We start from the raw sequence: 50,508 nt of genomic DNA, 5'->3' as shown, positions 1-50,508 counted from the left end.
TGCGTTGTGTGTGTGAGTGTGGTGTGTGTGTGTGTGTGTGTGAGTGTGGTGTGTGTGTGTGTGTGTGTGTATGTGTGAGTGTGGTGTGTGTGTGTTTTTGTGTGTGTGTGTGTGTGGTGTGTGTTTGTGTGTGTGTGTGTGTGTATGTGTGAGTGTGTTTTTGTGTGTGTGTGTGTGTGTGTGTGTGTGTGTGTGTGTGGTGTCGTACTGGGGTTTGAACTCAGGGCCTCCTCCTTGCTAGGCAAGTGCTCTACCACTCATGCCAAATTATTAACCTTTATGGCTTCCAAAATAACCAAGCCATTTTAATGTGAAAATGCTCAAGTTACTCAGATACACCTGTTAAAGCTGGGTGTTTTAGAAGTTGTTTACTAAGGCACTGATTTCATTCAGCTAGCATTAACAATGCTGGTTTTCGCCCTCTCTCTCCCCTCGGCAGTTTGTCTTTTGAGACAGTTTTGCTGTGTAGCCAAGGGTGGCTTTGAACATCCAATCATGCCTTACCTCCTGAATGCTAGGATTATAGTAATGTGTGCCACCACACCCAGAGTTTTTTTGTGTTTCTGGTTGTGGTGGGCTGGAAATTGAATCCAGGACCTTGAACATGCTAAGCACACAGTCTGTCACTAAGCTACACTCACAACCCTGTACCCAAGTCTTTTATTACCAATTTTCTACATTCATGTGTCAGGAAGGTCTGGTTAGTATGACCATCAGTGGATCTCTGGGCTATTTTAGTAGTCAATCACCATCATAACTAATCAATCAAATAGTATCATCTATAGATTTCAAGACAGTGGTTCCAGGTGGAATTGGTGTCTGCAGATAAAGTCTTCAGTCAGAATATCATAACTCTTTACATAGGTCTCCCTAGACTGGAGTCTTTCCATCTTCCTGACAGAAAGACTTAAGTTGGAATTGCCCTTGTACACTGGTAGGCTGAGATGTATAGAAGGCCAAAACAACTGGCCACCACTCAATTAGGATGAAAAAAGCCAATCTCACTTTCTGATGTTAACCAAATGTGCTGCAAAGAGGGACTTCCCTGAGTTTAGAGAGAATTTGCTTAGAATTTTTCTAATTTTCTGGGTTTCCTCTATGCCCTTAATATCTGGCTGACAAGTTTTTCCGGAAGGATTAATCATCTGGGTTCATTAAACTAAGACTTTTCTGTATTTATCTGGGTGGTATTAATATTTTTTTCATCAAGGCATAATTTACAACAGTAAAATCCACCTTTTTTAATGCACAATTCTATGATTTGACAAACATACAGCTTTTAAACTATGTGTTTAAATTTTAAATATTACTGGTTTTTATACTATCTGTGTATTTTAGTTTAGTATACTTTCCTGACTTGGTGAAAATTGTTACTTGCTGCAGAAATTCAAAATAAAGGCTAACCTCAATGTTTAAACCAGGAGGAGGAAAGGAAGGGCTGCCATCCAGTTGTGCAAACTACACAGTCCAACCCAGAAGCATTTATTCCATAAGCATTGTACTGGGAGTAACTCAAGTAATCTGCGTGGTCATTGTGGTGGCTCGGAGTGTTGCCATCAGAGCCTGAAAGATCTGCAAAAAGAAGCTGAAAATGAAGTCTTTCCTTTGTATCCCTTTCCTTTTGCACTTTCAAGTACTATGATGAGAAGAGAGAACAGGAACAACTGAGCTCACAGCAACAGACTCTACATATGTGAGAACAGTGTTAGGAAATGAAAACTGGCTCAGTAAGAGAATTTTTGAGAGCCAGGTATGGTGGCTCACACCTGTAATCCCAGCTACTTGGGAAGCAGAACTAGGAGGATCGTGGTATGAGGCCAGCCTGAGAAAAAAGAGAAAGCCCATATACAAAAAATAACGAAAGCAAAAGGGGCTGGAGGCTTGGCTCAAGTGGCAGAGCACCTGCCTAGCAAGCGCAAAGCCCTGAGTTTATAAGCCCCAGTACAACCAAAAGAAAATACTCATCTCTTGGAATTTTTACACTGCATTTAAAAACGTTTCCCCTTGCCTTTACAAGTGCTGTATTTTCTCCTTCAAAAAAGTAACAGGCAAGCCTTTATTGCCTAAAGAACCCCCAAGGATTCTTTAGATGTTCCTCCCTTCCTATAAAGCAGTTTCTGTGAATGTCAGTCCCTCCCACCCCCAATTTTTTTTTTTTAAACTTACATATGGTTGAGACTAAGAATTACATGGCTTCCACGCAGAAGAATGTGGCAGGGCTAAATTACAAAGTCTCTTTCCTCAAAGTCCTGTTAAACACAGAGATCTGAATTGGACAATCTCGAAACTTAGTAATAAATTAATAACACAGATGCCTATAGCAGGTGAGAGCCACTCTGGCAGCTTTCTTCTTACGTGAGCCTCTCCCATATTCCTAGAACAGGAAGAGTGCAGTACAAGCCACCCCACAGCATTGCCATTCCTTCAGACTTCTGACAAGACAGACAGCCATGGTGTTGCAGGAAGCTTGAGGGACTCATTATTTCTGTTATTTTGATACAATGTCACCAAGCTGTTTCAATGGGAAAAGTTTTTGGTTTTGGTTTTTTTGGTGGTACTGGGGTCTCATGCTAGGCAGGTGCTCTACTGCTTAAGCTGCTCAGTCATCCCTGTTTTGTGTTGAGTATTTTTGAGACAGGGTCTCACGAACTATTTGCCCAGGCTGGTTTCAGTCCTGATCCTCCTGATCTCTGCCTCCTGAGTAGCTAGGATTATAGGCATGAGCCACCAGTGCTCAGCCTTAATGGGAAAAGATTTAACATTGTATAAATCGTGGAAGGTAATTTATCCGAGAAAAGTGGGTTCATTTCCCAAGTTGGTTCACCAGCTATAAAATAAACTCAAGAAAGGAAATTGGTGATTAGGTATAAAGTCCTAGGAGAACACTAGTAATTATGTTAGAAAAACAGGAATGGGGAAAAATTAAAAGGCAGACTGTTCACTCAGATGAGCTTGATGTATGATTAGAACAGTTAATGTGATTGAACTAAAATTCCAGGACCTGTTAATGACTTGCAAAAAATCCTTAGGATTGATTGTTCAATACTACAATCACAATAAATGTGATATTTTGAAGAGTTACCTACTAATATATTTACATGTAAGTCAGAGATATCCTGAGCAAAGAAAAATGTTTGGTATTGCAGTAGTTAATATGGAATTTTAGGAAAATTCTTGTTAGTCTTGATTATAAAGTAAAGCAAGATATAAAAAGTAGCTAATGCCAAATTTGAGTATGTCATTTTTAAAAGGTACATTGGTGCCACCTTTTGGCCAGATTAAAATACATACAAATTATAACCTTAAAATCAATTTTAATTTCACTGAGATTTTAGATACATATATTTTAATATATATTTTAATATAGCTCTGATTTTAAATAATCACATTAAAAATTAAAAAATTTTTTGGCAGTACTGGGACTTGAACTCAGGGCCTCACACCTGCTAGGCAGGTGCTCTACAACTTGAGCCACTCTGCCAGCCCTTTTTATGGGCTCCAGCCCTCCCCACAGATAGGGTTTTCTGAACTATTTGCCTGGGGCTTGCTTCAAACAGAGGATCCTCCTGATCTCTTCTTCCTGAGTAGCTAGGATTACAGGTGTGAGCCTCCAGTTTTCAGCAAAAAAAAAAACAATTGTAAGTAGTGGAGTCTGAACTCAGGACCTTCACCACTCGAACCCTGCTCCCCCAACCTACTTGTTTTAATCTTTTAAAAGCTGAGATAAAGAATAATACACACAGAATTTATTTTGTAACAAGCACACTGGATACTCCACTGTATCAATATTAACTCCAAAATGACTGAATTCCACGTTTTTTGTGAGTCATTTAATTCCTAACAGCAAGCGGGCTCAAGAACCCTCAGCACCTGACATTCCTGTGCATGTCATCTGTGCATCAAAGCTTACTTTAGCTTTTAAAGCAGGGCTGGTCACCTCAGCTCTGTGGCACGGCATTGGATAATTCTTCATTGTGGGGCCGTCTTCTGCACTGTGAATTGTTTAGCAGCATCCTTGGCCTCCACGCTTCCCTGGCACCCAGGTACAATAACCAAAGTCAACTCCATATTGAGATGTCCCAACTGTGGGGGATAACTTGAGTGGGCCATGGGGTGCCCAGATACTTAGGCAGCCATTATTCTGGGTGTCTGTGAGGATATTGTTTTGTTTCTGAGACAAGGTACCCTTCCTCAGGCTGGTCGGCTAGTGAATTCAAGTGATTCTCCCACTCAGCCTCCCAAATAGCTATGACTGCAGGTATGTAAGACCACACCTGGTTTTGTGAGGATGTCTTCGGACGAGATTAACATTTGAAACAGTACTGAGTGAAACAGATTGCGCTCATTCAATCAGTTGAAGGCCTGAATAAAAAAAGGTGACCTTCTCCTGCCTGATTATCTTTTTTGGCCTTTGCACAAAAAATGGAAACATGGGCTCTTCTTGGGAATTAGGCCTGCTAGTTTTGGACTGGAACTTATGCCATTAGTTTTCTTGGTTCTTTTTTTTTTTTTTTAATTCAGAATTATATAATTGGTTTCCCTGGTTCTCAGCTTATAGAGTGCAAATATTGGGATTTCTTGGCCTCCATAATTGGATGAGCCACTTTCTTCCCATCCCGCCCCCCTTGGTTGTTTTTTTGTCCTGGAGAATCCTGGAAGCACTGTTGTGGATTATTTTAACTGGAGGAAGGAGGTAAGAATATAAATAGAAGATAAGAACAAAGCAAGAAACTTCTGAGAAATGACTAGACATTACCTTTCTTTGCAGAAAAATGCTTGGTTAGGACACTGCTGTTCTATTAGCACAGATAGCTGGTTTAAAAAAAAAAAAAAAAGCATCTACTAATGCTTTTTTGTGTCATGCTTCCAGAATGTTACCTAATGCAGAGACTACTTACCTCAACACCAGGAGGACATTTGGCAAACACTGCTGTAAAGTAAGAACACAATCTGCAAGCTGGGATAGTAAAAAGTTTTATTTGTGATTAAATCACATTAATTTATTTGTCTTGATAAAATACATAAACTCCACTGTTTTCATTCCAACTAGAGAATACAAAGTTTCCAAATTAGTTCATAGTACATTAGGTGGGAAAGTTTAACCAATGTGTTATTGATTTCAGTCTTCTATATTTGCTGTATATTACTTATAATTTGAAGATTTCTTCATTGGGCCCTTTTTATTATACAAGATTTTGAAATCCAAGTTTCTTTTAAAGTATTTTAAGTTTATATATTTTGATCTATTTTGGATAAATGACTATCTGGCACAAAATAGATTAATGACATTTAATGTCAACTGCACTGAAGCAGTATCTGCTAAATAATCATGTGATACAGACACATATATATTAAAGCACAATGGATAATTCTTCAGGTTTTAAAGGTAACAATCACAGTCTGGGATTACTTATATTTAAAATATCTAGGCTTAGGATTTGTGTAACCCTACCAGTTTTCAAAAAGATCAACTGCACAAATAGTCATTGACAAATTCCAATCTTAAGAATTTTAAAATAAATTATAATAAAATGCCATAAACACACATTTAGTTTGAATATACAAAGATACAAGTTACTTACATTATGAAAACTCTTAAATGGCCTATTTTTATCTCAACTACTACAAAAAATTGATACTGATCAAGGATCTGAGTTTTAACATCAAGAATTTGCCTGTACAAAGAGAAAAAAAATAGAATTTGCCTATACAAATGAACTTTAATGCAATTACACATTTTTTCAAATAATTTTCCATGATTTATTATGTATTTCGTTCTGTTTCAGTGAACACTTTACCAATATTATAAGAACATTAACGAATTACTGTATTATCCTTGTTCCAGTCTCTGTCCTTACTATTTAGAACATCTTCATCAAATAAATGAAAATACTATTTCTTCAACGTCTTTGTTCCTTTTGTTATGTGAAACAATATGTTTGGAGAAACTTTCAATAATGCTGAAACTGACAAGGTTTTATTCCCAATAATACCAAAAATCTTAATATCCTCCTTGCTAAAGGCTAAAGAGAAATAATGATAAACTGTAGTAAAACAGGAATTCAAGCAATACTGCTATTTCTAGGGTATTTGTTAAAAAAATTAAAATTTTGTCATTTAATTATTTGATATTAAATAATACATGCCTAAATCTAACATGTTCTAGGAATTTATAGGTTAAAATACTGAAGTTAATTTAAGTTTAGCTACAGAATAGAATAAATGTAGTTTTTTTTATATGGTTGGTTTTTATTAACTTAACCCAGCTTTTACACAAATCCTCACAACATCCCTGTGAGGTAGGTAGGTAAGTAATATTACTTACACCCATTTTACAGTTGGCAAATCAAAAAGTCAGAGCATGAAGTAGGAATCTCAAGTTAGTTATATATCAAGAAATTATAGTTTTAAGGCACACTACAGATTCAATACTAAGTTTGGATAATACACTAAGGACAAATACTGAAACATCTTTTTCTCAAGAAAACAACTATATGTAGGATCTGGGAAAGAAGGAAAATTTAAAGCTGATCCAAGAGGAAAATGTCTAGTATTTGCCTGATCCACTGGTGAGAAAGTGCATATGGTAATTCCGGTTTCAAGCCTAGTAATTATAGGTAAGCCACACCACATTACTAGAATACTGGCTAAAAATAACCTCCATTTTGCAGATGATATAGTCAAAACTAAAGGTCCTACCCAGAAGAACTTTTTAAATAAAAAGTAGGTTTTTTTTAAAAAGTGAGGAATCGTGTTTAAAAAAATAACAACACTCAGGGTGGTGCATGTCTTTAATTCCAGCACTCCAGAGGCAGAGGTCAGTTTAGATTACATTAAATATTAAAAGGAACTATATGAGTAAGAATAGAAATCCAGTGAACCAAAATCTTAATACTCATAGAGATATATTTCCACTTTAAATGAGTGTTGGTTAGCAGAGCCTGTCAGCTGCAAGCAAACTCTTAAGTGTTTCTCTGGATTCTGCCATGAACTGCTATATAATCACCACCTCTACTCCTACCCTTTAGTGATACAGGACTCCCTGCATCACAGACTAATGAGCTACCAGTGCAGGTGGCTCACACCTGTAATCCTATAATCCTAGCTACTTGGGAGGCAAACATCAGGAGGACCAAGGTTTGAGGCCAGCCCAGGCAAATAGTTCTTGAGGTCCTATCTCAAAAAAACCCAACACAAAAAAAGGGGCTGCTGCTCAAGTGGTAGAGTGCCTGCCTAGCAAGCATGAGGCCGAGTTTAAACCCCAGCACCACCAAAAAAAAAAAAGACTAATAAGTAGGTACAATTATAAAGGAAAAACTGGAAAAATTACCCTAATGAGAATAAAATTTCACCTTAAGGAGGTTAGGGATAGATCTTGAATAAGCTAAAATACATGCAATCAATGTTAATATTTGTGTTCTTATGACATGAAATCATTGAGGGCAATGAGTATGAATAATTACTTAAAAGAATTAGAAAAGTTTAAGTAACTGCTAATCCCAAAGAGAAACACATTTGTTTTAACCACTCCCAGTGCAACTGATCCTGTGAATAGCTAGGTTTGCCCTCAACACACACCATTCTTGATCCAGGAGGCTTACTTCTTATCTAAGGCAGAAATGCAACTGCTCTGCACAACTCCCAGTAATTTTCTTCACTCAGCCCTTGAAAGAAACCTACCACTTTGAAGCTGGGCATAGTGGCCCAAGCCAGGAAGGTTGAGACAGAAGTTCAAGGCAGCCTGGCTACAAGGTGAGACCATGTCTCACCATGTCTAGACCATGTCTAGAATCCCCTCCCCACCTCCCCAAAAAAGCAACAAACAAAACCCCCTCACTACTTTGTAATTCACCTAAACTCACTGTTTACCCAGGGAAAACGTTTGTGTTTTAGAATTAGCTGTATTACTCTTTGTGCACAAGCACCACCTGAATACTGAGGTTAAATGTATTATGAACTTCCTCAGAACTGTTCAGTCAGGAGAAAATGCAAAAGACTTTTTGCATGTGGCTAAAATCTGTCACAAACCAACTTTATTAGATATATTCATATGTGAGGTCAGGTCTGGTGGCATAAGCCCACAGTCCTTGCTACTCAAGAGGCTGGGGGGCAGGAAGACTGCTTGAGCCCCAGAGTTGGGAGATCAGCTTGGGCAACACACAGAGAGCTCCTGTCACAAAAGAACATCAAAAAGGTGGCGGGGGGGCTGGCTGGTGGTGGTGGTATAGGAAGTAGTAGAAACCCTCAAATGTCTGTGAAGCTTAGAATTTAATAGGACAGCATAAAAAAGAGATGTATGGAGTCTTCCTCTTTGTTATCCTTGACTATTAGTACATGAGATTTAAATACTTAAGAAACAATTTAGACCTATCTTTTGTGGTGAAGTTTGATCAGCTATTTTCTAGGTACAGAGAATAACAGAATCCATGATTTACTCCATCTACTTTAATTTTTCTGGGGTTTTAGCTTTTTCAGGAGGGCCTTGACCTCAGGACCAGCCCTTTTTTTTGTGAAGGGTTTTTTCGAGATAGGGTCTGGTGGAACTATTTGCCCCAGCTGGCTTCGAACCTCATTCCTCCTATCTCTGTCTCCTGAGAAGCTAGGATTACAGGAGTGAGCCATGGGCGCCCAGTGGTTTTTAGCTTTTTAAGTGTCACTATTATAAAAGGGGAAGAGTTTATTCAAAGGGAAAGCTACCATCATGAATTTTAAACATAATTCTACAACACATCGTATCCACTCTTTTGGTTTTATGGGACTGAAAAAGAAAACTGTGCCACTGAAAAATTGCTTTTTCAAGTGATTTTTAGGAAACTAACCTCAACCCAAGCAGCCTAGAAAATCCTCTGACATTAAGGATAGAAAGATGATTTGTATTTTATAATTTTCTTCTTTAAATTTATACAAACCTCTGGTCACAAAAATCTCCAATTGCTCTTAAGGTCTCCAAGAAAAGACTCTAGACTAAGGTATAATCCTGGTGTGTTAGGTAATACAGATCTACCTGTATCTCTGTTTGTACATGTTTATCCATATGTATCTAATTTTAAGACCTTTTCATATCTGACTCTTCTCCAGTCCTCTCTTTTAACTTAGCATTTTTCTTTAAAATGAGGTATATTCAATGTTAAGTAAATAACCTTAGGGCTAGTAAGTAAAAAGTTAAAACTACTCATGACTTAATATACACATGTATTAAAACTGATTTCTTAATACTTTGTAACATATAGCTATGCATTAAAATAATCACTAATTTCCTACATGGAAGCAAATATTTTAAAATAATCTTCATAGGGACTTATTTCTGTGAAACATAAACCAAGTGTGATAGTTTATATATATATATATATATATATATATATATATATATATATATATATATATTCTAAACTATATATATACACACACATACACATTTTTAAAAATTTTTTGTATCTTCGCAGTGCTAAGGATTGAACCTAGGGCCTCATGCATGCTAGGCAAGCACTCTACCACTGAGCTACACCCACACTTTCTAGAATATTCTTTAAAATAGATTTCATTCACTTCATATTCAACTTTATTTTACTGATTCTGCAACCTGAAAAAACTTGAGATTCTATAAATAACCATTCAATCTAAAGTTTCCATATTTCTACATTGATTTCAGATTTCTAAACAGTGATTTAATTTATAAAAAGATCATAGGACTAACTGAAGGTTTACATTTTAAGAGTCATGTACTAGTATTTCTTATAATAAGAAGGCCTAATATACACAACTTTAAACCATGGATTTTTTTTTTTTTTTAAATCAATAGAACTCGAGGAAAATAATTTATGAATAAAAAAATGCCATGTGAATTTTTCTTCAGGACTGGCATAAATATTTCCAAAGAGAAGTTGCTACTCAACTAGGATAGTGTCCACATTTTCTTGTGTGAGCTCTGACTCTAAGGCACAAGGCAAGTCTAAATGTTCTTGAGACAAGCGAGAACTTTTCAGGGGGACATCAGACCAGTTGTCACAGTACGGCTGAAGTCTTTGGGCCAATGCATTACCCAACCTTTGGCATCGGTTGTATCTGTAAGATTTACCTTTGTGAACATACATGTGCTCCAGCAACTGGCTCTTTCGAAGAAATTTATGACCACAGATAGTACAAATGATTTTTCTTTTCCTTGAAAAAGAAAAATTACAGTTTAATTCTACAGGCTCTGTGTCTTTGGAGATCAAAGATACCTGACTGATCTGCAAAGGCTCTGTGGTACCCCGGTTTGAGTGGTCAGGCTGCTGTTCATTCTCCTTGACAATGAAGGAGCTGAGCCTGCGGCAGTCAAGAGCCTCATTATTTTCACTAAGTGGATGGACTTCACCAAGGTCATTGCTTTCCAGAATGGAAGCAGGGACACCAAATGGGAGGGAACCAGACACATGGGTATGGAGATGTTGTCTTAGGTTGCTACGAGAATCAAAACGTTCCCCACAGTAATGGCATAAGTGTACTTTGATACTGTTTTCTGTAAAAGAGGGGCCTGTCACCTCTGATGAGGGTGAGGGGTGACCCTGGGAGATCACAGATTCTGGATCACATCTCTCCTGTTTGATGGACACTGGGGGCTTCTGGTGTTCCTCCAAGGCCTGGGAGGCAGGATGGGCCCTCTGCTGATCTGCAGTGCCATCATCCAGCCCAATAGCAAGAGAGAGCTGCAACTGGGGGTGGTCACCCTGGACAGCAGTTCTATTTCCACTGTTATTGGAAGGAGTTTCTTTGACTTCCAGCCCTTGTTTGACCACTGTTTTTTGGGTTGTTGAAATCTGAATGCCATACAAATTTGAGGACTGCACAGTTTCTGGTGAGAATACTTGATTCATTTCAGTTGCAATATGAGAAAGGTAGTCAGCATGAAGAAATCGAATCCCTTCCTCCAAACGGCTATGATCCACAATCTGTTTTGGCCCTTTCCCTGTGTACATAATATGCAACAAGTAGCTGAATATGTCGGGCTGGATGTCAGTTGGTTGTATTTTTATGCATTCACTGTTAAAACAAAAAGACCCACACAAATGAAACACAGTGACAAAAGCATACACTTTCATTATATGACAGTTTTATGACCTACCAACAAGGCTTCATATATTCAATCTGTTGTCTACAGTTAGGAAACTCAGACATACATCCTTATTAGTTCAACATTAATTAACTCCTAAGCCATATGCTCTATACTAGGTGCCAGGGGGTAGAAAAATGATGACTAAAATAGATGCCTGCTCTGAAGGAATTTAAGGGTCTATTAAGTATGCAATCAAAAGAACTGAACACAGGATATCAAACATATACCTGTATGCCAATATTCACTGAAGCATTATTCACAGGAGCAAAAGGTGGAAACAACCTAAATGTTCACCAAAGATGAATGAATAAACAAAATGTGGCTTATACATACAACAGAAAATCATTCAGTCATCAAAAAGAATGAAGTTCTGGGGATGGCGGAATGGCTCAAGTGGTAACTGCTTAACTGTGAGGCTGTGAATTCAACCCCTAGTACTGGGAAAAAAAAAAAAAATGAATTTTCTGATACATACTATAACAAGGCTGAACCCATGAAAACAGTATGCTAAGTAAAATAAGCCAGACACAAAAGGACAAATAGTGTATGATGCCACTTATATAAATAATCTAGAATAGGCAAATTCTAAGAGATAGAAATTAGGCTAGAAGTTAAAGGAGGGCTGAGGCAAAACAGAGCTGTTTAGGGTGATGAAAAGTATTGGAAATAGTGGTGATGACTGTACATTATGAATGTAATTATTGCCACTGAATTTTATAATTAAAAATGGTTAGGGGCTGGCTGAGTGACTCAAGCAGTAAGAGTGCCTGCCTAGCAAGCATGAGGCCCTGAGTTCAAACCCCAGTGTCACAAAAAAAAGAAAAAAATGGTTAAAGTGGCAACTGTATACATATAAATGTACACGCACAATAAAATATTTAAAAATTTAGAGTCTAATGAAATTAGTAATATTTAAATTTTAAATTATGCTAACCTTATTTTGGCTCCTAAAGCACATTAATATATATCTACTCTTTAAATCACAAATACAGGTATAATTTTGAAAAACTTGATGGTAACCTCAAACCCAATTATGAATCTATAACTTAGTTAACAGATGGAAATAACGATGCAACCCACAGCAAATTATGGTAGAAAGCACACACAGGAAAGCTGGCTATCAAGGAGCAATGGGAAAGTCAACGGACCTACCTTCCCTGGAGAAGCTTATGTCAGTGTACCAGAATGCACTGGGGTCTGTATGCTGGAAATCCAGTTCTTCAGTCCTGCTACCTCAGGACTCACACTTCCTCTTTTGGGTTTCATTCTTTGTTCTTACCTATCTGCTCACTGACATGGTGTGTGACAGGTTTTTTGGGAATCAGTTCAGAGTGCTATTAACTAAGAATTTTTAGTTGCCCAATGCAGACATACTGCAGAGCAGGCAATACTAAACTCCTAGGTTTAGTACTGTGCCTAGCATAAACAGATGCTGTAGGTGCTGAGGTGTATGAGGAAAAGGCATTTCTAATGTAGTGAAGGTAATCTACAATGACACTTAAGTCAAAGAAACTCCTTAGAGTGGCAGAAAAGGCTGCCCACTACCTATCCCCTACTCCAACCCTGTCTCCTCATTGTGCCTTACATTTCAATCATTCTGACCAACTCTGCTGTCTGAATGTTCGTATCTGATGCATAACTGTACAGGTTCATACCTGTGTACATTTTCAGGCCATTTGTTCTCTCTGCCTACAGTGCACTTTCTTATACTCCTCTACAACATCTGAAAAACTCCTTCTGATCCACCCTTCAAAATCCAGGATCTCTATAAAGTCTGTTCCATCTTCTCAAAATAGGGCTGCCGAAACCCTATTCTACTATGTGTGCATTTATTTTTTTAGTGGTACTGGAGTTTGAACTCAGGGCCTCATACTTGGTAGGCACTCTACCACTTGAGCCACTCTGCCAGCTCTACCTTGTATACTTCTGATGACACACTTACCACCTTATTAATAGCAAGGCTGTTTTAAGCATCTTTTTTTTTGCGGTACTGGGGCTTAAACTCAGGGTCTACATTTTGAGCCACTCCACCAACCCTTTTTTTGTGAAGTATTTCTTTGAGATAGGGTCACATGAACTATTTGCCTGACCTGTGATCCTCCTTATCTCTGCCTCCTAAGTAGCTAGGGTTACAGGTATGAGACACTAGTGCCCAGATAAGCATTTTAGTATTATCAATCCATTCAATCTTACAAGGGGTGAATATACTATTCTAACATTTTACACTCAAGGGCATTACAGTTCAAATCTAAAATGTATTCAAGGCTTGGCTGACAGCTGAAGGGTCTTGGATCACAAGGGCTCTAACTTTACCAATGAGTTTATTTATTGATGGATTCCTAATTTGATGGCATTATTAGGATATGGTAGAAACTAGGAGATGTGACTATTAGAAGGAGGTAGGTCAATGAGAGCATGCTTTTGAAGAATATATATCTAGTCTCTGGATCCTTCCTCTTTGGCTGTCTCTGCTTCCTGGCAACTGCGAGGTGAGCAGCTTTCTATTCTAACATGATGGTCCCGCCTTGCCTCAGGCCTAAAAGCAATGGAGTCTGCTGACTATGAACAGAAATCTCTGAAACTGTAAGCCAAAATAAATCCTTTCTCCCTTATGTGGTTTTCTCAGGTATTCTGTCACAGTGACAAAAAGTGACTAACACACTGTGGCATAGAGAGATCAATTACACTGTGATTATTTGCTTTACATTTATTATCTGTCAGGCTCTGAATTTACCGAAGGCAGGGTGTATAACTTACCTGTTACTGGGGTCAGCTCAGTGCCTGACACATAGGTGTTTAAGTATTTGAATGAGTGAACAGTTAAATAAAAATGTATAATTGAGGTTGGACTCCTAGATATTTCATGTAGGGTCCTCAAACAAAAACAAAAACAAAAACATGGAATGGAATGTTCTGTCACTTTCAAATTAGAATGGACTAAAATTACTTTACTGGAAGCTCAAAATCTGAATTAATCTGCTATCTAAATTCAAAAAATGAAAAAGAACTATTGGAAAAAATATTTGAAACAAATGAGCTCTGAACTGTAAAAAGAAGTAGATGATGGGTAGAATTATGACACTGAATCCTTACCAAGTGCTATGGAGTAGAGAACAACTTGGAGACTCAGAGCACAGACCGTTAGCTTCAGACAGACATGCACTTGAATCCAACTTATTAGCTGTATAATCATGGGTGGACAAGTTACTCAGCAACTCAAAGTTTGTTTCTTTTTCTCTAATATAGGGATACCAGTAGAATTTATATTATTGGATTTAGTGCTTATAGGTATAGGACAAGCCTTCAATAAATTTTAGCTATAATTGTTTTCATTCTTATTTTCCACCATGTGTACACATATTTAGTTACTGATGTACAAAATATTATAGTTTTAAATGTTTTAGAATAACCCAAAATGAAGAATATTATAATCATATATATATATCACAAAATTAAAAATTCTATTAAGAATCCTATTTAAAATTCCTCTTATTTATAAAAATATATCCTTACCTTGTTTGGTGAATAAATATCATCTTGAAATAGTTTGAAAAAGCAGCAAGCACCGCTCTGTGGGCTTTGAAGTACACATCTCCAATAGCAACTGTGCAATCACACAGAAAACCAAATTCTCGCTGCATGTTCAACTGCTGCAGAAGAACAAGGCTATGGCTAACAGTATCCATTGTGTTTCTGAGAAAAAGAGCAACATAAATATGTATGTTTGGATATGTGTGTGTATAAAAATACAAAGCTGGTTACAGTTCATATTAATATAGAATGGCAAGGAGACCTAAATTTAAATCAAACTATCCAACTAATTCTGCTAATTTCATCCAACCATAGCTAACATTAAATCCTCCTCATAATGACAACTGGTAAAAAATTAACTCTACTGAAAAACATGGCTCTTTTCCACTTGGTATGAGTGACACATTAATAAAAGGGAAGTTCTGTCTTTTTCTATCTACATATTCATGTTTCTTCTTCTTTCTTTTTGTAGTGCTAGGGATGGAATCTAGGACTTCGTGCATGCTAGGTAAGCACTATACCACTGAGCTACATCCCCAGCTTGTGATCATAACTTTGTTTTTTTTTTTTTTTTGATGTGCCTAGGGTCTGAACCCAGGGCCTCATGTTTGCAAAGCAGGCACTCAACCACTTGAGGCACATTTCCAGTCCATTTTGCTCTAGTTACTTTTTTGGAGATGGAATCTTGTGAACTATTTGCCTGGCCTGGTCTCAAACCTCAATCCTATCAATCTCAATTTCCCAAGTAGGTAGGGTTACAGCCCATGCTGATCATAATGGTTTTAAGCTGTTTCCTAATTGAAAATAGAAATGAGATACTGGTCCCTGCCTCAGAGTTAAGTGAGGTAACTTATGTGAAAATCATGTTGTACTGGAAACTGCTATTCAGATATTAGCTACAAATATGAGTAACATGACAGGTGTCCTGTCTGGGCTAGAGCTGCCACTGCTCCTTAGGGATCCAATCTTCTGTTGCTGAGTGGACACCAGTCTCCCGACTATCATAAAATGTGGGGACTTTTCATTCACTGTAAGCTCAGGAGCTCTCAAAACAGATGTCAAGCTCTAGTGCCTGATTTGCATGGGGCCCAGGAACCTTACAAGAAAGAACCTAAACCCTGATCTTACCTCAACTTGATTTAGACACATACATATGTTCCTGAAAGAGAAGGCAGATAAAAAAAAAAAATGGAGGGGGGAGCCCTATAAGGGGAAGAACATGCAAAAGAATTCTGGCCAAGAGGCCTACCGTGAGCAGCAAGGACATTCAGGAGTACTTGAATTCAGGCAGGTGGGGGCTGTACTTCACCACCTTCTCTACCCTCCTGTGCAGAAAGCCCTGGTGCATTAGGGATGAGGCAGCTCAGTATAAAGGCATCACTGGGTGGCTGGGTAACATCTTTTGAAAGAGCAGATCGTGAAGAAAAAAAATGAGATTTCCTCACTAGCCAGACAGACCACAGTCTAGGGAGGTCAGTGGTCGGGTGTGGGTGTGGGGTTAGGTGTTTGGAGGTTGGCAGTAGCTTGGGCAGCAGACAGATGAGCAATCACTAATATACATATTACAGTGCTCTTCCCACTTGAGCCAGCCCCACACTCACTCATTTCTTTTTTTTTTTTTTATTGTTTGGTAGTACTGAGGTTTGAACTCAAACTTAAGCCATGCCCCCAACTCTGTTTGTTTTAGTTACTTTTTGAATAGAGTCTTGTATTTATTCCCAGGACAGCCTGAACTGCAATCCTATTTACACTTTCTGGGTGGTTGGGGTGACAGGCATACCCTACCACACCCAGCTTTTTATTGGTGGAGATGTGTTCTGCAAACTTTTTGCCAGGGCTGGCCTTAAACTATGATTCTCCCAATCTCTGCCTCCTAAGTAGCTAGGATTACAGGTGTGAGCCATCATCACCCAGCTAATTTTTCATACAACTTTACAAGAAAAGGAATGCTAAATGCCTCTTACAGATGAAGGTGCTGAATCAACACAGTGGTGAAAGTAATTTACACAAGGTCATACTGCTAGTAAGTGAGAAAAAGGATTTAGAGCCCAAGGGAGCATGACCTACATACAAGCTTAAAAAGCATAGAGAACAAAAGGGTTACACATAAAAACACTCCTGGGAAGCTCAGGAGTATTTGGAAAGAGGAACTAGGAAAGAAGAAACTGGAATTCCTTAACTGGGGTTAAGCAAATGTGATACAGCAAAACCAATATATGTGCTTATTAGAAAATAAAGGCCAGAATATAACCGTAAAGATGATAGTAATTATTACTGACAAAAAGTAAAATGCAGTTTTACTCAACTACATATTTAATGTACTGATATGGAATAATCTCTAAGATATAATAAGTTAAAAAGGTATAATATAAAATTGTACAGAGAAGACTGCTGTTATGTAAAAGGAATGGAGTGGTTATTTTATTTTTAAGGGTGGGAGAAGAATTTATAAATACATAAATATATTCCGGTTTATATATATGTATCTCTTAAATGGTTCAAAGAAACCAGTAAAATGTTTACTTCTAGAAGAGAAACTAAGGAGTAGGGGTCAGGGGGACTATATCGCCTGAACTTAAAGTTGTAAAATATTTCAGTTAGACCAGTAGGTACAGAGAACAATGTACCTACCCCCCACTACTCAACAAAGAGAATAAACACTACAAACATGACAGACATCCCAAGGCATCTTTTCCTTATTCCTTCTCCTCACCTACCTCACCTCCAAAGATAACTATCATCCTGAATTTGGTGTTTAAGACTCTCTCATGTATCACCGCATTCTTATTGTATAAGTATATAGCCAATAACAAGGTATAGAATTGTTCTATGAGTTTTACATTTTTATATAAATATTGTACTTCAGGAATTCTGCAATTTGATCTTTTTAACTATACCTTCATGCATTACTTTTAAACCCTACTTATTCAAACAATAGTGCTCCCATTCATAAGAACAAAACTCTTACCACCCCTTACCATTCCTTTTTCTTTCTTTCTTTTGGAGACAGGGTTTCACTACATAGCCCAGGCTAGCCTCGATTCAATCCTTCTACCTAAGCCTCCGGATGGCTAGGATTGAAAGTGTGCACCATGCCCAGCCTCCACCTCATTTTTAAAACACTTTAAGCACCAGTGAAATAAAGTAGCAGAAGCAACTAGAGCCTATCCTCTAAAATCATATCAGAAATCCAAACTATGATTGGTATTTAAGAAAAGTCACTACTTGTAATTTTCATCTTCTCGATTCTAAAACACCACCAATTTACAGAGAAACAAAAAAAAAGTGTGTGGGGGGGAATCTACACAGGAAATTTTAATACGTAAAAAACAATTTCTTATAATAAATGAAATGACAGAGCACCTGCTTAGCAAGTGTGAGGCCTCATGTTCAAACCCCAGTACCACCAAAAAAACAAAACAAAAACATAACAAACCACTTCTAAGTGGTGTGGTGACCTCTGACAAGTTCAGAAAAGCAAACTATCTGAGTGAAGGGGACATTAGAGAGTGAATGCAACAAAGGACAGGCACAAATAGGATAGGATAAAGAGGAGCTGCAGAGCAGAGGAAGACCTCTGGGCTGAAGGGGATGGTGTAGGAGGAGCCAAGAGCTAGGCAACCCAAAGGTTAAGTTCAGCAGTTAGCTGTGGAGAATGAAGAAACAGGGATCCCCTCCTGACAGCAGAACATGACTGAAGTGAGAAGAGAATTTCAGAGCTGTCTTTTTAGATGGCATTAATTTATAAACTATGAAGTCAGTCCATTTGTAAAGGGAAGAGGTGAGTCTAGGCCTGGATGGAAACCTACAATAATAAACCTGACACAGAGTATTAAAATTTAGAGAATTTTCATATATATTCAAGAATGTATCTTTCTGCTCCAGATTAGATAACTTCTATTAACCCATCCTCAAATTCAGACTTCTCTGCCAAACTCACGCAGTAAGATTCTGGGATTTCAGATATTATATTTTCAGGTCTAAAAACTTTCTTTCTTGAAGTGTTTTGTTTCTCTGAGATTTCATTTGTATTCTCCTCATTTTGCTTTTCCCCCTTAGCGTGATTATAATGCCTGTTTTAAATATTCTCTGCTAAACTTTGGGTCATTGTGGAGTCAATCTCCACTGATTATGCCTTTTTTTTTTTTTTGGTGGTACTGGGCCTCACACTTGCTAGGCGGGCACTCAGGGCCTCACCCTGAGCCACTCCACCAGCCCTTTTCTTGTGAAGGGTATTTTCAAGATAGGGTCTCACAAACTGTCCAGGCTGGCTTCAAACCGTGATCCTCCTGATGTCTGCCTCCTGAGTAGCTAGGGTTACAGGCATAAGCCACTGGGTGCCAGGCTGCTTGTTCAAAGAGAAGGCAGGAAAGGTACCTAAAGTCTGACAGCTACTATGAACTAGTGCTGATAGCTGCAGTTGTTCAAGTCTGATTTTAAACCCAGTGCCTTTTGTTAAGCATTCTGAGACAGGGCCTCCTTATGTAGCCCAGGCTGGCCTGGGACTCACAATCCTTTTACCTCAGCCCTACTTAGGCTTTTTATATAGTCTTGACTCATCATTTATTTTACTTTACTTCCTCTGGTTTGGGGAATAGCCAAACTTTCTCATGCATATAGAAAGATGTTAGAAGCTACATTTAATAATTATTTTTGGTGAAGCCAGGTGGGGTGGTTCATGCCTATAATCCCAGCTATTTGGAAGATGGAGACAGGAAGATCACAGTTCAAAGCCAGCCCAGGCAAAAGGTTAGAGTGACCCTATCTCAACAACAAGCTGGGTGTGGTGGTTCATACCTGTAATCTAAACTTCCCTGGAGGCAGAGGTAGGAGGATCATGGTTTGAGGCTAGCCCCAGGCAAAAAAGTGAGAACCTATCTGAAAAAAATGACTAATGCAAAAAGAGCTGGGGTGTGTGGCTCAAGTGGTAGAGTGCCTGCCAAAGAGCACGAGGCTATGAGTTCAAACCCCAGCACCCAGCATCGCTAAAGAAAAAAAAAAAAAGGTGGCTGGCGCCAGTGGTTCACACCTGTAATCCTAGCTACTTGGGAGGCAGATATCAGGAGGATCATGGTTCAAAGCTAGCCTTCATCTGAAAAAAAAAAAAAATCAGCACAACAGGGCTGGCAGAATGGCTCAAACAGTAAGAGCACCTGCCTAGCAAGTGTGAGGACCTGAGTTCAAACTCTGGTGTCATTAAAAAAAAAAAAACAAACAACTAAAAACTGGAGGCTGGGCACTGCTGGTCACACCTGTAATCCTAGCTACTTGGGAGGCTGAGATGGGGAGGATCTTGGTTTGAGGCCAGTCCTGGGCAACTGGCTCTCAAGACCCCCATCTTCAAATTAACCAAGCAAAAATGGTCTGGAGTTGTAGATGAAGTGGTAGATTGCCTGCCTTGCAAGTACAAAAAAAAAAAAGTATTTAGGAAAAAGAAATAGGTCTCATACTCCTTTATACTTCAAATCTAAAATTATACAGAAATCCTAAATCTGAAAATATAGTCTGAGATGAAAAAAAAATCTCTAAATCCTAAACATCTACTTATGAAAATTTACAGAGAATGTCAAAGCGGTAGATGTGGTAGATGATACAGGAACAGCAGTTACACTCTAGAAACCTTTAACAGGATAGTTTGGGTCCTCATGTCTGTCGGCAGACACAGACAGCCTTCTCCATCTCTAATTCTACTGTGGGAAGCCTGATGAAAGCTACCAAAGTGCTTACAACACTGAGTGCAAACTGCTCATGGACCTGAAGAAAAATCAGAACTTGTGAGGAAAAAGAAAAAATTCCTCTTAGTCCATTAAAAAAAATGTAGTCAAAGGACAAATACAGTTCAAAACGAGAATGGTTACAGACCTAGGATACAGCCGGCAGAAGCAATTAGAACTTCTGAGTGCAAGCAAGCCAACACTTCCTTTGCCAGAGAAGTTCAGTTCCATGAACGCATACCCACAGGGCTAATGAAAACCCTGCTTAAAATGCCTAGTTTTCAGAGGGCATAAAACATCCGTATATGATTAATTTGTTACCAGGGAACAAGTGAGTTAGAAAAATTTCAAAAACGACTTAACACTATAAACACCTTCTCCAAATAATGAAAAACATTAAAAAAAAAAAAGAAAAATTCCTGCTAGTAAAGGGAAAGCAGAAGTGTAAATAAAATTAACTAAGAATCCTGAAACTGTATACTTTGAACATTTTCTTCCTCCACCCTTTTTTTTTGGTAGTTCTGGGGCTTGAACTCAGGGCCTTCACCTTCAGCCACACCACCAGCCCTATTTTTTTTTTTTTGTGGTGGGTTTTTTTGAGATAGTGTCTCATGAACTATTTGCCCAGGTTGGCTTTGAATCGTGATCCTCCTGATCTCTGCCTACTGAGTAGCTAGGATTCCAGGCATGAGCCACTGGTGCCCGCACCTCCACCCTTTTTTTAAAGCAGGTTCAAGTAGCAATATCTTTCCTTTCATAGAAGAATGCCCGTTTCTTTCAATAGCTGCTGTTATAATGAGTAAATACTATCTGCAAGGGTTTGTGCTAAATGCTCTATATTATCGCTTTTAATCCTCACTGGGACCAAATTATTATTTTCGTTTGCATTTTACACAGAAGGAAAAAATTTAGCTTTAGGACACACAACTAGCAAATGCTATGAAGTAGAAATCACAAAGGCAGGTCTAATTCCACAGCCTGTATTAATAACTATAAACTGGAGCAGCACTTTTCTTAGTCTCCTCTCAAAGGGCTGACCTTCACATGTTGTGTGGAATACATAAACAGTAAGGAGGCACAGGAAATAGTGTAAAAATACTTTATATTTTCAAGATAAGAGCACCTGTACTCTTTTTTAAAACAAGGGGGTGGGGAATCAGCAATAATATAAAACCCCCAAGTCTTTTCTGGTCCTGTTTTAACTAAAATGGACAAGTTGGTCAAGCACCACCTACAGATGGTGGTGAATAAATCACTTTGGTTCAGTGGTAGGAAGGCATTATGCAACACTTCCCAGCACAGCCCTGGCCAGGATATTTTATGGCCAAGGCACTTGGGCCCCTCCTCCTCAGCTAGACATCCAGGCTCCTTGCATTCCCCTCAGGAGATAGGGTGGAAACACACAACTCCTCTTTCTAAGAGTAGAGGGCAGCTGAAAGTCCTGCTTGGCCTCTCTGGGCAACCACAGACGCCAATAAATCAGCCACAGGCGATTCTCTCATGCCCTTCCTGGCTTGAAGTGGGGGCAAGATATGAAAGAGCACTGACTAGACTTGGAAGATAACTGATCTAGGCTTAGATTCCTCTGCAAATGACTACATCACAGCAGTCAGGTAAATCTCCCTGACCCCATTTCTTCAGATTTGCAACATTATTTGTAACATGGACACAGTACTACCTTTTTCTGATAAGATTCAAAATTCACCTATGAAGGCAGCAGGTATGGAAGTTGGCTCACTGAAGGTACTTAATGAACAGCAACCAAACTTGAGCAGAATCCCAAAAAGGCATTCAGGGTAAGTCTGTGCAAAACGGTACAGCAGGTCATGTGGGCTCCCTTCCTGCTTTCTTGCTATCCTATCCATCCCTGATGTTTCATTGGCATTTGCACCCCAGCCATCAGAACTAACCTCTTGGTATTGTTTAATAATGAATTCATCGGTTAACCCTAGCTAAAACGTAGCCAGACTGCTAAAGAGAATTTGAAGCCTCAACCTAAAGAAGCAACCATTGCTGCAAATGTTTGTGATTCTTGCAGAGAACAGGCTGAAGGGCAGGTGGATCTGGGTGGGGAATGGGTTTTTGGCTCCACAATACATCATATATAAGCAACCTACCCCACGTGGAAACAGTGCCATCCCCTCTATTCCAGAGCCATCTCACACTGAAAAAACCCGAGTTCTCAGTAAACCTGAGAAATCTTCAAGTCAAGCGTAATCACCTCTGGTGTAAACATTGCCCAGAACAGGTTAAACTGGCACTGCAGTCCTGGCACAGTGCAGAGTACCATGACCAAAGTGTCTACAGCCCTGAATTCCAGCTACTGAGGTGCAGGACCTTGATTAAGCACCACTAAGCTCATTAGGCCTGGTGACTTCACCTGTAAAATGAGAGCGATGAACTGGATTTTATATAAGGTCCCTTGGCGCTAAAATCTGAGATTCCAAAGTATACTTTACACACTTGACAGAATCCTGCGAGAGAGCAACAGCTCTGCCAAAAGATCTTGAGTCTCAAGAGAAAGAACACCAAGTTAATCCCTTAGGGGAATAAGGGCTTTAATTTACAAAACAACACGTTAGCTTTAGCTGCTGTCAGGTTCCAGGTACGGCGCTATGCGTTGCCTAAGCAACCGATAACAGCTCGATTTCTCCGAATAATGAGTGCTAGGGAGGCGATAGTAAGATGGGGTAGGCATCACAAAGAAGAATTTGGATTTGCATGGAATGAGAAAAACACTTGAAAAAAGAAATGAATTACTGGGGTTGGGGAGGGGGGCTTCCTGTTTAGAACTTGGGTATTTGCAAGTGGAAGGGAGAGAGGGACAGTGTCCCCGCAGCCTGAAATCTGGACACCCTCCCGCTTTCCAGAGAGGTTGGCCCGGCTGCCCGGGGAAGCCTCAGGCCCTATGGGGCTTCCCGCGCGGGGTCGCACCCCGGTCCGCAACCCGGAGGACTCCAGGCCTCGGCGGCCCGCAGCGAGGGCGGCTCTGGGCATCCTCCACCCAGCGCTCACTTGCGGTTGCCATTTTCCTGTGACCTGACTGACATCTCAAACGGACCAAAAAAAAACACCCCTCTCCCCAGCTACTTGCATCTGTCCCGCGACCGGTGCAGCTGCAGCCGCCGCCCCGGGTGGCTCGCGGCGGGAGGGACTGAGCCCGGAGCAGCCCACAGGGGCTGGGCCGCATCGCTTACCCAGACTCCGCCGCGGCGGCGGGCGGGATCCTCCGTGCGGGAGGGGCGGGCTCCCGCGCCGCGCACGGCACGCAGTGGCGCCGACTCACGCACCCCGAGGTCCGCTCTCGCGCGGCTTCCCGCGCCGACCGCCGCGCGATGGGCCCACGTGACTGTGCGCCTGGTAGCTGGGGAGCCGGAGGCGCTGAGGCTGGTGTGCGCGCGTGCGTGCGTGCGTGCGTACGTGCGCGCCCGCCCGCCTAAGTGGCCGGGCGGGGGTCGGCCCGCGCTCTGGGCGCCGCTGCCACAGTCCTCTGTCGTGACTGTGTAGGAGGAAGCGTGGGGACAAGTCTGAGCGTCACAGACTTCCCACACACAACCGCGTGACCCGGGGACTTTCCCCAGGGTGTGCAAAAGCACGGGCAACCCCCTCAGTTCTGGGGTGGGGGTGGGGAAGAATGCGCCCGCGTGTTCGGCGGGAGAGGGGTGAGGGCGCGGGGCCAGCGAGGCCGAGCGGCGGGAGCCCGGGAGGGGAGGCGGGCTGGGCGGGGTGGGGCATGGCGGGGGAAGTGACTCAGGGCCAGAGGCGGACAGGCCCACAGAAGGCATGGTGGGGGGAGCGCGGGGAATGGGCCACCCTGAGCGGACGAGCTGCGGACAGGACGGGACGAGTGTGCGGGCGCCCCCAGGACGCCCGGGGCATACGGGGAGGGAGGGTCCCGCCGCGGGGCCCTGCGGGACAGGGGTCTGACATCTGGGCGGAGTGAGAAAGCAGCATCCAGCCCTTGGGGAGTCGGGAGGAGCCCAGTCCCTTCCAGCTGTGCAAACAGGAGGAGGAGGTCCCAAGCCTGCCCTTGGGAGAGGGGCGAGAGGGGTGGCCAGGCCGCCACCGCGCCGGCCCCCGCGGTGCGGGGTGTGCCAGCCTCCTCGGAGCCCGACGCAGAAACTTGTTGCAACCAACAGGCGACTGCGGGTGCCCCTAGCAGCCAGCGGCGGAGTGGGTGGGCGGGCGAGAGGGAGGGGAAGGCTGGCGGACGCCGCAGCGAACTGGTGGGCAGACCCGAGTCGCCGCGTAAGCGGGGCCGGCTCAGTGCGGTGCGGCAGGCGCGGCTGTGCGGCAGCGGAAGTCCTTTGTTGCAGCACAGTCCCTGGCAGAGCCAGAGTCTCTCCGCGCAGCCCAGCCGGAGCGCCGCGCGCCGCCGCCACTGCAGTTCGCAGCCCCTTCGCCTCCGCCCGCCTCGCCCGCTCCCGATTTGCCTTAAACTCCCTAAAATCTCCGCAGCCCTGGTTCCTGCTGCGGCCGGTGAGTATTTGCCAGTTGTGGGGCTATTTGCGCAACTTTGGCCCGGGCCGCGGGCCTGACGGGAGTGCGGGGCCGGAGCGCCGCCGACCTGTGCGGGGAGCCCGACGCCCTGCGAGGACCCGGCGGCGGGCGGCTGGCGGGCCGCCTGCCCCGATGCCGGCGTCCAGGTCCCTGGTGTGCGGGCCTGCCGGAGTCGTAGGCGAACCCCGGTGGCGACTAGCTGGCAAACTGGTTCCCTCCTTTCCCCTTCCCCACTCTGCCTTTATTTTCTTTTTCGAGGGGGGAGGGGAGGGAGGCGGGAGGCCCCGGCTGATTGACGGCCCGGAGCCCGCTTCGCTCAACTTACTGCTGGGCTCGGCGCGGGTGGGAGGGGAAGCGTCCCGGAGCCGAGGCCGCAGACTTGGGCGCGCTCCGAGGGAGGAGGCGCGGAGCGGCGCCGGCGCGCACGCCTCTCGTTAGTGAGAAGCGGCGGGTCCGGGCCGGGAACACGCTCCGCCTGCCGCGGGAGAGCGCTTTCGTCCGCAGCCGCGGCGCGCACCAAGTTGTGCGAGCGTTGCGGGCGCCGAAGCGTGCGGGCGGCAGCTCGGCGCAGCCCTCCCGGGCCCTCACACCGAGCCAGCGTCCGTCCGCGGGAAACGGGCGACGGGAAGGGGTTAACCAGAGTCCTGGGGTGGAAGGTACACGCGAATTCTCCATTGGTCAGAGTGTAGCCCATGCAGTATGCATCACGACCAGAGCAGTTCTTCCTCTGACACTCGAACCCACACAGCGTTCCGAGGCTTTTTTTTTATCTTTCCCCCAGACAGTGTTTTGCTCTGTAGCCCAGGAAGGCCTCGAACTCGTGATTCGTGACCCCCAACACCCCCTCTGTCCCCCCTACGCACACCCTCTGCGCGCCCCAGTGCTGGGATTACAGGCGCACACCATCACGCACGGCTTGAGGCTGTTAAAGGCCATTTAAAATTAATTTGTTGAGGTGAACGTCGAGGCACACTGAAGCAGGCTTGGCGAAAGGGTGCAGTTCTCGTGACAACTTTAAAGTAGTCACGGTCTTAGAAACGGAAATTTGATTCTATGAACTTCTGTTAGTGTAAGTGGATATGATATAGAGAAATGGGAGAATGGAGATTGGTCATTTACTCAGAATTTAAAACTACCCTTTTGAATCACTTGCTGACATCTAATAGAGCCTCAGTAATAAATGAATGGCTTTGGGAACTATTGGGGTTTCCTCCTCTTAAAGAAACAGAGGAAAGCGAAGGATAGTAGAGGATAAGTGTTTTTCCAAAGGTAAGGAACAGAAAGTCTGCAGTAGAGCCTTCAGTTAATAACTTACACTAATTTTAACAGCAGGATTTCTCCGTTAAAAGCAAATTTTCTCCTAATCCCAGTACTTGGGAAGCTGAGGCAAGAGGTTCTCAAGTTCAAGGCCAGTTTGGGTTTATAGATGCTGTCTCAAAAGCAGAGAGGGGAATCAAATTTCCATGGCATTGAATAACTCAGATTGAGAATAACTCAGGCTGAGCAGTCTTTCCCGCAGAATTTCTGTTCTTCCCACCTCTAACACGTGGCCTACCCTTTATGCATTTGGGGTGGAGGGAGGGAATGTGCATCACTGTCAGAGAAAAGAAACCATGTTTTAACCAAGACTTTAGCAGGCATAAGTGCAGCTGCAGCCACTTGCTCTTGACCTTGTACTTTCTGTTTTGTTTTTAATTGTTTTAGTCTTGAAACAGGAGCTCACTATGTAGCCCAGGCTAGCCCTGAACTCTTGATTCTTCTGCCTCAGTTTACATAGTGCTGGGATTATAGGTTTTCCACCAACCCACACCTGGCTTCTGACCTTGTGTTTTGATTTCAATGTAACTGCTAAATTTTTTTTTTTTTAAACTGCTTCCTTGTTCTTTTTTGCCAGGGTCTGGGGAAGGTACAGTTCGGGGACCTTTTCAATGTGTCTCCGTGTTCTTTGCATCCTCATTTCTCTTTCTAATGTGCAGGAGAAAACAAATGCCTGCTTGCAAACCTGTCCTCTAGTCAAGAAAGGCACTAAGCCTTTGTTGTTAACCTCTGGCCCAAATGGGAGGAAACCATTTGGCATAGAAATTCAGAAATTGTCCATAGATTTTTATTTTTAAGCTAAAATCTGTTGTCTTAAAAAAAAATGTGTATTTGTGGAACGTTTGCTTGAGAGTTCATTTTGGTCTCAGTAGACTGTTTCTGCTGTATTTTCTTCTTGTGCTAGAATTATTTTTGGTTCTTATATTCTTACGTGAACCAGATTGTCATTCATGTTATTCTTTCTCAAAACGGAAATGCTTTTTTGTTATAAAGCCATACTCTTTGTAAAAATTCAACCTATACTGCAGCACATAAAATACAAAAATGAAAGTCATTCTGACTCCCACTCCTCAGAGATAGTCACTGTGAACAGTCAGTCCTTGTTTTAAAAGTGAGAGAAGGCAACACTTGAGCATAGCTGTGCAGTCCTGTGCACTTATCCCTGGCCTGTCGGTTCTGTAGTCACTACTCAGTGAATTACCAGGTAGAGAAAAAGGGACTGTTTTGCCTTGGGCTGATGTAAAATGCTATGATTAACAGACATGAGTTTCTAATGTAACATTTTAGGTTTGTCCTCATGAAGTGTACCTTGGTGGGCTATTTCTCATGCCTTGTTAATGTTGATGTCCAGCCTCTAATTGATTGATTTATACCAGTCAAACTTACTAAAACAAAACAAACCCCTCACCACAATATGTAGCTGGGAATGAATAGGTACGCTTGTCATACAGACCACTAGCAAGATAGCCCTTTGCTGATGGGTGATAGCAGGTGTTCCTCCTGATTAGTATCCAAAGGTTCAGCTGAACATCACGACTATGGGAAGGAATTGGAGGAAACGGGGGCTTACTGACTGTGCTGTTTTCAGATGTTGCATGGGAGGGACTGATAGTGGGGAGGGGTGCAGGGACTCTGGCCAATTATGAGATAACTCATAATTGTTATCTGGGCATACATATAAGGTAGATTTCTAAGTATACCTCTATTTTGGCATATATAGTCATTTGTACATTAGTTACAAGAAATCATATTCCGAGTACAGAATCACTTATTCCTTAGCCTGGTGAATTCAAGAAAAAGGAGTAGTCAAGAAGTTGATGTTCTAAAAAAAAAGCCCCAAGGGGGCGGGGGGAAGGGGGAAGAAATGACCCAAATATTGTATGCACATATGAATAAAATAAAAATTAAAAAATAAATAAAAATAAAGCCCCAAAATACTACATAGAAGTTTAATCACAACATTGGTTATTAGAGGGTGTTGATGATATGGGTGTTTTATATACTACTTTGTCTTTGAATTTAAATTGTTTTCAAAATAAAATTCGAAGTAGTAACAGCACTTGCTTAGGATGGGTGAAGCCCCAGTTCCATTCCTAGCACTGCAAAAAACAAACAAGAAAAAAAATTAATAAAATTGGAAAATTAAAGAATGAAATTACCAACTTGATTTTCTGTGGGCTATGTGAGATGTGTGTAATTCTTTTTAGAGATAGCCAAAGAGTTCCAACCCCACTTTTAACCTCTAGTATCCGGAGTGGGCATACTCTGGTGGGCATTGGGAATCAGCAGATGGAAAAGGAGATAAGGAAGGGGTGGGGCATTCTGCCTACCTGCAAGATGGGCAGTAAGAATGCTGGGAGCTTTTAGAGTTATCAGAAAAGGTTACTTTGGCCGGGTGCCAGTGGCTCACGCCTGTAATCACAGCTACTCAGGAGGATCATGGTTCAAGGCCAGCCAGGGCAAAAAGTTCCATGAGACACTATCTTGAAAAAAATCTATCACAAAAAAGGACTGCTGGTGTGGCTCAAGGTGTAGGCCCAGAGTTCAAACCCCAGTACTGCAAAAAAAAAAAAAAAAAAGTTAACTTTGAAAGGCCTAGAATGTTGTAAAGGGGCACCTGACCAGAAGGAGGGTTGTCTGCTTTTCCAAAACTGAAACCTGGGCTTTGAGTCAGGAGTCAGAGTTTGAGTCTCAACCTCTACTTACAAGATGAGCAATTAAAAACCACTGGACTGACTTCTTTATTCACAAAATGAAAATAACAAAAAACACCTCTCTCTCTCCTCTTTTTTTTTTATTCATATGTGCATACAATGTTTGGGTCATTTCTCCCCCCCCCCGCCATGTATGTGTGTGTGTGTGTATACAGAGAGTTGAGTTTATAGGTTTTTTTAAATTTTATCATTTTTATATGTGTATATATACATATACATATATATGTATATAGAGAGTTGTGTTTATAGTTTTAATTTTATTGTTTTTACATTTACTTACATATGTATACATTATTTGGGCCACCCTAACCCACCCCCCGCAAAAAAAATACCTCTTTTGTATGGTTGGATGGATTGAATAATGCATAAAAAATGCTCTGTGAATTATCAGCTACTACATAAATGTAAAAAAGCAAAAAGTTGATTCACAAAAATACCTCTTTTGTATGGTTGGATGGATTGAATCATGCATAAAAAATGCTCTGTGAATTATCAGCTACTACATAAATGTAAAAAAGCAAAAAGTTGATTCACAAAATAAAACTTACCTACTTAAATTTTATTTACTCAAAACCTCATTACATATCAACTAAATATCAAGTAACTGTTAGAGGCTTAGCTTACAGTAATGACTAAGACAATGTCTTCACTTCAAGGACTTTACAATATAGCAGAGGAGGCAAATAGTTACAATACTTGCCTTGAATGTAGTGACAGATACAGCATTCCAGCTTGGATGATATATTATTTGTCACCCTAGAGTTGCATGTCTATTAGGCTGCTTTGGCAGCCTTACCCCAGGATCAGAAAGAGTGAGCTGGTCATGGGAAAGATTTTTTTTTTTGAGGGAAAGATTTATTAGGATGCCATTAAGAGAAGAGACAAATGATGGCTGCTGTGCAAAAGGCCATAGATCCGGGAAGGGTTCTAAGCAAAGGGACTAGCATCACTGTCAGATGATTTGGGATGAGGGGAAATCTTAGATAGATTTAAGGCTTAGAAATGAGGTGAAGTTTCTTAGCATGAACACACTTTATGATACTTTTATTGGTTTCATTTCCTTGAATTTTAATTAAATAATAGTGTGAAGTTTTCAGGATTTTGGTTAGAATTAAATAATACTGGAGCCATAGAATTGGACACAATACAATTTTTAAAATGTAGAATCTACACATTTTTTGTAGAGAGGATTGCCTCACCAGTTACTCATTTAGCAATATCACTGAATACTTAGAATGTTCCACAGTAAGTCCTTCATTCAAGTTGCTTACAATCCAGTGAAGGAGACCAATACATAATTATAGTGGATTACTATTTAGCAGTTCATGACAGACACTGCTTCACAATAACTAAAAGCTAGGAAGAATGAACATCCCTTCTTAGGTAGGGAATGAGGCACAAATTGGTTGCACAACCTACTCAAGGTCACACACCTTAGACTGATGGAGTGGCTCGAGTGGTAGAGCCCTGCCAGCAAGTGTGAAGCCCTGAGTTCAACCCCCAGTACAGCCTAAAAAAATAAATAAAACTCAACTATAAGGTCACACACCTAGCAGGAATTTGAACCCAGGTGGTCTGGTTAGTCTGTGCTTTAATGCCTACTTTATATTGCTGTGCTGATTATTAAACTGTAGTGTAATAAGTGCAAAATCAGAAGATGATACATAGTAATTTCAAAAACATAGTGGAGAGGAAGTTGCTACAGAGCGCTTGAAGGAGGTGACTACTGGCTCTTAGATGGTATGTGGGAGGTTCAGACAGAAGAACCAATCATGAGTAAAACTGGAGGTAAGAAATGTATGAAATACTGTATATCAAGGGGGAACAGAAGGTCAGATACCAAGCAGTTCAGTGTTGCTTGAGCATGAAGTTTGAAGAAGAGAGTTAATATGAGTAGGTGGGTGGGCACAAAGGGCTTTGTGTGCCTGGTGAAGGAGTTAATACTTTATTTAGCCTGAGGATATATGAGGGGACCATAGCAGAGTAACAACACGGCCTAACTTGTTCTTTGTAAGTAGTCTGAGAGTGAAGGATGGAATGGAGGGCCAGTTATGATCCTGTTGTAATAACCATGATTGGTAATAGAGGCCTCTTGAGGACAGGGGAGGCAGTGATGAAATAAAGGGGTATATTTGAGAAATACTGAGTGGGAATATTGGCAAGACTTGGTAGTTGATTATGAGAGAGAAGTTCTAGGTAACTTCCCGCTACCCTGGGTACTTGCTTGTGGTGGTGACAGTTCAGACAGAATGTATGGATAGGAGTGATTTTAGGTGGACCTCAGACACACTGAGTGCACAGAGTGAGCGAAGAGTACTTTGGAATGAACCCTAAGAATACAAATACCCTGTGCCAAAAGGGACTTCCTGGTGAAGCCACTTTTAGTTCAGCCCCCTACTGTTTACACAGTGCCCTCTGGTGGTCAGAAGATGCTATGCTGCCTCTTTATGATCAATAGATGAAAATGTGGAGACTGCCTGGATTAAAATACCTTTTCTCCTCTACTCCAGTAGGGAAAGAATATTCTAAAACCACTGTGTTCCCTATGCCTTCTGTGTGGACAAATTCACTTCCTAGACCTTTAATGTAGTCATACAACAGAACCATCTCACTTAACATTCGTAAGTTGCTTGTTTGGCAAACTTAGCTATCCATTGCTCTGGAATGAAGCAAAAGAAGGCAATTTGTTACTCAGAGAGCTCTTCCCTAGGACCTCAGAGAAAAATAAATTATGTAGATCTAGTTTCAGTGAGTTTTTATCTTGCTTCACAGCCCATAAAAGATTGGAATGGTCAACGGCAGATCAGTACACCTTTCAAAAGTGATAAGGAGACAAAAATACCAACCAACCGACGAACAAACCACAAGCTCAAAAAGCATAACAGTCTGAGGACATTTTGTATAGGTGCAGACAACTCTTGTAAATTTGACCAGCTTCAGCATATCAGCAAAACAAATTGATGTAGAGGACAAAAATAGTCAGGTTGCCTTATATGTGGGAGCTGCAATAATATGAAGAGCACTAGACCAGGATTAAGGAGACCAAGGTCTTATCCTGACAACCACTAAAAGGAGATGTGGCTTTAAGCATATCACTTAACCTCTAAGGGCCTCAGTTTAAGTTTGTTCTCTGATCTACAAAATAGTGGATTGAACTCGATCACTTTATAAATTCACAATGACATTAATTTTTTAAAAATTGTGTTATGCTTGGATTGAAAAGGCAAAAAACATTTGTCATCTCTAGCTTATCAAAGAGTCCTTTGAGGAGTGTGATTATTCCTGTTTCATAGTTAATAGGATTAGAGAGGTAAAAAGTTTCCTGATGGCTAAGTAAGTGGTAGAGCTGGTATTCCTGTCTAGTAATGCTTGCTTCCTAGGCTTTTTTTTTTTTTTAATTATTTTGCTTAACAAACATGTTCTAAGTGCCAGCGGTGTAGGAAGAGTGTGCTAGACACAAGAACACTAAGGCCATTAAGCCTTGTCCCTGTCCTTAGGGGCTCAGTACAGTAGGCATTACTGTACCATACTGCCCCTTGGATGTCTGCAGTGCTAATGGAGCAGTAATACTACAGCATTGTTAGGGTTCATGTACATCCACATTATGGTGTAACAGACCTCAGGGTCTGAGCATGGAACTGAGCCACCATTTATAGCATTGTTTCTATGGGAATGTGTTTTTCAAGTTCCAAATAACATAAAAAGAAGCTTTGGAACATAATTATAATTTCAGAACTTCCTGTACTAAGTACTGAATTTGGAATCTAATAACTAGCCAGAATGCTGAATTTAAACAGTGAATAAAATTTTCTACATGTGATCGAGTTTGTCACTTAAGTGGCTTAAAGTAAAACCTTTTATCTTTTTGTTTTCTTTTTCTTTTTTGATGGTATCAGGATTTGAACTTGGGGTCTTCTGCTTGCTAGGAAGGTACACTACCACTTGAGCCACTCCCTCAGTCCTTAAAATCATTTGTCTTTAGGAGCCTCTACGACTGCTCATTCTCAGAAATTTCAAGAAGAAAACCTAAAGAATTTAATCAGTTGTAAAGATTGGATTGTATACTCTAAAAAATGGTATACAAGAAAAAAATGCCGGTGCTTTTTTTTTTGTTTGTTTTTTGGCAGTACTGGGGTTTGAACTCAGGGCCTCATGCTTGCTAGGCAGGCACTCTACCACTTGAGCCACTCCCCCGGCACAACATTTTTATAGGTGACAAAATTATCAAGACCATGATCTTGCTTGTGTTCTAATCCTAAGAAGTCCTCCCTTTGTGGCATACATATAATATTATATGCTTCTGTTTGGGTTGGTTTTTCATTTCTATAACAAAATACCTGAGGCAGGATAACTTAGAAAGAAAAGATTTAGCTCACAGTTTTGGTGGCTGAAAATCCAAACAGCATAGTACTGGCTCTGATGAGGACCTCCCTGGCTGTATTACCTCATTGCATGTTGTATCTGCAAGAGATCATACATGAGACAGGATGCCTGAGAAGAGGAGGGGCCATTCTCACTCTTTTATAATAACCCTTCTCTCAGGAGCTAACTGGGATCCTGTGAGAATTGCCTTAATGCTCTCAAGGGTAGCACTCTCAAAGATCATATGCCCTCCTGCTAGATCCTCCCTCTTAAAGGTCCACACACCTCTTCACATGGCCATACTGGGGACCAAGTTTCTGACCCATGAAACTGGGGACATACTTAAACCATATCCAAACCATAGCAGAAAATGGGTCTCATAATAGTACACATTTTGTAGGGTTTGTTATGAGTAGTAAATGCTAAAATGATATACAGAGGTACATGCATACATACATGTGTATGTATAATCACATGTGTTATGTAACACACACACACACACACACACACACACATATATTGGATTTCACATTTTTTTAGTAGGAATGCTCAATCTATACTTGAATCCCTTTTGAAATCCAGAGGTAACTGCAAATGGTGTATAAATGGGGGCCACATTGAAAGTCCTGTGTGAGACTCCTCCAGACTCTCTCGAGACTATGTAGCTCAGCTTACAATGGTTGTGCCAGTCTGTGCCACAGTGTGGACTGATTATTTGCCTCACAGGAGGCTTCTGAAAACCCCTTTAAGTTACTTCATTCACTTTATAGACCCTTATTATTTGACTAATGCAAAAATGTTAGTTCCAGTATGAGATTGAGCCATAGGGAAAGTTACTTCTGAAATCTTACTATATCAGTGAAAAATTCACTGAAATAGCTAACACAGTATAGCTTGGGAACACAGTTGTTGCGGATGTCTACATGACATGTAGAGATAAGGCCCGTTACAGATAACGTTCACTTGAGGGTAATCACTTTCTTAAGAGTTCTCTGGGAAGGCCACACCCCGTAGTACCAAGGAAGTGGTTAATACTGTCTAGGTGGACAGGAGTCCTTATTTTCTGTCCTAGCACCGACTTTACCACAGCTACAGAGATCATGATACACTGTTTAACTGGCTCTAGGTCTTTGCATCTGAAATAAGAATGTTGGACTTAGATTCAGATCTAAGCTCTTACAAGCCTATGACTGTCTAAATTACTTAAGGTGCTTGGTGGCTTTGACTTTGAGATAAGTTGATAAATTTTTTCAAGCTGAAGTTTTTTAAATCCAGTAAAAAAAATTTTAGGGTCACCTAACTCCTTATTGCTGGATCACTACCCACTGGGTGTCCTTGTAGCCTTAAGGCAACAGTCCTTTCCAGAAGACACGAAGACCTTTGAACCGGCTGTTTCAGCCTCATCCCTGACTTCCAGCTGTGATAAAATTGTTCTTCCAGTGTTGCAGCTGGTAACAAACAAAAGCCATCACACGCTGACATCATAAAAACAGGAACAGCTGAAACATAAGGAATCCTTCCATGTAAAACTTTTAAGTTCTCTAAGTTTTCTTGGTAGCATTATTAAGGATGTCAAAAAATGAAAGCAAATGTTTGGAATTTGAGTGCAGTTATTTACTAAAAGTGAATGCATAATAACATTTCTAATACAAAATTATCTTCAAAAGATAAGCTGAAAGCCTTTCAGTAAATTTAGATCCCTCTAAATTTACCCACTGGGTAAAATCAGTTTTACTCAGACCTTGGACGGTTACATGATAACTGCTTCAACTTAAGTGGTAGGACACCTGTCTAGCAAGTGCAAAGGCCCGAGTTCAAATCCCAGTACTGCAAAAAAAAGAAAGAAAACCCAAACAAATAAAAGCTATAACTATACGTCTTCTTAGAAACTATAAGGTTAACATTGAAAATTAGACCTAGAGCTTGTTTAGCTTCCTGGGCTGTGACAGAACACGGATGGACATGTGGAGGCAGCAGGATTCGTACCCAGTCTGTTGCAAAAGAACCTTGTTCTCTCCAGTACAGCATGATTCCTTTCACAGAGTGGGCATTTTGCTGCACATGCAAATGTAATCACCACCAGTCTAGGAAAAGCCAAAATGCTTCACGTATCCTTGATATGGAACACCTGTGCACCTGCTGATTCTCAGTACCCTGTACAGTCCCTGAGACACCAAAGGTACTTAATGAACATTTATACCCCAGGCTGAGTGCTGTGGCTCGTGTCTATAATCCCAGCTATTTGGGAGGTGGAGACCAGGAAAATGCCATTTGAGATCACCTGGAAACCTTATCTCAACAAATAAGCTGAGTGTGGTGGTACACTTCTGTAATATGAACTATGGGAGAGGTGTAGGTAGGAGGTTTGCTGTCCATGGCTGGCCCTAGCAAAAACAGGAGATCGTATCTGGAAAAATAACTACAGCAAAAATGGGCTGGAAGTGTGGTGCCTGCCTAGCAAGTACAAAACCTTGAATTCAAACTCCAGTACTGCCAAAACCAAAAATTGTTGAAGGAATAAATGTGCATTAAGTGCTTTGGATACTGTTACTTGTTTTAGTGTTTTGGTTTTGTTAGTACAGAATACATGTATTTTCTTTAATTCAATAGTGATGATAGCTTTAGATGTGCCTATGTTGTTGTATTAACTTAAAAATAAAAGTGCTTTTCATTAGGTGAGAAGGGTTCTTAGAACTTTCACACTATTTCTTTTTCTTTTTGTGGTACTAGGACTTGAATCTGCGGCTGTCTACTTGTGAGGTAAGCACTCTACCACTTGACCCAGAGCCTGACCCCAAAACTTGTTTTGAGTATTTTTGAGATAGGGTCTCAAGGAACCATTTGCCCAGGTTGGCTTCAAGCCACAGTGCTCCTGATCTCTGCCTCTTGAATAGCTAGGGTTACAGGTGTGAGCCACTGGCGCCTGCTCAGCCAGAAACTTTTAAAACTTTATGTCAACAAACTCTCACTGCAAGGATGCTTTGAAGTTATCTAGTTAAGACCTCCATACTTAAATAAACATGACTACCACTGTGACAACAGCCAGTACTACTTCCACTAATTATTATGTACAAGCACTGCATTTTACACGGTGCCTCTGGGAATCATCATGTTGGATGTTATTTGAGGTATTTTTGCCACCTTGAAACTTAGAGTCAAGGAGGATAAACAAAAATTGATTGGACCCCAATCTCTCACACACACACACACACACACACACACAGACACACACACCCCCCGCCGCGCCAAAAAAAAAAAGTAGATTAGAACCCAGGTCTGTTGGGTACAAGTGTGGGGCCTGTGCTCTTTTTACTGGACAGTACTGCCCTCAAAAACATTTCATTGTTGGCTTTAATATGGGTATTCACTATCCTCTAAACAAGTTTGTTTCATTTTTTAATAACTCTTATGACTAGAAAGCCTTTCAGAGATATTTATCCCTCTGTCTCTTTCATGTTAATTAATTTTTATTAGGATATAGTCATTATACAGTGCCCTCTGCCTCTTTCTATTTATTTTTTGTTGAAGGTCTCTGAATCCTACAAAAATGACTAAAGACATAAAAATCTCATCCTACTTAGAATGGCCTTGGGCCAACATTTCTGTGTACTTTTTTTATCTTTTGGATAAGGTACTGTTCAGATATGTTTTATATAATTCTAATTGAAACAAATTTTATCTGTTTGATACATCCTGAAAATTTCCCCACTTTCTTCTGTTGGCTTCACTCATAAACCTAATTTTTAAAGACTAATGCATTTTAAAGAGTAAATTCTAGGATGTAGCTTTACCTTGGTTTACTTAACAACTGCCTAGTTACCAGGCACTCAGATTAAAGAACAGTGGTGAGTATCTTGTACATATGTTGCTTTTGTATTTTGGCACATGGGCAACGTGACTCCTCATGTTTGGGTATAGACATCCAAAATAGAATTTTGAAATATTTTATGTACTTGAAATGCTTATCTGGCTTCCACAAGGCACCGTCTTTGCAATTTTAAAAAGGCAGCAGGCATCCTCACTTTCATTTCACAGACCCACATCCCTGCCTAGGAACTCTGTCTTTAAGCAGGGAAATAGGAAGGAGGAGGCAGCATGGGCCTGTAGGTAGTGGGGACGAAGGTATGGGATTCATACTTGATCTGTGAGGAGCAGATAAAAGCAAGTAGACGTAAGTAAATGTAGGCACTTTAATTACTACTGCAGGGATTGAGTTTGGGAGTGAGGAGTGAAAATTTTATTTCACTGAACAGCTTGTTAAATGTTCTTTTAAAGTTCAATAAAACTGTGTAGGAACTTGTTTTTCAGTAAAAGATAGGCTTTATGTATATAAAAGCTTTATGTGTACAGATTAAAATTTGAGGCTAAAATTGGAGCTTATTTTAGCTTTGTACTTGGGAGGCTGAGGCAGAAGGATCACCACTCAAGGCCAGCTCAGGCCAAGGTTAGAATGAGACCCCTATCTGAAAAACAAATTAAAAAGCAAAAGGATTGAAGGCATGGCTCAAGTGGTAGAGCGAACTTTAGGCCTTGAGTTCAATCCCCACTACTAAAGCAAAAAACAAACAACAACAAAAAATGCCCACCAATGTTGTTAAATGAAGAAAACTAGTTGCAGAATGGTCTATGTAGTATGATACCATTTCGGTTTAACCTAAACACAACAAAAGCAAACTGTATGCCTGGTGCATAGTAAGTGCTCAGTATGCTGGTGTGTACATTCATATATGCGGATCTGAAGGTACAAAAGTATCTGGAGGGGTTACCTCTAACAGGAGGTACAGCTAAGGTGTACTTTTATTCTGTGCACTTTGTTTGAATTTTTTACCATAAGCATGTGTTCTTTTATACTTTTTAAATAGTTAAAATGATGAGAGAAAAATTTATAATGTATGAATAGATACCTTCTCCCCAAAGAAGGTATCTTTATACCTTAAAGTACACTGAGCAATGTAAGATGTTTTCTGACCCTTCAGAATTATTGCTTCTCTAGTAATTTAAGAAAAGAGAAAAGTATTGATCAAATGTGCTAGGTACAATTTCTATGTAATTTAATAAGTTTTTTTTTTAAGTGAATATTTTTCTATGGAAAATTTCAAGTAAATATATAAAATAGAATTCTTATTATCTCTGAGGTTCAATAGTTGTCAACACATAGTCAGTCTTGTGACATTCATAGCCTCCTCACCCAGCTCATTTATTTTGAAGAATAGCTCAAATATATAATTTTATCTATATTACTTCAGTATGTTCATCTAAAAGATAAGGACTCTTAAGACAATCAAAAAGTCCATATCACACTTAAAAAAGGAGCAATAGTTCCTTATAATAAGTTATCTAAAAAGTTTTTAATACTCTGCAGTCTAGTTAGTAACTTTCAGCTAGTTGATATTTCATTTACTTTCATTATTTATATCCTTTAAGTACTTTTTTTTGGTGGTACTGGAGTTCAAACTCAGGATCTCATGCTTATTAGGTGGGCATTCTACCACTTGAGTCACTCTGCCAGACCAAGTACTTTTAAATTAATGTCTTAGCCAGGCACCAGTGGCTCATGCCTGTAATCCTAGCTATTTGGGAAGCTGAAATCAGAAGGATCAAGATTCAAGGCCAGCCCAGGCAAATATTTTATGAGATCCCATCTCCAAAATAACCAGAGCAAAATGGACTGGAGGTGTGGCTCAAGCAGTAGAGCACCTGCTTTGCAAATGCTAAGCCCTGAGCTCAAACCCCAGTTCCATCAAAAAGAAAAAAAAAATTAATGTCTTTTCCTTTTGAATTTTATATTCATTTTTCCCCTAGAATGAAGCCAAAATTAAACTTTGCTTTTGATGCCTTTGTTCTATATGAGAAACCTGAATAAATGGCTAGGTACCTTCATCTCCAAATTAAAAAAAAAAAAAGATTCAGGTATATATTACTGTGTTTGCTACATTAGAAAGCTATTTATACCTTGATTGTAACAGTAAAGTTACACAAATCACAATCATGATAAAAATTTCTCTTTTTTAAGTGCTTTTCAGGTGTCTGATCTGACTTTAATATTTTTGTTTTACATAGGTCTCTAATTAATAGAAGATGGCAAAGCCTAGCCACAGCAGCTACGTCCTTCAGCAGCTAAACAACCAAAGAGAATGGGGTTTTCTCTGTGACTGTTGTATTGCAATTGATGACATTTACTTTCAAGCACACAAGGCAGTTCTAGCTGCCTGTAGCTCCTATTTTAGGATGTTTTTCATGAACCATCAGCATAGTACTGCACAACTGAATCTCAGCAACATGAAAATCAGTGCCGAGTGTTTTGATCTCATCTTGCAGTTCATGTATTTAGGAAAAATTATGACTGCTCCCTCCAGTTTTGAGCAGTTCAAAGTGGCAATGAATTACCTACAGCTATACAATGTTCCTGACTGCTTAGAAGACATACAGGATGCAGATTGTTCTAGTTCAAAATGTTCATCTTCTGCTTCCAGCAAGCAGAACAGTAAGATGATATTTGGGGTAAGAATGTATGAAGACACTGTGGCTAGAAATGGCAATGAAACCAACAGGTGGTGTGCAGAACCAAGTTCAACAGTAAATACACCACATAATAGAGAGCCTGATGAAGAATCTCTACAACTAGGTAATTTTCCTGAACCGCTGTTTGATGTATGTAAAAAAAGTTCGGTGTCCAAATTATCTACTCCAAAAGAACGTGTGTCACGACGCTTTGGACGGAGTTTTACCTGTGACAGTTGTGGATTTGGCTTCAGCTGTGAAAAATTATTAGATGAGCATGTGCTGACCTGTACTAACAGACATTCATACCAAAACACAAGATCCTACCACCGGACAGTAGATATTAGAGATGGAAAAGACAGTAGTATCAAAGCAGAATTTGGAGAAAAGGATTCTTCTAAAGCATTTTCTGCCCAGATAGAGAAGTATAGAGGAGACCCAAGCCACACTGCTGATGATTCAGCTTCAACCACTGGAAGCAGAAAAAGTAGCACAGTGGAGTCTGAAATAGCCAGTGAAGAAAAAAGCAGAGCTGCTGAGAGGAAAAGAATCATTATCAAGATGGAGCCCGAGGACATTCCTACAGATGAACTGAAAGACTATAACATTATTAAAGTGACTGATAAAGACTGCAATGAATCCACTGACAATGACGAGTTAGAGGATGAGCCTGAAGAACAATTTTATAGATACTATGTTGAAGAAGATGTCAGCATTAAAAAGAGCGGTAGGAAAACTCTCAAACCTCGGATGTCAATAAGTGTTGATGAAAGAGGTGGTTTAGAAAATATGAGGCCTCCTAACAATAGCAGTCCAGTGCAAGAGGACACTGAGAATGCATCTTGTGAGCTGTGTGGACTCACAATAACTGAGGAGGACCTGTCATCTCATTACTTAGCCAAGCACATAGAAAATATCTGTGCGTGTGGGAAGTGTGGACAGATACTTGTCAAGGGCAGACAGCTCCAGGAACATGCTCAGAGATGTGGCGAGCCTCAAGATCTGACAATGAACGGGTTAGGAAATGCTGAGGAGAAAATGGACATGGAAGAGAATCCTGATGATCAGTCAGAAATAAGAGATATGTTTGTGGAAATGTTGGATGATTTTAGAGACAGTCATTACCAGATAAGCAGTATCCAAAAAAAGCAGTTATTTAAACATTCTGCCTGTCCTTTTCGATGTCCTAATTGTGGCCAGCGTTTCGAAACTGAAAACCTAGTGGTTGAACATATGTCTAGCTGCCTAGATCAAGATATGTTTAAGAGTGCCATCATGGAAGAAAATGAAAGAGATCACAGACGAAAACATTTTTGTAATCTGTGTGGGAAAGGATTTTACCAGCGGTGTCATTTAAGAGAACACTATACTGTTCATACTAAGGAGAAACAGTTTGTTTGTCAGACATGTGGAAAGCAGTTTTTAAGAGAGCGTCAGTTACGTCTGCACAATGATATGCACAAAGGCATGGCCAGGTATGTCTGTTCCATTTGTGATCAAGGAAACTTCCGAAAACATGACCATGTACGGCATATGATTTCTCATTTATCTGCTGGCGAGACTATATGCCAGGTCTGCTTTCAGATATTTCCAAATAATGAACAGCTGGAGCAGCACATGGATGTTCATCTGTACACATGTGGAATATGTGGAGCAAAATTTAATTTGAGGAAAGATATGAGATCCCATTATAATGCCAAGCATTTGAAAAGAACCTAAGTGGTTTTCTTCTGTACTAATGTCTAGTTGATAGCAGACAAAACACCAAAGCAAAAAGCATATGAGCTATTTAGAAGTTGATTTTATAAGATGAATTGTTGGAAAAAATTTCAAGGCCCTTTTACCTTTAACATTTTTGTTCAGGACCTTAAATATCTACATTTTAGGTGTTAAATGTTTATCAGTTTTGTTGTTACTTAATAGCGTTCTGTTTCTAGTTTCTTAGCTATGATTAACCTTACTTTTAAATGTAGACTATAAATGGCTGTTTACCCCTTCAGTGGCTATTAAACTTTAGGTTTTTTTTTTTTATCAATAAGGTGACGACTTCACTATTTCTATGTGTGTGTGTTTTTTTTTTAAGGTTATCATATGAAATTTTAAACCCAACATCATTGGCCATTTTTGTTTAAACTTTAAAAAATTTTTAGAATAATTATTTAAAACTATCCTATTCACTTTTAGCTTTTTTTTTTTTTGGTCAGTTTTAGACAGTAGATTAGCTACTGTTCATTCTCTCTTATCAGTGAAATTCATATTCTTAAATTGACAAGTTTATTAGGCAAGTTAGGTGTACTGAATCTACCTTTAAGGTTGACATGGGCTCAAACTTGGGCTAAGAAGATTGTGGACCTGAGGAAATTCCTATAAAAGAACATTTCCTGTAATTGATAAAATATTATCATTAATAATCACATTTAAAACTTATATTAAGTGTAAATCCCAATGACTTTTCCCTCACTTGAGAAATGAGTGAGGATAAGTCATTTTGTTTTATGATAGCAAATTTAACTATGATAGTTAATTAAAAAGATATCTTGTATTCATTAAAAATATTTTAATTTAAAATACTCTGATTTCTAAAGTGTGTTAGTTTATCAGTTATTTTGTTTATAAATAGACTTTAATAGTTCTCTAGAAATACGACATTTAAAGGAAAATGACTTCTCACCTTTAAAATTACATACTTTTGGAACTTTGAAATTTGAGAAAGCTGCCATGTGTATTGATAAATCTAATAAAATAAAGAAATCAATTATAAATCTGGTTGTTCTATAAAAGTAGAGTGCACAATAAAATGTGTTGTGTTTTATACTATCTAAGAAGAAAATGTGTTTGACAAATTGTAGTTTATCACCATGCTTCATTATTATTTTCTGTAAAGAATATAAAATTTGAGGACTATAAAATAACCACAGCATATAAGTGGAATAGTTTATATATTCAGATAAAGTAGTATTACTGTTAGTTGTGGTTGACATAGGGTCTACATTGATTACATGTGACTTAAAACACTGGCAAAACTGACCCACCAATAAACACATCTACTGAATAGAATGCCTTTAAATGTGAATTACTTGCATTGTAATACCCCTCTCATAATGAAAGGGATTTTTAATTAATTACTATATTTACAAATACAATTTTGTGATTACAAACAGTAATTTAATAGGATTGCTCTTTTTTTAATATATTTTTAAGATCTGCAAATAGTTTTATATATAATTTGCATAAAAGAACATGTTAAGAGAACTGAGAGGCATATTGGCTAGTACAGACTTAGTTGAATGTACTGGAGCACGGTGTGAGCTCAGAGATTTGTGGGGATATATTGAAATGTTACATGAGGATAAGAATAGCACAGGAATTAATAAGTAAAAAGGCACAAAAAGGTAAAAATAAATCGGGATTTTTAGTTTTTTCCTTCGGCACTGGAGTTTGAACTCAGGGCCTCATACTTGCTACACAGGTGTTCTACCACTTAAGCCACTCTGCCGGCCTTATTTTCAAGATAGGGTCACTCGAACTATTTACCTAGGCTGTCTTTGAACCTTGATCCTCCTGATCTCAGCCTCCCAAGTAGCTGGTGTGAGCCACCAGCACCTGGCTGGGATTTTTTTTTTTTTTTTTTAAAGTCACACAGTTAACAGAAAAGGCAGGAGAAGTGATTCATGTTAGTCTTGGATACACTAGTTTATCAAGTATTTAAATCTGAAATGTTAACTTACCATGAAATATAGAATGCATGTATATAATACCACTACCGCTAGGAACCTGATAAACAAAAGTTCTCTAAACCCAGAGACTCTCAGAGAGTGGCATGAAGAGATAATATAAACCAAATTTTCAAACTATACCTTAGTGGGCATAATTTTCTTTGGGATTACTTGTTTGCACCCTCATCAAAGGCAGTGGCTTTCTCACAATTGAAGGAAAGACCTTTTCTAAATATTATTTGACATGTACTAACAGTCAACAATTACCAAATATATAAAATACATAATCTCTAATTTTACACGACTGAGATGTAGATAGTTTCACAAAGCCATACCTCATCGTGTTTTCTCCCCGTATCACGTTATACAGGACACACATTTTTGTTTTGTAATTAGCCATTGGGTACAACTTTCCCTATTAAGGCAGAGTTCATTTAAAGGCTACCTTGCTTTTAGTATTAGAGGGAATGAAAAGTATCCAACACCTCTCTCACAAGCTCTTTAACCTTTATTTTGTTCTTTTTTTGTGGGCCTGAACGTTGAACCCCAGGGTCTTGAGTATGCAAGGCAAGTGCTCTACCACTGAGCCATTGCCTCAGCCCCCAAAACCTCTTGAAGCCAGTTTCCTTTAACCTCCTTCCTCCTGGGGTGGAGCTACAGTGCTCTTAATTCCTTTGCTATTGCTTCTTGCCCTCTCGAACTATGAAGAGAGTGAATCAAGACTGTGGAAGTTGTCTGCTGCTCCCACCTTTATAATTTACACATTAGGCTCCAAATCTTTAGATTTGAAAAGGAAAACAAAACAAAATAAAAAGTAAATGTTTTTTTCATGCTGGAGATTGAGCTCAGATCCTTGACGTGGCAGGTAAGGCTCTACCACTGAGCTGTATCCCCAACCTTCCCTTTTGTTCTAAACAGCAAGAAATCCTGGAGGAATAGTCAGCTCCTAACAAAGCCGTCACCAGTTATCGTGCACCCGAATGTTTCAGTAAATAAGAATGTTTCAGTAATTAAGATTAATATCCAATTAACAACCCGATTACAACCCAGGCACCTGTGGATGAGGACTCAGAAATTTGCCTTAGTCTCTTACATTCCTTTTGTTTTTGAAACAGCCTTGGTTTCAAAAGTTTGCTGGCCGCAAACTCAATATTCCTCTGCCTCTCCAGTGCGGGGGATTAGAAGGGTGCACTGTCATGCCTGGCTTCCCATATTTTTGACCCTCTTTTTTGGGGGGAGGAAGTGGTACTGGGGTTTGAACTCAGCCTCATGCTTGCTAGGCAGTGGCCTCCCATTTTCTTAAGATAAAAATATTCAGAGAAATGAGTCACGTGGTATGAAACAACTGTTTAATTACTATAAAGTAATTGACAATTTGTGGACAAAAATGAGAAGAAAGGATTCCAGAGAGGCTAGTTATAGAAATAATAATTAAAAGTAAGGACAGTTTGCTAGGGCAGACAACACTAATTAAAAGGAAATACAACAGTTGTGAAAAACCACATTTTACTATAGTTAGAAGCAAAAATACAAAGAGGTTATAAAAATGGAATTAAAAAAATTAAACATTTGAAAATTATAGGTGAGATGAGTAGGAATTAATTTGATTCAATTAAAATAATTCAGTTATAGAATATTTATGGGACAATGGTTATGAGCATACCTGAATATTTGAGAACTCTTTCTAAAATGTGGCTAGAAAAGTTGCCAACTTTCTTATTGGTTAAATGATAATCATTCCTCAGGGCTGTCAGAATGGCTAAAGTGGTAGAGCACCTGCCTAGCAAGGGTGAGGCCCTGAGTACAAACCCAGTACCTGCAAAAGAAATCCCTCATCCTCTATACCACGAAGAAACTTCCATATTTATTAGGTTTCCCAAAGAACCAGTATAAGAGTTGTAATATTTAAATTGTGTATAAAACTTGTCATTGTTAAGAAGGTAAATCACTACCAAAAGAAAAAAAACTCAATATGTATATACACATACAGTGGAGAAATTTGGTGTATCTAATTTAACTGGGTTTTATTGTGAATTAATATGTTTTTTAAAATTTTTGCCATTAATCTATTTTGATCAGTTTCCCAACTTTCCCTCACCCTCTTTGCAATAAATGCTTCCCAATGATAAAATGCCAGTACACTGTAGGCACTGAAATATCGGTAACTTCTAGGATTGCTGAGTACCAAACAGCTCTAGGAGAACATAATCTTGTAGAATCTCCCAATATCCTTGATACCTGAGGGTGGTCAGTAAGGTGTGAAAGGATGGGTGCCAGCAAACGATAGCAAGTAGAGCTGTACTTGGTAATAAGAATGGAAAGCTTGCATCCAGATTTGGAAACCCATAGTCCATCCATACTAGGTAGGGCTCAGTAGTCCCAGCATTCATTTATTTAGCACTCTATACTCAAGTGCTTTACATGCATAGTTAATACAGCCTTTGAGGTAAGTATACTGACTTTCCAGATGGGCAACTGAGGTGGAGAGACTATTTTTCCTAAAATCACACCGAAACTATGTATTAGGCCTGGAATTTGAACCTAGACCTTTGACTTAGCCTACATTTGTGTACTTAACCACTAAGTCACATGCTTCACCTACCAAGAAGTACAAAGAAAGGGCCTTTTCAGCATAGGAACATGATAAAGGTCCTGTGAGGCTGTACTCCTTGTTCATCTGTCACCTGCAGTGCCTGGTAAGGTGGATGGTAATTGTGGGTACCTTATGAACATTCTGAGTAATGTGAAAGAAAATATAAGAGTGGAAAATAAAACTTTTTATTTGAACAGGTCATTCAGAGTGATGTTTTAGAAATATTAAATGCTAATATGTATTTGATTTTCCCTTCACTTTAAACTTAAAACATTTTGTGATTATCATCAGTCATTTTTCAGGTTTATAGTACTCAACTAAAAATCACTTAGAATTCACCTTCCATATTTCTATGTATTTACTTTTTCTATTCCTGTCCTTTATGTATTCATCTCTCCCACCAATCTTCATTTTCTTTTGTTAGTTATGAGACTGATCAGTTGAACTCAAATTACTTGCAAGTAAATGTTCCCAAGAAAAGCAGAATCTCAGAATAACCAGTTTCCTCTTTTTGCCTTAACAGATGATATGGATAAGAAATTCATAATTTCTTTGGTCAGTAAACAAAATATCCTCACTCCCCACCCCCACCAATTATACTGATTGCTTTAAGATTTATAAAGAAGCCTAAGTTGGCTTCTTTATAAATACAGTGGAGAAATTTGGTGTATCTAATTTAACTGGGTTTTATTGTGAATTAAAATGTTTTTAAAAAATTTTACATTTTTATATACATTGTTATTTTAACGATGTATATAATTCAAATTAAGAAAATACCTATAGATTTTTAAGTAAATTTGTTGACAGTCTTACTCATAAAATGAAAGATAACTTCAGGAACTGACAGTTGCATAACCACCCTATAACCTAGCAGTAAAACTTCAAACAAAATTAAAGTTAAAAATGGTTTAAATGAAACTATCCGATCTTATCTGACTTTGCATCTATTACCCGATTTCTATACAAAAGGTTCTATGCTACTCTGCTATACCTACTGCTTTAGTGATCTGTCACGTGTTATTTTTCAAGTAAGAACAAAATGGAGGCGAGTCTGTGAATAATGTCTATATAGTCAGTCACTTTTCACTGCTTCTGTCAAACTCAAAGACATATTACCTGGTAACATGGATGTAGTCTCACTAATCCAGTTGAAATTTAGCTTAGGCAAGAGGCATAAAGGTAAGGGTTTAGAATGTTTGTGTCTGTAAATGACAATTGGACATATAAATAAACCAAATGGCAATTAACAGCTTGGAAATTCATGCTAATTTTGAACCAGTTTAATACAGCTTGCCTATTTATAAGCACATACGTAGTTGAATTTAGCATTAAGTTTAAATCCTATTTATTTCTTTATATTCAGGAAAACAAAATCATTGAGGTCTGTTGCAGAATCGTTCTTTCTATCAAAATCTACACAGATCAATAGGGGGAGGAAGTTATTCTAATTTCTCATTATGCTACTCAGTGTAGTGACAAAAAAAGATGAAGATTACAATCCAATGCTTGGTATGAATCAAACATCGATGTACCAATCATCATAGGAAAGTCTAGGGCCAAAGAACAACAGAAATTTTAAAGATATGGTTTCAACTGCAGAGCAAGAAATATTAATTTTCTGTGAGAAAGTGCATAGTACTCTTCTTACCTAATTGAGAAAGGAGTTGAATTAAAAATACAGCCTATAAAGCCCTCTTAAGTCTTATTTTAAAAGGTATTATGTTTTTGTTCTACTTAAGCCTATAACTTACACCAATTGAAATAGCAGAACTCAGTTTTGGGTTTTTTGTTTGTTTGTTTGTCTTGGCAGTACTGGGATTTGAATGCAGGGCTTTGGGTTTGCAGAACAAGCCTCTACCACTTGAGCCACACCTCTAGCCACAGAACTTATTTTAATGAAAGATACAATTCTAGGTCTGGGGGTATAGCTCAAGCAGTAGAGAACCTGCTTTGTAAGCTTGAGGCCCTAAGTTCAAACCCCAGTACCCCCCCAAAATTTTTTAAAAACCCACAACTCTAAGCACCCAGATTATAAAAGTAATCTTTCAATGCTTATGTTCCCTGATGTAAGAAAAACACTTTTTTTTTATTTTTTTTGCTGCAAAAAATATAATTCCACCCAGAATCACTGGGGCAGATGAGGAGAGTTTGAAGAAAGAATTTAAAGGAAAATTCATTTCTCTCCTCCTTTCCTCCCCTGCTCCCTCCAGTGTATGTGTGTACTTGACTTTCATTTCAGAATATACAATACTTGCTATTTGAAGAGGGCAGTGTTAGTGTGATGGGTGAAAACTAAAAGGGACATGAACTTTTAAGTTTATTACATCTGTGTTTCAGTCAGGAATTTGCCATTAACAATACATTATAAAACACAACTTCTTCCTCCCTACTCTCTACTTGTCTGACCTCATTTTTTTATGTTACATATTTATGTGCCCAATCATTCTAGCTTAGACCATGCAAAAACAAAAAAGGTACCCCATGTCTGAAGAATGATATTAGTAACAAGAATACTTTATATTTAAAAGTGCAATGAGTTACATTTGAGAAGTAATTAAGTAAATTTAAATTCTAGGAGCTGTTCTATTCTTTTGTTCCTATTCTTTGTTCTTCTAACAGTGTGCTGGCCTGGTGCCAAAAGCTAAGAAATTCTAACCTAAGAATGATGATGTATCTTGTAGAGCAGTCAACTTGTAATATTATTTTTCTTGAGTTTTGTCTTTTTCTGTGTGGCAGTGGTGAAATAGGGCCTTCTAAACCTCTGGAGAAGTGACAGATCTGAATTTGGAGAGGACATGGGGAAGAATCAATCTTCAACAGATAATCTTTAAGTGCAGACCCAGGACTATCAGATCTGAAGTGGCACCATCTTTTCTGTCTTCCTGACAAACTTCATCAACCCTAAAAGTTCCAGTTGCAAAGATCCAAGAAAATTCAATAAAAATCACTTTGGTGTAACAAAACTGATTCACAGTGACTCTCATAGTATTTGTGGACAATCTGCTAAAATCAAGTAACTGTAAAATTCATATGACATCAGTGGTTAAAGCTACTCTAAAATTAAACTTTATATGCTAATTATCTTCAAGGTCCCTTTTAAAATAAAGGGCTTGCCAGGCTACTGTAAATATAAAGAGAGATAATCACATACCTCTATAAATGCATATATAATTCTAAACTTAAAATAACCAGAATTATAGCTTACGTATTATGAAGTGTAGTTAGACAATTTAAAAAGCTATGACCTGAAATCTTTAGTTGAGAGTATAAATAAAAAGTTGGTACAGAAAAACTTTAAGGTGAATGTTGTATCAAGATAATCTAGTTATTGCTGTAATATACCACTTGCCCTCCTTTTTCACTAACTATGCTGTTACATAGTTGATTGTTAATAATAATGAAGCCTCATTTAAAGTCTGTTAACTTGAAAAATGGGTAGCATTATTTTGACAGTGGTAGATTTTCACAAATCACAGACGTTATTTTTCAGCTTAGCAATATAACCTAATAAGGCAGAATTAACATTTGTTCTTCATAGTAATGCATAATGCCATGCCTCTCAGCTTCAAATATCAAGATAAAATTCAGCTAAGTGCTGCATGAAACGATTAACATGTTTTTAAAAACCTGTCATGGAGAAATAAAATATTTGTTTAAATGGGCTACAAATGCTTTGCTACACACACACACACACACACATTTCTTAACCATATGAATCTTAAGGCCATGTTTCCTTATTGTGAATATACTCATAGTTTTACTTTTGGTTACCTGTATCCAATTCCTTATGATTATTTTGGGGGTTTTGTGCAATGTCAAAATATTACATTTTTAGAAATGTTTATTTTTATGCCTGTTTCTTCAAATGTTTTAGTAAAGAGTTACACAAAGAGATCTATAGTTAATAGTATACAGGGAAGTTGAGTCACAAATCCTAACTGTGAGGTAGGGTGATAACTTAAACATTCATTCTAATAACTAAACTAGCTAAAAATCAGACCAAGTGCATTACAATGGGGGTAGTAGGTACAGGGGGGAAAGGAAGAAAAATTTACCAAAAAGTTCAAATACATATGAAACTGCTTTAAGAGAATTAAGTCTAATACTGGTGGGGTGGCTCAAGTGGTAAAGCGCATGCCTAGCAAGTGTGAGGCCCTGAGTTCAAACCCCAGCACTGAGAAAAAAAAATTAAGTCATTAAGTTTAAAGAGGTGTAAGAGTCTAAAAACACCAGAGATAATCGATTTGGAGAATATAAAAGGACATAGAACTGTAGGCTTCTAAAAATAAATAGGAAACAGAAAAGATAAAAGAATACTACCAATAAAGGTGCCAGATCAATAATAGAAATAACCCAATAAATAATTTTTGATTCAATTTTTATCAAATTAGATTGACTAAAGAAAAATCACTTAAATTTTGACTGTACTACAAGTGTAATGAATTACATTAACTATAAATGGTATAAA

General features: G+C 39.4%; 2 protein-coding genes across 8 annotated transcripts; one reads left to right on the top strand and one right to left on the bottom strand.

Moving 5' to 3' along the window:
• Nucleotides 1-4,958: 4,958 nt before the first annotated feature.
• On the bottom strand, nt 4,959-23,651 carry Zbtb25 (zinc finger and BTB domain containing 25). 5 transcript variants are annotated; one of them, XM_020170910.2, is made up of 4 exons: nt 23,535-23,610; nt 15,873-16,022; nt 14,606-14,785; nt 4,959-11,019 (listed from the first exon to the last, which is right to left on the bottom strand). In XM_020170910.2, the coding sequence occupies exons 3-4, from the start codon at nt 14,776-14,778 to the stop codon at nt 9,885-9,887; spliced, it is 1,308 nt and encodes a 435-aa protein (XP_020026499.1). In that variant the 5' UTR covers nt 14,779-14,785; nt 15,873-16,022; nt 23,535-23,610; the 3' UTR covers nt 4,959-9,884. The 5 variants fall into 5 exon arrangements, with proteins under 5 accessions (XP_020026499.1, XP_073923925.1, XP_020026497.1 ...); XM_074067824.1 differs by having other exon boundaries at nt 23,432-23,536; XM_020170908.2 differs by lacking the exon at nt 15,873-16,022 and having other exon boundaries at nt 23,535-23,651.
• Nucleotides 23,652-24,139: 488 nt separating this feature from the next.
• Zbtb1 (zinc finger and BTB domain containing 1) lies at nt 24,140-49,788 on the top strand. 3 transcript variants are annotated; one of them, XM_020170911.2, is made up of 4 exons: nt 24,140-24,816; nt 35,961-35,990; nt 39,291-41,206; nt 48,777-49,788. In XM_020170911.2, the coding sequence occupies exons 3-4, from the start codon at nt 39,309-39,311 to the stop codon at nt 48,811-48,813; spliced, it is 1,935 nt and encodes a 644-aa protein (XP_020026500.2). In that variant the 5' UTR covers nt 24,140-24,816; nt 35,961-35,990; nt 39,291-39,308; the 3' UTR covers nt 48,814-49,788. The 3 variants fall into 3 exon arrangements, with proteins under 3 accessions (XP_020026500.2, XP_073923907.1, XP_073923908.1); XM_074067806.1 differs by lacking the exon at nt 48,777-49,788 and having other exon boundaries at nt 39,291-46,234; XM_074067807.1 differs by lacking the exons at nt 35,961-35,990; nt 48,777-49,788 and having other exon boundaries at nt 39,291-46,234.
• The last annotated feature ends 720 nt before the right edge of the window (nt 49,789-50,508 follow it).

Source organism: Castor canadensis, chromosome 3, assembly GCF_047511655.1.
Source record: "Castor canadensis chromosome 3, mCasCan1.hap1v2, whole genome shotgun sequence".
NCBI lineage: Eukaryota > Metazoa > Chordata > Mammalia > Rodentia > Castoridae > Castor > Castor canadensis.
Note: the sequence above shows the minus strand (reverse complement) of the source record. Positions and strands in the feature narration are given on the sequence as shown.

Bases quoted from the DNA above. Each gene is read 5' to 3' on its own strand.
- Zbtb25 (XM_020170908.2), bottom strand. From the start codon at position 14,778: ATGGATACTGTTAGCCATAGCCTTGTTCTTCTGCAGCAGTTGAACATG. The intron at 11,020-14,605 runs GTAAGGATATAT...TTGTTTTAACAG, and splicing joins ATATTTATTCACCAAACAAG to TGAATGCATAAAAATACAAC.
- Zbtb1 (XM_074067807.1), top strand. From the start codon at position 39,309: ATGGCAAAGCCTAGCCACAGCAGCTACGTCCTTCAGCAGCTAAACAAC.